This window comes from Callithrix jacchus, chromosome 7 (assembly GCF_049354715.1).
Source record: "Callithrix jacchus isolate 240 chromosome 7, calJac240_pri, whole genome shotgun sequence".
NCBI classification, from domain to species: Eukaryota; Metazoa; Chordata; class Mammalia; order Primates; family Cebidae; genus Callithrix; species Callithrix jacchus.
Genome location: NC_133508.1, coordinates 10,522,098 through 10,594,186, shown reverse-complemented (window position 1 = coordinate 10,594,186; position 72,089 = coordinate 10,522,098). Strand labels below are relative to the sequence as shown.

At 43.0% G+C, this 72,089-nt stretch overlaps 1 long non-coding RNA gene across 1 annotated transcript; it reads right to left on the bottom strand.

The window, feature by feature from the left end:
• Nucleotides 1-15,237: 15,237 nt before the first annotated feature.
• Nucleotides 15,238-24,992, bottom strand: LOC128932539 (uncharacterized). Its single transcript, XR_008482461.2, has 3 exons — nucleotides 24,682-24,992; nucleotides 17,807-18,000; nucleotides 15,238-17,122 (listed from the first exon to the last, which is right to left on the bottom strand). It is a non-coding gene; the product is annotated as an uncharacterized LOC128932539 (long non-coding RNA).
• Between the last annotated feature and the right edge of the window lie 47,097 nt (nucleotides 24,993-72,089).

The following is a 72,089-nucleotide window of genomic DNA, read 5'->3' as shown; positions in this document are numbered from 1 at the left end:
TTGAAAGCTTCCTGTTCAGCACCATTTCCTGGCAACCTTTACTACCGAGTTTAGGCAGACAGTTATTCTTACTTCCTTTTTTTTAAAAAAAGAAATCTTCCTTTTTTTATGATCTAGCACTAAAAACATAGCTTTTCTTACTAAGATTTGCTTGTTTCTTTTCAATATCAGCCCTTTGGTTTACGTGATGGGCAGGACAGCAAACTCCAGGAACACGTGCATCAAACTTCTCATTCGAACAGCAAGCATCCAGGACAATAAGTCTAACGTTGTAAGTGTCCTTGTAACAATTACGTTGAAGCTCAAGCCACCATTGAACAAGATATTTTGAGAGCCACTTAGACCAGTTATTCCTAGAAAAATAATTTAAAAATATCTCCAGGAAATGCCATTCTCCAGGGGAAGAAAAGCGTGCTAACAGAATTTAAAGTATTTTGCAAACATCCAGGCAGCCATGAAAATTTCCAGAAGACCAAAGATACATCTAAGTCATCTCAGAGTTCACGTGTCTTCCATCATGCGGAGTGCTCGAAGGACATTTTTATTTTCATTTCCACTGTATCCTAGAATTTTTTACAAGGATAACCGATCGCTCTACAATTTTAAAATTTTTTAAATTTGTTTAAATAGCAGAAGAAATAGCACAGAATACAAAAAGGGTGGTCGACATTTTCTCATGAGCATTTTCTCTGGTGCCCCTCCTTTCCTCCCATGTGGGATTCTTTTCTCTCCTCCACCACCAGCCTCGGGCTTCTTTCTCCACGGAACCACTGGGAACTTAATTCAGCAAATGTTGGTTGAGGATCCACTGTGTAGAGATAAGCCACAGTTCTGGCTCCAAGCTACCCAAGTCCGGGGAGCAGAGGCTCACCTCTGCAGGATACTCAAGATCTACCTGTGCATTCTTTGGAGACTGCTGCCAGCAGCGGCAATTACACACTTGCTTATGAAGCACTTGGGTGAATGTCCATTTTTCTCCTACCCTTTGTCTGCATTTTGCACCCCTGTGTCCTCATTACCTACTGCAGTGACTGACCCAAAATGAAAACGTGGAAATTATGTGTTGAAAGGGGAATGCTAAAGACAGAATGCTCATGTCCCCCCACCACCCCCAAAATTCATATGGGGTGAAATCCTAACTCCCAAGGCAATAATATCAGGAGGTGGAGACTGGAGGTGATTGGGACATGAGGTGGAGCCCTCATGAATGAGATTAGTAAAAGGGACCCCAGAGAGCTGCTTGGCTCCTTTAACCATGGGAGGATGGTGTAAGAAGTTTCCTTCAATGAACCAGAAAGCAGCCCTCACCAGACACCAGATCTGCCACTTCCTTGACCTTTGGCTTGCAGCCTCCAGAAATGTGAAAAATCAGTATCTGTTGTTCTTAAGCCACCCAGTCTATGGCACTTTGTCCTAGCAGCCTGAATGAATGAACTAAGACAGCTCAGTAAATGAGTGAAAGAATGAATCAAACAGAAGACCAGGTCACAGGAACTAAAAGGAAGTCTTCCCAGGAGCACAGTGACATCAGGGGAGAAAAAATGACGGCAGAAGGGCAAAGTAAGACCTCGAGGCTGCCCTAGGACACCCAGGTTCCAGGCTGTGAGGCTACCTGTGGAGCTGGGCAAACTGCCAGGAGGGGTCAATGCCGCAGGTGCCTGCTGGGGGCTGTGCAGACCCCCTCCTGCTCAGGGAGCCTCCTCAGGAACAGCTTTCTGGACTGCCAATGGGTAAGAGCTTCATAAATGTCCTCATAACAACTGCACCTATGGGCCAGAAATTCCACTTCTAGAATCTTTCTTAAAGAAAAAGCCAAAGATTTAAAAAACAGAATTTATGGTTGCAGAGAAATAGAAACACTTTTACACTGTTGGTGGGAATGTAAATTAATTCAACATTGAGGAAGATGGTGTGGCGATTCCTAAAAGATCTAGAAGCAGAAATACCATTTGACCCAACAATCTCATTACTGGATAAATACCCAAAGGAATATAAATCATTCTATTACAGAGATTCATGTACATTCACTGCAGCACTATTCACAATAGCAAAGACATGGAATCAACCCAAATGCCCATCAATGATAGACTGAATTTTAAAAATATAGTACATATACACCATGAAATACTATGCAGCCATAAAAAGGAATGAGATCATGTCCTTTGTGGGGACACGGATGGAGTTGGAAGCCATTATCCTCAGCAAACTAACGTAGGAACAGAAAACCAAACACCACATGTTCTCACTTATAAGTGGGAGCTGAACAATGAGAACACATGGACACAAGGAGGGGAAAAACACACACTGGGGTCTTCTAGGGGTGGGGTTGGGGGAGGGAAAGCATTAGAAAAATAGTTAATGCACACTGGGCTTAATACCTAGGTGATGGGTTGATAGGTGCAGCAAACCACCATGGCACACATTTACCTGTGTAACAAACCTGCACGTCCTGCACATGTACCCCGGAACTTAAAATAGAAAAAGAATTTTTAAAAAAGAACAACAAAAGTGATGACAAAATGTGTCATTCCTCACTCTCTAGTGTTGCTCCGAAAGTTTGTGGTGAGGTATTCAAATCATTTGCCACTCGAAACAACTCTATTTGGGCAGCACTCAAAACCAAAGATGGCTCCAATGAATCTCACTGCATCACTGGGATCCTTCTGTCATCCACGAAGATCTGGGACTACTTTCCATTCATTTCTTCCACTCCAGTCCCTGGCTGAAGCTCACGCTGCCTTCTTCTGTTTGGTCCTTGCTCTAGTCCTACCTCACCTCTTTCCTATTGTAAAGCACTAACTATAACATGGGTAATTACGTGTACGTTTTTGAAAGGAGAATTTCATGGTGTGTGTATTTCAGTCTTTTTTGAGAGTTAGTCTTCTTCCTTCAAAAGACACTATTAAAAAATAAATTGGCAACTTGCAGACTAGGAGAAAATGTTTCCAATACATACATAGCAACAAAGACTTGAGTCCAGAATATATAATAAACTCTTAAATGTCAAAGAAAGGAGTTAATCCAAGTTTTTGATAAGCAAAAGTCTACAGCAGATAGATACTTCACAAGAGATGATACAGATGATATTTCACCTGTAAATAAGCGCAAGCACAGATGTTTGACATCACTAATCATTAGGAAAATGCAAATTAAAACTACAGTGAGATACCAGAAACACAGCTCTGGAATGGCTAAAATTAAAATGTTAGGAGCTTCGAACTTGGCAAGGAACTGAAGCAGCTAGAAGTGCCACACCTGCTGGCAATGGTGGAAAATGGTGCTCTGAAAACCAGTTTGGCAGTTTCTTAAGTAGTTAAACATCCATGAACCAAATTAATCAGAAGTTCCACCGTAAGGTGTTTACCCAAGAGAAGCTAAAACACATGCCCACAAAGAGACTTAGAGAAGAAAGTTCATAAAAGCCTTATTCCTAGTAAGGGAAAACTGGAAACACACAAATACCCATTGAGAAAACATTAAATTGTTTTACATATGTGTGCATGTGTGTGTGTGTATGTATATATGAGTATATACACACAGACATATATATATGTTTGCTGATACGTATAACATATAGAACATGCTCGCGTGTGTGTGTGTGTATATGTGTGTATATATATATATATATTTGCTGTTGTTTTGTTTTGTTTTGTTTTTTTGAGACAGATTCTTATTCTGTTGCCTGGGCTGAAGTGCTATGGTGCCATCTCAGTTCACTGCAACCTCCACCTCCTGGGTTCAAGTGATCCTCCCCCCTCAGCCTCCCAAGTAGCTGGGAGTTCAGGTACATGCCACCATGTTCAGCTAAATTTTGTATTTTTTAGTAGAGATGGGTTTCACCATGTCGGTCAGGCTGGTCTCAAACTCCTGACCTCAAATGATTTGCCTGCCTCCGCCTCCCAAAGTGCTGCGATTACAGGCGTGAGCCACTGTGCCCAGACTAATTTTTATTCAACAATTTAACTGATAGCCCAATGTGTACCAAAACCTTACCAATAACATAGTGAATTAACACATATTTTCTATGTTATGTTTTGTGTACGGTATTTTTAAAATGAAGAAAACTAGACATAAGAAATGGTATTGGAATCATAAGGAAGAGAAAATAGATTTACTATTCATGAAGTGGAAGTGGGTCATTGTAAAGGTCTTTATCCTCCTTGTTTACATATTGAGTGAGCTGAGGTGGAGGAAGAGGAGAGCTTGCTCTTGCTGGCTCAGGGGTAGCAGAGGTGAAATGAAGTAGACCCTGGCAATTCAAACCCATGTTGTTCAAAGGTCAACTTCACTTCTCTAACTACAATGCAATTAATTTAGGAATACATCACAAAATACCTAAAAACAAAGCAAAACAATTCATAAATTTAAAACACATACAATATTTTATTACTGAAAGGAGAAATCATAATGTAAATGAGAAATACTTTGGAGTAAGTTGCTATGAAAAATATTAAAAATTATGGTATGCTGCTAAAACCCTACTTAGGAAGAAATTAACCTCAAATATTCATATGGAAAAGAAGAAAGGCAGAAATTGATGAATTAAACATTCAACTTCAGAATGTACCCAAAGAACAAGAAGACAGACCCAAAGAAAATAGGTAATAGAAAATAATCAAGGAAAGTGCAGAAATCAATAAAATCATAATACAAAGATACAATAGAAACTTACAAATGGATAGAAAATTGTCTGAAAGTGTAGATTTCAAACTGTTAACAGCAGTTACTTCTCTCAGGAGAGGAGAGTGAAATTGAAGTCAGGATATAGTGATGAGATATAAAAAGAACTTTTTCTCCTTTGTTTTGAGATGGAGAAATGGTATACATGCAAATATCAAATGCCATTTACATAATAAATTATATTTAATGTAAAATAAGTATAAAAGAATATTTATACTTATTTAAAAAGACAGTTCTTCATTAACATTACATTGTAGCTGAAAACAAAAATCAGATAAAGGGAATACAATAATTATAGATTGTAATATATTCTCCCACAGATAAAGAGAATTAAAATAACAATAGATAAATTGTGACATTCTTTGGATGGCATGAGACTTATACTCTAATGGAAGACAGGGAACACCTTCCTTGGGAGACAATATTAGTATGTTTCTAAGATAGAGGAAGTAAGCCCTCAAAAAAAACAAGGAGGCAAAAAAAAAAACACTGCAGGCACCTGAATGAAAGCATGTGCAAGGGTCCTGGCATAGGAAACATCTCAGCCCATATAAGCAACACAGAGAAAACTGACGTGACAGCAGCATGGCGAGCATGTGGCACAGCCTCATGAGATGACGTGCAAGACACAGGCAGGGTCCACGTTTCATTGGACCTCCTGGGCTGTGAGGTGCTGTGCACATTTTATTCTTATTTAGCACAGAGAAGAGAATGGAGAGGACTTCCTCTGAGCTTCTTAACTCTCCTATGTGACAAGTCCTATCCACTTCATATGCTGTTATTTGTCTAGATCTGTGGTCATTGGATAGCCGTAAATCTTGACTCCTTTCCAAATTATTTATTATTATTATTATGAGATGGAGTTTTGCTCTGTCACCCAGGCTAGACTGCAGTGGCACAATCTCAGCTCACTGCAACCTCTGCCTCTTGGGTTTAAGCTATTCTCCTGCCTCAGCCTCCTGAGCAGCTGGGATTACAGGCATGCGCCACCGTGCCCAGCTAATTTTTTTTTTTTTTTTTTGTATGTTTAGTAGAGACAGCATTTCACTACATTGGCCAGGCTGGTCTCAAACTCCTTACCTCAGGTGATTCACCAGCCTCTGCCTCCCGGAGTGCTAGGATTACAGGTGTGAGCCACCGCACCTGGCCCTTCTAAATTGTTAACTCCCTTTCTCCTAAGCATAGGGTGTGTCTCATTCTTCTTTGATATCCATTCCACGATGCAGAAAGCAGACCTGGCATTGGCTCCATTGGATCCAGTGAGCAGGCTGCTGCCCCTTCTCTTAGCCGTCAGCGCCTGGATGGCTGTGAGACACAGCTCTCGACATGTCCATAAAACCCCGCTCAGCGCCCGCTCACCCACTGCTTTACGGCTTTTGACATGGCTTGCCTGTTACATTTAACAACCCCTTACTTGCTGCCACATTTTATCCTTGTCGGCCCACATCAAGGAGCCCACAGGCTATGCAAGATTACTCCCAATTTAGAGAGCTCTCCAACCATCAGGAAAAGAGAGCAAGAAAGTTCCAGGAGTTCTCCATTCCTAAACGTCAGGGTGAACCCTTTGGGTTAAGCTAACCACGTGCTTTAAATTGAATATGTAAAACGCAGCTCAGGTTGGTCAGCCCTGTAAGAGCAATCAGTTCAGACAGAGGGAGTTCATCTAGAGTGTTCCATCCCTCACCCACGATGGCTCTCGAAATCAATGCCTTCCCTCAGACGTAGGGGAACCCTATGTCGCCCGACAAGCTGAATGCAAACACACACCCCTTGCTTTTCTATCACAAGCAGCAGCATATCTAGGTGAGAAACTTATATGTGATTGCTTCCTTCTTTTGTTTTCTCTGTCTAGCTTGCCATACAGCTTACCACCAATGACGCAATTATTTTTGAGTAAGAAAAGCTAACTCCATAGTGACCTAATCCAGATAAGCCAAATTAACTCAGGTCAGAAAAATTGCCCAAATCCTATCATCTTTCTAAGATTTTAAATCCCAGGGCACCTTGTTTACCTCTGCTTGCAGATTAGTCACAGCTGAGTAGCAGCAAGCCAATCCGAAAATCAGACTCAGCAGCACCAGTCATCTTGAACGTGGCCATCGGCTTGACTGTAAATAAAGAGACTCTCCAAAAATGAAAAACCTGCCCCCAAAATGGCAGGTTCTGCCTCTGGGGGAGAAGCTGACATTTCTTATTTTTGCCCTCTTCAATTAGAATTGCCCACTAAGCAAGGCAGAAAATCAGCTGCAGAGGATGTCAACAGCACCAAGCGGAAGGGCTGAGATGGGTCACACCAGGGAACCGCACCAACCAGAGAAGAGAACTATAGAAACCAAGAGTGTCGCAGCTTTGGGATGAAACGTCTCAGTTTCACAGGAGCAAGATTTCTCAGTGCAGCCTGAGCACTGACCTCGCTGTGTGGCCGGTCCCCTCTCATCCTGGAAAAGCTAAATTTCACTGATTCATCATTCGAGGGAGGGAACAGTTTACACTTTTAGATGTGGCAGTCTGACTTAAAAAGGTGAAGTCTGCAAAAATGCAAAAACTGGTTAAAATTAAAAAAAAAAATTGAGCCCATGCTGGTGCTTCACACTCGAAGCAAGGCATCTGCAAGGAGAGTCTTATATTTTTAGGGCAAAAAAGGTCCCAGTTTGCCAGGACAGGGAAGGTTCCTCGGAGGCAGAGGCTTCCTGCTTTGACACCAGGGTCCACCTAGTTACTGTAAGGAAACAAGCTGTGGAAGGGGCTTCCTTTAGGCTGGAAAAGGCCTTAGGCTCACAGGTTGGGCTTTGCAGGTCATTTCTGCCGAGCAAGGGAAGCTCTGATTTGATCTTTTTTGGGAGATGGCGTTTCACTCCTTTTGCCCAGGCTGGAGTGAAATGACGAGAGCTCAGCTCACTGCAACCTCCGCCCCCCAGGTTCAAGTGATTCTCCTGCCTCAGTCTCCCGAGTAGCTGGGATTACAGGTGCACGTCACCATACCCAACTAATTTTGTATTTTTTTTTTAGCAGGGATGGAGTTTCTCCATGTTGTTCAATGATCTCTAATCCAAGCAGGTGAACGGGGGCCATGGGGAAAATACCTCTTAGTTTCCAGAACGGTTGTCCTAGGAGAAGATGGCACGAGAAAGAGCAAGTCCCAAAGAGGACTTTGTCTCAAGTGTGAAGGAACGTGCCTTGGTCCTGACAGGCTGGTTCTTCTGGGAAAGCTGGGGAGGCAAGAAGCGGGGCACGTTGCTGAAGTCATGAGTTTAATGCGAGCAGCGAGATGGGAACCCTGCCTTGCCATTCCAGACCCTTGATAGAGCCAACTTCCTGCTAGTTTTACCCTCACTTTCTTCCCCACCCTCCTGTTTCACTCACTGGTCAGTCATGGTGGACTCTGTGGGGACCTTTTAACAGACATAATGAAATTCATGTAAATGAAGAATCTGACGCGCAATCCTGCAAGTGGATGAATCCACTGGGAACTGTTTGCTTCATGGTGTCTGGTCTTCTGGTTCCTTAGCACTTCGGAGAAGTGTAATCATCCCTGTCGAGGTAAGACACAGCTCCATGTGCAGAGACTCCCTGGCATCTACTGAACACCTTCCCATTGTGATCTGTGTAATCCTAAGAGAACTGAGGCTCCAGGAAACAGCCATGTCACAACCTTTCTTTCCTCAAACTCTCCCCAGTGCTCCCCTAAAAAAATTTTAAAAACAGCAACTCTTCCATGAAACCCTGGTACGCATCAGATTGGATTTTATGCAGCTCACATTTTCTAGCCATTTTGTGTTTTGTTTGTTTGTTTCGTTTTGTTTTGAGACAGAGTCTTGCTCTGTCGCCCAGGCTGGAATGCAGTGGCACGATCTCGGCCCACAGCAACCGCTGCCCCCCAGGTTCAAGCGATTCTCCTGGTCAGCCTCCCAAGTAGCTGGGATTACAGGTGTTTGCCACCATGCCCAGCTAATTTTTGCATTTTTAGTAGAGACAGCGTTTCACCAAGTTGGCCAGGCTGGTCTTGAACTTCTGACCTCAGGTGATCTGCCTGCCTCAGCCTCCTAAAGTGCTGGGATTAGAGAGTAAGCCACAGCACCCGGCCTGTTTTCTAGCCATTTTGTGTATGGACGTTTCTAGCTTACATTTTCAGAAGTCACTATCAATGGCAAGCCTGTCTTCCATATTTTCTGTGGGTGTTCATAAAAGCCCTAATGAAGGTGAAGTGTGGTGAACGAGGTGTTCTTGGGGCTGGATTTCCAGGGGCTGCTGCCTTTGTGTCAACCCATTTTGATAAAAGTGTAACATTGTTCATTTTTTTAAAATATTGTGGCAACATGAGAGGTTATTCAAATATGAGGGATTTGGGGGGTTTGTTGGTCTGCTTTACTCTTCTCTAGAGAAGACGTTAATACACGTGTCTTAAATGAGTAAGGGCACGGAGGGCGAGCTCAGAAAGCCCTTTATTGCATCTTCAGATGATTCTCACAGGCCCAGTGAGTCACTGAGTCTGGGTGCACTCATCAGAGACACATTGAAACTTTGTTCCTTTCCATCATCAAACAAATTGGAATCCAAGCTTCAATTTTAGGAAAATGCCACTAATGATGGAATGAATATTTTCATGGTATTATAAATTACCACATTCCAACGCCTTCTGTTCCCTCATGTGCCCTAAGCATTTCCGAAAATGTTATTGGTTACAGAAATGTTACAAATCAATCAGCCTTATTTGCTCGTAAAGACCTAATGAGATAATTACTATGGGTAGCCTAAACCTCAGGATGACAGGACTTTAAGACACCTTGCTGTCTGGGCTGTTGTGCTGAATCTGGCCTGGAAGTGGGAGGAGAGAAGGGGATCTCAGTGTGGACGGGGCCTGGGTGCCTTTCTTTGACATGAAGCTTGTAAATACGGCCATGCAGAGCCAAAGCCTCACTCCCTCTTTCAACAGCCTTTCATTCTCTCCTGCATCCTTCATCCTTCCCGCTCGGGACTATAAAAGAACAGCCTGCAAGCCCCCTTCCCGCTGCCAGCCCTGGGTCCTCCCGGCCCCCCGGCTCCTCTTCCCTGACCTGCCGCCCCCAAGATCACAGAAGCTCATTATTCCCCCGGGAGCTAGCTCACCTCTGGTGGCAACCATTTCCCACACAGACACAGCATTTCTATGAAAGGCTTTCCTCTGCTTTCATCCAATCTAGGCTGCAGGCCTATTTTGTAACATTAATTCTCTCCCTCACCAACGGCCACATCAATTCAGTACTTTATAAACTATTTCAGGGAGCCGATTTATCAGGCCTGACAGTGCTGCACGCTGAAATAAACAGCACGGCCTCGCCCGGCGCACTCCATGGTTCCTATTTATCATTATTTAATTCAAGGGCCTAAAATTCTCTGACATTATTAATAGTAAGATGAATCACTGGAAAACCACAGAATCTGTGACCAACGAGGCTGAAATAACCCATTTCGGTGGAAACGTCTATGCGGAATTGCCTTCTCCCACGCTGTCCTCTGTCACTGGCAGCCCCCCGTGTGTGGGTGGTGGGGTCGGGGAGCATGAAGGCTTCCAGGAGTGGGGCTCTTCGGTGGCAATTCTTGCCCAAGCGGCTCTCACCAAGACTCAGAGGGAGGGAGGGGATGGGGCATGGAGACGGTCCGGGTTCTCTGCCACGGGACTCTCCTGCGTCTGTCACTCAGCACTGATTGAAGCTGCTTTGCACTTGATTAACCCCTTGTCTGGACTTGAACTTGGGTAGGAGCTGGACCTGGAAGTCTACTGGTTAATTACAAGAGCTCTATCCGTCGCCGACCTGGGGACACCTCACCCGACGACTTTTTTGCATGTATTATTATTTTTGAATTGAAAGAAAAAGACGTTTTCACTTCTAACTAGGTTTTCTTTTTTAAAAGAAACCACTAGGGGGAAAAAAGGAACCTAAGAAGGAATTTGCTCATCTTTTACCCAGAGATCCGGAGGAAGCAGTGGATATTACAAGTGGATTATCTCCGGGACAAGGTTAATGTGTTTAGCAAAGCTACCGAGTGAATATAACAATAGAATGATTCCTCCAATAATGATATGTTTCTTTTTTAAGCCAAGCAGGATAATCTTTATAAAAGAAAAAACCTTTGAAGTGACTTTTAAATGTTATAATTTTATAGTTGACCCAAGAACTATCAAGTAGGATTAAAATTAAATCTTCCCAATCTTAAATATTTGATGAGAAATAAAGTGCTTGACTTTTCCAAGCAAACGCTCCCAGAAATACCAGAAGGGTTATTTCCTATAATTAACTTCAACTTACTGTACCAATGTAAGCCCATGTTCTCAAGTTCTATTTTCTGGAGAGACGAAAGAGTCTCAGGTCAGTCACTTTACATAATGGAGTTCATTCGTTTTTCTTTTTCCTTCAGCAAACCCATCGTGTGCCAGGCACTGTGCCATAAGCAAAGAGAACAGGATGAAACACTCACTATCATGGCTAACATTTATAGGTGACAGCAAACACCAGACGAAGCACTGTGCATTCTGCAGTACGATGTTTACTGTTAGCCTAGAGGTACATAATTTGATAATATAGTCACGGAGAATAAGTGTTATCTCTTCTAGACTGAATAACATTTTGACTGCTGCCTCCAAGATCTTATTTCTTCAAGTTTTTTAGTTTATTCTTTTAACTGACAACTAATAATTGTATATATCAGTAGGACACAATGCGATATTTTGATGTGTAGATACATATAAATTGTAGAAAGATTAAAGTGAGATTAACATATCTGTGACTTCACCAACTTATCATTTGGTGTGTGTGGCAAAAATGTAAAAAATGTGTTCTAGCAATTTTGAAATATACAATACATGATTATAAATTGCAGTCACCAAGCAGTGAAATCAATCATGAAAACATATTCCTCTGCTCTTACTTTGTACCCTTTGTTCCATGGTGCCCTTTCCCTGCCCCTCCTGCTCCCCAGCCTCTGATAACCCCTTTCTACTTCTTGTTTGTATGAGACTGGAGTTTTAGATTCCACCTGTGACTGAGATTGTGCGGTGTTTGCCTTTCTGTGTCAGACTCATTCCACTCAGCATCAGGGGCCAGGTGCTTGTCTCTGCTTCCTCAACGTTCCTCTTAATGTCTACAAGGCCAAATAAAATATGCCATATTCAGCAAATTCCACATTGCCAGCAGAAGCTTTATTTGGGAAGTGTGTACGGGTGCTGTTGGGGAGAGGGACCAACATGAGTGAGCTCACACATTTGTGTGGATACTCTCTGTTCAACCTGTCTCCAAAATGTGTCTTTATCAGCCACTTTATTTAATGACAAGGGCCATTTATACCCCATTTAAGGAGTAGCCAAAACTTGCTGGATAAAGAGCAGCCATGCACACTCCAGTTTCTGGCACATGTGTAAGAAGCTTGGAAGTTGTCACTCCATTCTAAAACAATGAACAAAAGCTGCAGCAAACTGAAAATCAACAACTTCCTGGAGCCAGAGAGAACTGAAGTCACAGTGCAAATCTCCGTTCCCCAAATTGGAGAGACAGGTGGATACAGAGACTCACAAATTGCCAGAGCAGAAATTCACTTATGAGTAGAAACTTCCACAAGAGGCAGTATCTCGGTACATCGTGTCCTGCTTTCAACACAAAACTACAAGATGTACTAACAGACAAAACACGCAGGTGAGCATCAGAACCAGAGTCACTCATGGCAGAGGGGTTGAAGTTCTCAGACTAGAGAGTTGAAAAGAACCCTGGCTAATATGCTAAGGGCTAGAATGGAAAAGGTGGGTGCTGTGCAAGAAGATCAGGTAAGAAAGACAGAACCAATAAGAAAGAGTGAAAAGGAGATATTAGGAACCAAAACCTTTTAACCAAAATGCACGTTTTTGCTGGGATCATCTGTAACTGCTCACAGCTTAGAAGAGGACGGGCTGCACTGAAAACCCACAGGCACCCCTTCCCTGAGGCTGCTCAGTGGTCCTGGGATTTCCCAACAACCTTCCCTCTGGCCTCAGCTACGTGTACTGAAGGCAGAGTGGCTCATGAACACGCTGAAGACTAGGACATCCTGTTAAGTGGGAAGTCCTGGGAATTGGACCATTTACAAGCCCTTAATAATTTTTGAAGATCCAAAAGTATCCTGCAGCCAGGCGAGGTGGCTCACACCTGTAATGCCAGGACTTTAGGAGACTGCCAAGGCAGGAGAATCACTGGAGCCCAGGAGTTTGAGACCAGCCTGGGAAAGAAAGCAAGAACCCATCTCTACAAGAAAAATGGAAAGAAATTAGCTGGACCTGGTGGCACATGCTTGTAGTCCCAGCTACTCAGGAGACCAGATGGTAGGATCATTTGCACCCAGGAGTTGGAGGCTGCAGTGAGCTAGGATCATGCCTCTGCACTCACGTCTGGGCGACAGAACTAGACCATTTCAAACAACGGACCCAAAGAAGGAGTACTTTGCTATTGTTTATTTCTTTCTAAGGATCTTGTCGCTCAATTCAATGAACATAACAGTATTGGAGCAAAGCAATTGGTCTAGTAAAGTAAAAAAAATTTTTTTAATCTTACTCAATTATAAGCAATCTAACTAAACACTTTTCTAAGTAGCAAGGATGAATCAATTAAGAGCTAAGCACCTTCCCCTATACAAATGTTCATGGTTTGTCTAATAAAAGAAAATGATTAATTTATTGGGGGTATGGCTTTGCAGAATTTGGATACTAATTTGTACAGAATGTACCCACAGAGATTCCATTTGTTTTTGGATTACCGATATGAACTATTAACTGTCATCTCAAAAGCTTCACATCCACTGTAATGGGAGTCCCTAGTCGCGTGAAGCATTCTTAGCTTTTGCTCATGGGTTCTCAAATACTGGGGAATCGCCATCTATCATAAAATATGTTCTTGGTAGCTGAGCCTCTAGGCTCCTCATCCCATGCAAACTCAGAGTTTATCAAAAAGCAAACGCAGACACCTAAGTAGCAAACTTTCAAATCGTGTTCACAGACTTTGCTTAGCCTTGTCTTGGTTTTCCTGCAGCCTCTGAGTGCACGTGCTTAGCTGCACAGCTGGGAATAAGACAGGCCAGAGAACACACCAACCCTTGGTCTGACCATAATCATTGATTATGATTAATTCATATGATTGCTTTATATGATTAATATGATTGATTTATATGACTGACTTAAGGGATTAATTTATGTGGTCAATTATATAATTAATTAATATATTACATAACCATATTAATTATATTATTAACTATATTGTATTATAATATAATGTACAATACACAATTAATATAATACATAACATTATTATATATTATACAATATTAATTTATATAATTAATATATTAATATATATTATGTAGTATAATGTATACTTTATATAACATGTGAACTTTTAAATATGTAAATATTTTCAAATTAATAAAATGAAGAGGAATTTCTGTAATCAGTGTTTATTTGAAAATTGAGATCTAAGACTAAATTTAAAAGGCATCAGATCTGCTTTTTCATCTTTGTTGTTTGCTCTCTCTATATATATATGTTTTAATCATTTGCTCTATATCTAATATTATTTTATATTAGTAATATATAATACATTAATTTAATATATATTATGATAGATAATATATTTAGTCTAATAAGCTATATATTAATATATATCTTATGTATATTTGTATGTGTATATCTAAATTAATATGTAGATAAAATATGTATGATGGAATATATATTACATTATGTTACACAACTAAAGATACTCAAAACCAAGACCCAAAAGCAGATCTGATGCCTTTTAAATATACAGTGTTAGATCTTAACTTCTAAATACACACCAACTACAGAAATGTCTCTTGGTTTTATTTTTAATTTGAAAATGTACACATATGTATTGATAGAGTAAACCTAACATGGAGTTTACTTTAAATAAAATGTTGTCATTCATCTGCACATAATTTCCTCTTTTTCCTCCTGTTTTATAGGCAGCCTTTCATTGTTCAGAGCCAGGTGAGCAGGGGCCAGTCAGCTGCAGGTTCTCTTCTGGTCTGTGGCCAGGTTCTGTTCATTTCACTTCTCATTAGCACTGTCCCCAGGGGAGAGCCAGGGGAGAGAGAGAGAGAGAGAGAGAGAGAGAGAGAGAGAGAGAGAGAGAGAGAGAGAGAGAGAGAGAGGAGGGAGGGAGGGAGGGAGGGAGGGAGGGAGGGAGGGAGGGAGAGAGAGAGAGAGAGAGAGAGAGAGAAGGAGGTACAGCTCAAATCAACTAATTTACTCCTCATTAGCAGCTCTGATGAATGATCTGATGGAGTGGGAAGCTGTAACTATTAATTTAGGTGAGATCTGAATGGTGTCTGTTGATTTTATTTCTCTGCGCTTTGCCTATGCCCTCTTAACAGAGCAAGAAGTGGCTTTAGGAAATCTCGTGTAATTTGTACCTTACTATCCTGGGATCTGTGATAAGGCAACAGTGCCCAATTGAAACTTACTTTCTCATGACTTAGAAAACAAAAAAAGGTTTGTCAAACCAAATAAGAATATAAGCAATTGTAAGAATATGTTCTCCATAATTAAAAACTTTAAGAAACAAAACCTTTATTCATAGATATACTGTCAACATGCTAAGCAAATTCATCACATTATTTTGTTAAGTAGAGACTGTGAAGGTCTTCCACCAGCTATCACGGCCCCTATGTACAATTACAAACTTTAGAAAGTTTGAAACCAATTTCTTTTTCTTAATTCATTTGGCATCTTGTTTAACCTTAAATTAATTACAGTCCTGTGCTGTGTAACATTTCTGTCCACTATGGACTACATAAATGACAGTGTCCCTTCAGATTATAGTGACATGGTTTTACTTTCCTATGTTTAAGTATATTTAGATACACAAATACCACTGCGTTACCACTGGCTACAGTGTTCGGTCCAGTGCATCCCATATAGGCTGATAGCCTGGGAGTAATAGGCCATACCCTGTAGCCTAGGTTGATGGTGGACTGCACCATCAAGATTGGTTAAATTCACTCTGTGATGCTCACATAATAATGAAACTGCCTGGCGATGCATTTCTCAGTGTGTATCCTTCTTGTCAATCGACTCGTTACTATAACGGCAAAACCTGACCTAAACCAAGATAAAGCTATTTAAAGACATTATCTCTCCTATCACGTGAATATTCATATTTTTCTCAGAGCAGATCTCCATATACAGCTAATTCTGTTTATTCTTGGTAATTCTGTTCAATAAAGTCTCTGTGAATACTGAATTGGTGAACAGTGAACTTTCGCTCCTAGGGGAAATACAAGGTTAGGTTCCTGAAAACCTCGGGTCTCAACATTTTCATCAAGAAATCAATGCATAGCCCCATTTTATGTGTGTTTCTGTTTGAAGACACCTCATTTAGTTCATGAACATTGAACTCACTGCCAGCAGTACTGGAATATGAGCCAGAGTGAAGCTTCTGTAACTCATGTATTTCTCCATAAGGCACATCATGGCCTCTGTGGTCAGAGACGCAGACAGGAGACAGCACATCTTCACTATCTCTGGGCCATCCTAAACAGGATCAGCATCAACAAAGCACAGAAATGCAGAATTTTAAAAATATGGCTCTTGCGGTTGGGTGTGGTGGCTCACACCTGTAATCCCAGCACTTTGGAAGGCCGAGGCGGGTGGATCATTTGAGGTCAGTAGTTTGAGACCAGCCTGACCAATATGGTGAAACCCCATCTCTACTAAAAACATAAAAATTAGCCAGGCGTGGTGGCAGGCACCTGTAATCCCAGCTACGTGGGAGGCTGATGCAGGAGAAACCCTTAAACCTGGAGGAGGAGGTTGCAGTGAGCTGAAATCTATTGTACTCCAGCCTGGGTGATAGAGCAAGGCTCCGTCTCAAAAAGTATATAAAATAATAATAATAAAAACCAAATAAATAAAAATCTAAAAAGTGCTCTTAATAGGTATTATAAAGGAAACCTGTTCACAGCACGAGATGAAACAAGAAGGCATAGGTCGCCTGGCTTAGCCTTGGCTGGGAATGCGAGCACAGCAGGTGGTGCACAATGTATTTTAGTTTTCTGATGCTCTGCGTATGTCTGTGAACAACTGTGAACATAATGTGAGTGTTAATTTTGTGGTTACAAATACATTTTATCAGGTAGGAAATTTAGAAATATCAAATCTGCAAATAATGAGGACCAACTGTATTTCATTCCTGAGCACTGCCCAGACACTTTCTATACAACTTGTTATAAAACACAGGCTCAGCGCTGCCTTTGTGAAGCCTGAAAGTTTAGAATTCTAAAACGTCCTTTGCTCCAAGGAATTCAGGTATGGGATTCAGCACTCTTCATGTCTTCAGAAATACAATAAAGGCTTCAAAACTGAGTTTCTGTGAGTCAGTATTAATCAACGTACTTATTCTACAGCTGTTATTTTGTATTCCAGATAAGCCTGTGGGAGAAATATCATTAATGGGTAATTTATTTTCAAATTATGTCATTTTTTCCCCATCAATTTGCTTGACAGCTGTATTCTGCTATTGTCAATAAGGTACCCCCATGAGATACAAATACACAACATCCCTCAGGTAAGAGGATATAGGGTGCCCACTAATTGTAAAGTGACCCCATGTCCCAGTGACATGAATATCCATATTCTGCTGTGACCCTGTAGCTGTGAAGGAGAACTCTGTGATGCTCATACTGATGAGGCTGCAGTGTCTGTGTGCATTACCTAGAACTCTAAACACGAAGCTCAGTTTCTCTAACTTACTCCTTAGCGTGCGCACCTGACTTTGTCGTGGAACGGGTAGCAGTTCAGGAGGAACTAAATGACTATGGGCATCGAGACTGTAGGGAGTTTTGGGAAGACTTAGCATGGCACATAAGGGCAGGCACGGGAACACTCCGCAGATGTGAGAGAAAGCAGGTGCATTGTCTTGGAAGATTTTGAAACCAATAACAAAATCGAAAAAAAGTTGGTCTGTTCTGTATTATCGCCATGTCATGCTGTCACTGCTAGAAATGAGTTATTTCTCCGTGGGGGGGAGAGCAGATCTTTCCTTGGTTTATGTTTGAAATGGCTACTACATAAAGCTTCCGACTGGGACATTTCCACTCCTTACCCTCTGCTTACCCACTGCAGACGCCAGAACCGTGGGTCCAGCCCCGATGTGTTGACCAGCTACAATCGCGGATCCAGGACTGAGGTCCACGCAGCCCAGAATGGCTCCAGCTCCCTCTAAGCATAGCTCCCACCTCCAGCCCTTGGGTCCTACGGACTCCTGGATTGAAAGGGTCAATTCCAAATGAACAGCAAGAGCACAATGACTGCAAAGAGGAGGACAAGAAAATGAGTGACCTCAGATCCCTCATTTTACCTGACTGCTTGTTTTGGATTTAAAACAATGAAAGAGCATAAATTTTGAGGTATTATTTCTGTTGGACAAATGCAAATTTTAGTTCAGATATGGAATATTATGCTAAATAAGAAAAATATATATAAAATTGAAATTAATCATTTTTTAATTATTATTTTACAAAACTAAAACCCAGAAATATACAACCTTAAATCAGTGCTATGATTTGTCTAAATTTTGCCTTTAGCAAAAATATTTTGGCTACCAAACAATCATTTATATTTAATAGTATTATATCAGACAGTTAACAAAATACTAAAGTCCAAGTTTAAATATATAATGTAATATATATTATATCATATTGTATTAGTTATTAGTATAACACAATGTTAGATATTGTATTATATCATACTGTATTAGTTATGTAATATAATATAATAGGTATTATGCATAAAATATCAAATGTTTGAAATGTAATATTTTTCTTAATTTTTTACTAGCATGATTTATATAGAGATATATGAATCTGAATTTTTAAAAAATTACTCTCAAAGTATTTTCTGGTCATTAATATTGTTTAATATTATGATAATTTGAAAATAATTTTGTCACATAGAGGGTAAGATATTAAAAGACGATCTGTTCCTCAGGTTTGTGTGCTAGGTACTGGTCTGCTAGAGAAGGTGGTAAAAAGATTTCTAGAAATGCTTTTTAATTAGAGCTTAGATTTTATTTTAGTTGATTAAGATATAATTCAGAAGGCAAGGGTTCCTAGGATGTACTTGCACGGCAGGGAGGACGGGGGGCAAGCTGCCTGCCTGAGAGTCCAGCTCTGAGGGTCCTAGAATGTACTCACAGGGCAGGGAGAACCATGGACAAGCTGCCTGCCTGAGAATCCAGCTGCATGGGTCCTGGAATGTACCAGTGGGGCAGGGAGGTTGGGGTGCAAGCTGCCTGCCTGAAACACTCAGTCCATCTCTGAGGCCCTGGTGGAGACCTGATGGGCAGCAAACCTGAGGTGCCAGTGCCTCGGTTGGCCAGGAAGGGTCTGTTTCACATCATGTGTGCTTACATTTGCGCCCATTTGTCTTCCTGTTAGAGTTCCCACAGATAACAACCTTCACGCAGTTCTGAACTACAGAACATAGAGGGAGGGCACTGCAGCTGTGCATCCTGCCTCTAGCTCACTGAGATGGAATTTCAGTTCTAAGTACAAGGTCGAGCCATACACGTTGCCATTTTTCTCAAAAACAGAGTAAGAGCAGCTTCATGCCATTCCACCTAAAAACTGCTTTAAACTTGGAAGAAGCCAAGTCTGCTTCCAAGGTCACCCAAACAGGGGTCCACCAGACATGGGATTGAACCATCGGCTCTAAAGCGGTGGTCCCCAACCTTTTTGGTACCAGGGACCAGTCCTGTGGAAGACAATTCTTTCTTGGAGCTTGTTTGGGGTGGGGGGTGGTTTCGGGATGGAGCTGTTTGCCTCAGGTCGTCAGTCATTAGATTTTCATAGGGAGCCTGTGACCTGGATGCTCACATGAGCCGTTCACAACAGCGTTTGTTCTCCTGTCAGAATCTAATGCTGCTGCTGGTCTGACAGGAGGTGGAGGGCAGGTGGTGAAGCCAGCAATGGGGAGCGGCTGTAAATGCAGGTGGAGCCTGGCTCACTGGCTTGCTGGCCTGCTGCTCACCCGCTATGTGACCTGCTTCTTACAGGCCACCGACTGGTGCCGGCGTGCAGTCGGGAGGTTGGGGAGCCCTGCTCTAAATATGGGCAGCTTCCAACACAGTCTTCTCCCAGCTGCGCTAAAACATTGCAATCAAATAAAATCCCAGGCCTCGTGTAACCTGGTGTCTCCCACCCAGATGCTGCCCCTGTAGAGACCTGGGGAAAGGGGGTTTCTGTGAGCCTGGGAGGCTCCTCTAGTACTTTTTCTGCCTCTGCCTAGAACACTGCTAAAGAAAATCAAATCGCCTAATCCCAAGCACCTGCAATCTTTCCATCTCACCCAGGATGAAAGAAGAGAGCACTGAGACACAGAGGAGACGCCGGAGGTGTTCAGGAAAGATCCTGTGAGGACACCGGGGAGGATGCTGCCTACAAGCCTCAGGGAGAGGCCTCGGGACAAGCTAAAGCTAACTTCCCCAAAGGAGTTTCTGTCCCACCTCCCTACACCCACTGACTCTTCCCAAGCTACCAACACAGTAAAATGACAACTCCATCTGTCCCAGTGCTCGGACCGCAACCTTGGAATCGCCATCAATTCTCTCTCTGCAAATCTTTAGAGAAAGGGTCCTGCTCTGTTGCTCAGGCTGGATTGCAGTGGCGCAATCACGACTCATGGCAGCCTCCACCTCCTGGGCTCAAGCGATCTTCCTACCTCAGCCTCCCTAGTCGCTGGGACCACAGGTGTGTGCTAATTTTTGTACTTTTTGTAGAGACGGGGTTTCTCCATCCTGCCCAGGCTGGATTTCCTCTCTGATCCACACACCGCCCAGTGAGCAGCGGCCTCCTCCATCCTCTGTCTAAAAACATCAGTGTCTGCTGACCGGTCACCATGCCCCTCACAAGACTCCTGTTGAGCCCCCTGCTTCTTTCTTGTCCTCCTGACAACCGTGCTCCACAGGGAAAAAGGACGCTTTAAAGGAAAATTACACAAAGCTACTCTCCTACTTCCAACTTTCCCACAGCATAGCACTGCGCCCAGTAAAAAGCCCTGCTATCTACCCTGGGCCCCACAGCACCACCTGCTCCTAACGTCAACGTCAGCACCCGTGATTCTTCTTTTTGCATCAGACACGGTTCTTACACATCTCCTATTTATTCTTCCTCTGCAGCTTTTTCAGTAATGATTCCATCTGGCTGGAAAGCTCTCATCTCTGCGTAACTGACTGATTGTCATTCAAGTCTCCCCTTAAACGTCATTTTCCAGCAGGGGCCATTTCTGAATCACCAATCTCAAGAGCCCACAGTCACTTTCTAGCACACAGACTTCTGCGATCCACTGCTTATTCACTTGCATAATTACTTTTTGTCTGTCCTGCACACTGCAAATTAAATGTGTGGAGAGTAAGGATTGAGACCAGCTTGTTGGCCGCTGCACCTGCTGGGCTCAGAGTGATGCTGGGGGCCTGGGAACCCCTCGGTGATGGACGTTTGTCACTTGAGGGAACAGGGCCTTCTTACGTGGGATGAGATAGAAGGACAAATGGCAACTCCACGCTGACAATCCTCAAGGCACTCCCTCTACAATTTCATTATTTTTATATTCCTTAGCACTGTAGGTTATTCACACACAAGGAATACTCACTGTGATGTGCCTTCAATCTTCAAGAGCCTAAACTATCACAGGACAAGTGGCAGACCTTCCTTTTGCAGACATCCTGTCATTCACTTACTGCTCCACTTCAAAACATGGCTAAACATCCAAGTTTAACACAACTCAGCTCTGCACAGACATTTGCAGGGGCTGGTCTGTGTCCTTGCTGGGAATCAGAATGTCGATCGGATGCGGTAAGTATAGAACAGGAGGCAGAGACTGAGTTACACAAAAGGTTCTTACACGCTGTAGAAAAACGCACTACATCCAAATGCAATAATTTTTTCCAGTCCTAAGCATTGGACCTTGCTCGGAGAACAATTTCAGCCTCTACAGCATAGTTTCAGCATCATCTACAAGACAGATTTCACTTCAAACACAGAGGAGAGCTGCCAAGTACGGGGCCTGGCGCCCAGCCTGCCCATATGAATCCAAGTGATGTTGGGTGTGACAAAGCTTGCTGAGGTCAGCCTATACTCAAGACAAATTAGTGGAACACTCACAGCCCATCACGTCAGCAAGAATAAGAGCACAGCAAGTGGAAAACTGGCCTGAAACCCTCATCTCATTTCAATCTTTGAGTAAAAGACCTGGGATAGATAGACGAGTTGATTTAGAATAATTAACAATTTCACTGGATTGCTGGTAGCCCAGCCTCCAGAGAAGACATTCATTTAATAGGTTTTCCTCCTTAAAGGCATTTGAAAATGTAAAAACTATGGAAGAGAAGTAAATAAACATATTTTTAAAGTACTCCTTCCAATCGAGATCATCCTGGCCAACATGGTGAAACCCCATCTCTACTAAAATACAAAAAACTAGCCAGGTGTGGTAGCAGGTGCCTTGTAGTTTCAGCTACGTGGGAGTCTGAGGCAGGGGAATCGCTTGAACCAGGGAGGTGGAGATTGCAGTGAGCCAAGATCGCACCACTGCACTCCAGCCTGGCAACAGAGTGAGACTCCGTCTCAAAAAATTAATCAATTAATTAATTAATTTGAAAATATTACAGTACTCCTTCCAAGTTTTACTTAACCCAAAGCATAGATTTTGGGGGAAATTTTGCATGGTCATACTTAAAGCATGTTTTGTGTATCACTTTGTCTCTTTCTACATAATATGATGGCACAGGCATCTCCGTGTTATTTTAACATGGAATAACCTAGCACTAACAGGCAGTTACTGTGGAGACGGGGTATAAATTAATGTCATGGCTTCATTACATGTCATCAAGTTTCTTTTTGGGTTGAGTTAAAAAGTTACTTTCTTTTTCTTTGATTCTTCCTTGGGTATTAATGGTTATTAATATTTCGTGGGTGAGTTACCGAGAATGACATGGATAGAGATGAGTCTGTGTGGGTCCATCTATCTATATCTAGCTCTGAATACACATGACAGCACTCAACACAAAGCTGTGAAAAGTCGAAGGTTTAAGAAAGAGATATAAACTTCAGATGTGGGGTATACATAAGAAAATCCCACCAAATCCCAGCCTTCATCAGATAACTCCTGACAGGGTCTAGACAGCTGGAATTTCCCAACAGTACTGCTATCCCAGCAGACTCGTACCCATTCCTTGCCAAACTACTTCCACCTTTGTCCTATCAGACTGTCCATTAGCACGGTGGTACTACTGGTCACCCGGTCACCTAGATCCCAGACCTAGCCAGCACTCCTCACGGGAGCCAGACACGGCCCGGCTGGCTTCTCCTCTTTTCAATGCCACAGCATCATGGCACTTTGCTACAGATAAGGCTGCTCCTTCAGCAAAGCTGTGATCAAAACTAGAAGTGCCTACCTGGCAGATGGGTAATCAAGGTTATGGGATTTGTCCCAACCTAGAGGCAAAGCTATAGAAAGAATGTGGTCAGCCAGTCATCACGGTGGTGTGTGTGTGTTCAACCCTCACCAAAGGCAGGCAGCCCAAATCCATGCCAGCCTCTCTCTTTCTCCATCGCTGCAATTCTCCAGCGAAGCCAGGCCAGGCCTCCACAGATCTCTGGATGCTGTGATCATTCCTGCTCGCTTGTACACGCACGCAAGTGCGAACACACACACATTTCACACATCTCTGCACACACCACAAACATGCATACGCACTTCACATATCTCTGTACATTGTGCTCATTCCTGCACATACCACACACACAGACACACACACAGCACACACACCAGACACACAGACACACACACACACCACACACAAACACACACACATCACACACACAAACACACACACAGACACACACCACACACACACCACACACATCACAGACACACACACACACACCACACACACACACACCCCCACTATACACACACAGAGGAATCCCTGCGCTTCTTCCTCTCCCGGCACTGCCCATCTGTTCAGTTCTACCTGGAGGACCTGCTCCGGAAGCCCAGCTCTGCTCTGTGGCCTGCCCTGCTTCCTCTCTGAGTTTATAAACCTCCCACCATCCATCTCCTTCATTTGAGCAGTTAATAATACATTTTGAATTCTTCCCTAAGCTGCCCCATATGTTTGGTTGCTGCAGCTGGGCTGCAATCTCCTGAAATCAGAGACCCTGCTTTGCATCACATTTGTGTCTCATAGACCTTGGCTTGAACACAGGGTGATGAGCAGAGATTCATCTCCCCACATGTACACGTGGCTGTGGTCAGGCATTTTCCCACTGCCGAAGACCTGGTCTAGGGATCAGGGAGGGAGCATGCTTTCTTTCCTCCCTTTTCCCAGAGGAAGACCCTCTGTAAGACGAGCTCTTCTGGGTCCACTGGTCTTTGTCCTCCCTGGGTCATCTGGCTGGCAGGTCTAGATCTGGAAGAGGTTGACAGAATCAGCTCTGGCTTTCTCTAACTGTGGGAGCCGCTGCCTGCAGGAGGCACCTGTGTAGCACTGCCTCTCTATGCAGTGATTCTCAGAGGCCAACCCCGCAGGGCAGTTGGGCACCGCAGCCAGTGTACTGTGATTTTGCAAGCAAGTCTTTTTAATTTGGAGGTGAAATAAGAAGACACTCACTTGGCCAACAAGCCACATTTTCCCATAGTTTTACCCACATAAAAATGATATTTTGCTCTGTATCTTCCCAACTCTGTCTGCCTCTTAAGTGTTTCTTAAATGTGGTTAGAGAAAGGAGGGCTGTGGTTAACTGGAGCCTTCAGACAGACGGTGAGACAGCAGCCCTGGCAGCCCGGCTCACCTCTCCTGGCCACGTCCCTGTTCTGTCACCCGCAGTCCTGAAGGCCACTGGCTGGGACACCACCCACGCCCAGCCTCACTTCCTGCAGGGAACAGGAACTGAAGTTGTCTGCGGCTGCCCCCCGAAATATGAACACACCTTGGGAAAGCCTTGGCAGCTCTTGGAGTGCTCAGGCAGGAAGTTTCTCCTGAAGCTAGGAAGTCGGGGTTCTTCGGCCATCACAGCTTCCCTTGTTCTTGAAAGACTCCCACAGGCCAGCGAGCGGTGCTCTCCTCCAAGCTCTCTGGTCCCTGCTCCCAGCAACCAGGCATCTCATGCCAGGGAATTCTCCAGGCAACACAATCCATTTCACCAGTGAGCTCCAGCGTCCTGGGTTGGGGGTGACTTGAAAACTGCATCTCGCAGCAGCCTGACCCTGCCTGCTCAACACCCTGCCCCACTGGGCACTTAAGCCTCAGGGGACAGGGGACAAAATGTAAAGGAAAACCAATGCGCAAGAACGGAAACCCTGACATCACCAAGTCCAGGAAAAGCTCATTCATATCTACATTTCCCCTAAATTAGCACCGAGCTTTTCCTTATTCTAGAGAAGACATCCTAGAAACATCTCCAAGAATAGGGGTGACTATTTTAAAGAAAAGCAAGCAGGAAACTTAAAATGATTACATTTAACATTGGAAGCTGGTTGCAATTCTCATTGCTTAAGAATTTCCCCTACATATTCTGTCTAAATAAAGCACACACTGTGCAGTCAACCATTCCAAGTAGGAGGAGCACTTAGGGTTTCTCATTTTAACATTTTCTAAACATGTTAAATTTCTGGCTGGTAAATATCCTACATTTTTTTGTATGTCCCAAAACAGTTTGCATAATCCATCTTTTTAAAATGTTGTAAATATGCATTTACATGATAAAGTGCGATGAGACTCTAGTGTCAACTCATGCATTTCTCAAGTCTTCTTTAACAAAAAAAAAAGGCACAAGAAAAACAAAGGGAATTTATATAATTTTCACTTCCCATTCATGCATTTTAACTTAATCAACATATTTATTCTGAAATATAATCAGCAGATACCATGCAAAAACTCCCCACAATCATCCATGAAACAAAAATAAATAAATATGGTTGATTTGAACTCTTCAATTATGTCCTCAATTTGGTAACAGAAAGCTTTTATGAGGAAAGCCCTTGTCCCTTTGTTAAAGAAGAACATATCCAAAAGCTTTATATGATTGGCGTTTAATGCCATTATTATTTATATTTAAGTAGTTATTATTGGTATCACAACGAGAGTAGGAGAGATTAATGAGTAGCAAATAAGCAAAGACAGACTAAGCGAGCAACTCATCGCTGCTATTGCTCACAATTGGAGCTACTGCATTTCCAGATGGAGAAGAGGAAGGCTGAAGAGGTAAAAATGAGAGTGGAAAACACCCTGGTTTCCACTTGGAAATTACTGCTTTCTCTGATGTGAAGTCTAATTGAATATTCAACAAGCATGAGCCCTCACTTAGCCCAAGAGGGAAGGCAGGCTCATGGACTCAAGCAAGGCCGGGTGGCTGCCTTCTCCCTGTCACTAGAATTCTTGGGGCAGAGAAACAGAGAAGGACAATTAGTCGTGGTTCCTTTGAAGTCCACTTCATTGCTCATTGTCCTGCATCCTGAGGTCCATTGACTTCAAGTTCATTGACTCCTGGAGGAGCCCATCCCAGCTGCTGCAGCATCACACCTGACCTCCCACCATGTTTTCCATCCCCAATTCCTCCCCGCTGATCCCCTTTTGCTCAAGTTACCCAGAGGTGGACTCTGGAATTTTCAACCAGCAAACCTCAGCTGAGCTCTCCCAGCTCCTCCGCAGCCCCTGTCGTATTGGACGTGACTGCTTTGACTGGCACCAGTTCAGTGGTGTCTGCCTCCACTGTCCTTCCCATGCCCTGTGATTAGGGTGATCACACACCCCAGTGTACCTGGATACACCTGCTGTCCCCGGGTACGGTTTCTGCCTCAAAAGCATCTCGGGTTTGACAGTGACCTTCTCTATATTCCCTGCATGTGCAGAAGCCAGCTGAGTCCTTTCAACAACTGTTGGGTCCCCGTGGCTGAGTTATCTTGGCCACAGGAAGGCAATGCAGTGAGGTGTGAACGGGATTAAAGCCCTGCATTCATTTAGTCACTACATGATGACCTGGCTGCTCTGGATGGTGCCCATGCTGCTTCCATGTGCCAGGTGACCTTCTAGATCCTGGAAATGCAAAGACAGATGAGTCACATGTTTTCTTTACCCCCCAGGAGCTCGGGATCCAGTGGTGGTGTAAACAGATGGCAGCATGACGTAAGTGCTATGGAGGAGCCAGGATGGACTACGTGGGAATGCTGTGCACAAGAGACAGATGGAAAAGAGGGGTGGGATCAGGATGATGGGGAGAGTTCTTAGAGGAGGTGGCTTCATAAATGAGTCAGATTGTGCAAATGGCCCTGGGTCAGCAGGGAAGAGTCAGCAGCGGACTTTACAATGCTGGGGATATTGCTCTTGTCCTTCAGCCTCTGGACGATAACATGAAGGAAGCAACTGCCCGGGTCTGCTCTATGTCTTCATAGAACAAGCAACAGATGAAGTCCATGTTTTACCATGGCGAAGGGAATCCTGTCTGGTGATGGATAAGTGGAAGAAAAATAAGAGTCAGTGTCAAAAAGAGGTTGGAAAGGCAGAGGTGCTTCCAAGACACTGCTGGGCATCACAGAACCCTAGCAACGAGCTCTGTGCCCCCAGCTTCCTGCCTAGTCTGCTTCAACATGTGATGGAGGGCAGAATCCTCTTTTCCAGAGAGAAAACAAGAATAAAAGAATTGAACAAAACACAGTCGAACATGAAATCAACTATACAAATTGCAAGACATAAGTCGTAGTTTCATTTGTTCTGAAACTGTAAAACCCACAGGTCTTATCAATAGAGAATTATTATAAACTGTTGTTAGATGATGGATCCCCCTGTGGAAAGGCGATTTGCTCTCACAAGGGACTATGCCTTCCTGAACAGCATCTCACTGTCTGCACATGCTCCCCTTCTGTTAGGAAGATTGCTGAGATATCACCTCCCGCTTCAGAGAAGATGGGTGTCTGTGCCCTAAATGACATTTTCTTCATTGACTAAAATTGAGCTATTTACTCCATTCTTGTTCGTTGCTTTTTAATCCAATATCCCATCATCGGGTAGATATTTTTTTGCAAGGAATAATAGCTACTATGTATTGATCACATACCTTGTGGCAGACAATACACGTGCATTGTCATCAATCTTAAGACGGTGCCATTATCAACATTTTACAGGGAGGGTCAGAGAGATGAGATGTGTTGGGCAGTGTTACAGGAGCGGAAAGTAAAGAATTTGGTTTTAAACCAGATCTGCCTGTCTCCAAAGTCATTGTTTTCCAACAAAATACAGGTGAATGTAGACACAGTGAAACAGAAAGCAGCTGAACTCAGAGCTCGCAGTTTTACCCATGTCTGTGGGTCAAGCAGAACAGAGGAACAGCCCCTTGTGTGAAGGCTTGTTATGCCTCATCATAATTAAAAAATTTTTAAGATGTCATCTAAATTTACAACACACCTGTGTTCATGACACAAGTGAGAATATTTCAAGATGAGTGGGCTCTCCACAAAAAACTTGACATTATATTTATGTGCTAATTTTTCCAAATAAATTATCATAAATGTGAGGCTTAGGATACATAGAGGAGTTGTGGCTGTAAGACAATCAATCTCTTGATTTAGCAAATAAATTGGATTTCTTCCCAGTCATCTAGATATTTAAGGTCAAGAAGATGAATTTTGCGTGGCGTCCTGATCATTACTAAATCCCGGCTTGTTCTCCTGTGATGCTGCTTTGTACTTAATTGGATCCGTGCATTTCCCCCTGAGACACAGAACACAAAGACAAGCGTTCCCATTCCCCAAATTATATGGTTTCATTATTTCCAGCTATGCACATCCTGGACGGCCTCCTACTGATTATTTTCCCAAATTTATTATCAGAAAGTACAGTTCTAAATAAAAACCCCGAAACCAAAAAATGTTGTCTTTATGAGTTGATCAGTTTTTGAAAGGAGGCTGTTTTACAAAAGTGATGTGCATTCATTACGACAATCCAAATAATATCAAAAAGAACCGAGGAGAAAATGCCGCCCCCCGCCCCCTCCACCACCAAAGCTGCAGACCGTGGTTGTTTGCCGGCCATCTCTCCTGTTAGGTCCGCAGATAAATAACCTTGTTCAGTCTCATGTGATGCTTCACAGAATGCCCACTTCCCACGCTGTGCACCATAGGCTCCTTTCTGCACAGCTGGGAAAAGCCGGAGAACTCTCTGCGGAGAATCCAGTCTGGGTTGAGGTGTTTTCTGCACTTGTGTCAGTGCGGATGAGAGTCGCCTTCTGTTCTTATTTCCTAAGACCCAAGCCTCTCCTTCACACACATGGCCTGTTCAGGCCCTTGGCGCCCAGGAATGGCCATGGACAATTTCTGTTGCTTGAACGAACATAAAAACTGCCCAATTGTCCCATCCAACTGAGGTTTATGGTTTCTTTTCAATGAACATAAAAATGGACCCTCCCAGTCTCAAAACTTGAGAAATGTAGATTTGTCTCACCCGAGTTTCTCTCTCAGGACACCAGCCATCAGGCCTCCCAGATAGCATCAAGGAGCTCAAACTCACCAGGTCACCACATCTGGACAATGAGAGGCCAGAGTCCTCCCCTGCCATGACTGCTACCCACCCTCCTGCTCCTGTTGATTGACTCCTCTTCCTTTCCCCTCCCTGACCCTGTTTCCCCCATTAGTCCATCTGGGAGATGGATTTGAGACTGATCTCTCATCTCCTCCGCGGCAGCACCCAATAAGGCCTTCTTGCCTGGCAGCACTCATCTCAGTGACTGGCTTTCTGTGCAGTGAGCTGCGGGACCTAGACTGAACCCCTGGTGCTTCCGTAAGAAGTATTAAAGGATACGGGGCCCTGTACCGGCTGTCCAGCCTGGAGTGTGTGGTGAGGAGCCCTGGCAGCTGTGGCTGCTGGTTCTGGCTTTGGTGTAGTAGATGAGGTGGTGTATAGGACGCTTGGTGTCAGAAGGGCCCTCTGTGCCCCGTGGCACCTTGGGCCTGGAGCATCATCATGGCATTTCTGGGACATCACTCACGGAGCTCTCTTTAGGAGCCACAGGAGAAATTTCTGCCTTGCCATAGCTGTACTTCTTCAGAATGAACAGTTAACTAACTTACAGTTCTAGTTCACGGACTGTCTGAACCGTCCAACCAAAAGCATGATGACTACTACTGAGCAGGAATTATTCTTTTTGCTGCAAGTTAATGATCATCCCAGCTCAAATCAGCTCAGACAATGAGGGCTTTTTGCCCAGAGTCAAGGTGCCTCTAAACGCAGCCAGCCGGTCTCTCGCTTCCCGTCTCTTCCTTCATGCCTTGCTTCCACCCTCAAGCCGGTGTCAAAATGGCTGAGGAAGCTCTAGGAGCCACATGTAGACAACGCAAAATCCAAGGAGAATGTCTTCTGTCCCTTCCAGGATTTTCATCTTAGGATCCTTCCTTTGCCTAGCTCCTTGTCCAGTTACTTGCTTCAAGTCGGGGAAGGGTCTTGGGTCGTGGGTTGTGGTGTCAGCTCTCTTGCGTCACAACAAGCAGGGAAAAAGTTTCCCCTCCCTGAGTTACAAGTGAGAGACACAAGGACAAAGCCCGGGTTTGCAAGACGAGGAATTAGGACGGGCCTGAGCGAGGCCAGCCACACCCAGGCCAGGAGGTCTCCAGGCAAGTGCAAGGCTCAGGAAGATGCTCCTTTAGCCTCATCCCTCACCCTCGCTCCCGGCACCCACTCCTGCTCCTGTCGCCCGCCTCTTGAGTAATCACTGTATTTATGCATTTCCTGCAGGTTCCTCTGCATCCTTCCGGGATCATTAAAACAATCACTCATGTACCTGTGTATTATAGATGAATGCGTGCACACACCCATCGTTTTGGCTTTCAGTTACACAGCAGCTTCACATATACAATTTCATTTGACTTACACAATAGCCCCATGAGGTAGGTAGGGTATGTACAATATACTTTTTAAAAGGCGAAAGATTTATACAATCTGAAGAGAAACTCTGCCTCCCAGGCTCAAAGGATTCTTGTGCCTCAGCTGGGGTTACAGGCGTGTACCACCATGCTTGGCTATTTTTTTTTTTTTTTTTGTATTTTTAGTAGAGACAGGTTCATCATGTTGGCCAGGCTGTTCTTGAACTCACGAGCTCGAGTGATCTGCCCTCCTTAGCCTCCCAAAGTGCTATGATTACAGTCATGAGCCACTGCACCCAGCCTATTACCCCACTTTACAGATGAAGAAATGAAAGCACAGAGAAGGTAAGGAATTGGCAACAGTAGCATCACTGGCATTTGAACCCAGAGTGTGAGTATGTACAATATGCTTTTTAAAGTCAGGTGTGCAAAGTAAGCCTGGACAGTGTAAGGTGTGATGAGTACACCAGCTGGCACACTGCCAACTTCCAATGTGCCACCAAGGTCTTCCCCCGTGATTCTGGTGTGCTTGTGTTCCTCCCGCCCTTCCTCATGTGTGAAAGAACCTGCCTGTGTGTGACAGACAGGAATGTCACAGATTTGGAAGTCTGAAACACTTGAAATGCCCCTTAACATGAGGAAACAAATGATTTAAACAAAATAACATAAATCAAATGTCTGACTTGGTATCCCGGTAAAAATTACTGAAGCTCTAGGGATGCCTTGGAGCTGTAAGTCATAAAAAAATTCAAAAGTCTGCATGCAATGTACCTATAGTAGTGCTTAAAAGTATGAAGAGTGGTAGCACCGGAAATAGTCCTGGTGAAAGAAAGGACTTCCTGACAGTGGAAGTTCCTGTGTCCCCTTCTCAGCCTCTGTGACACCAACTGGAAAACAACATTCAACCTGAAGCCAATCCCTCGACTGAAAATCAAGTCAGCAAAATTCCATAGGGTCAAACATTTCATGACTTCAGAAGTTGATTCAGGCCAGGAGTGCTGGTTCTCTCCTGTAATCCTAACAATTTGGGAAGCCAAGGCAGTGAACCTTTACGTGATGTAAAGGGTTCAAACCAGCCTGGCCAAGATGGTGAAACCTCATCTCTACTAAAAATACAAAAATTAGCCAGGCATGGTGGCAGGTGCCTGTAATCCCAGCTATTCAGGAGGCTAAGGCAGGAGAATTGCCTAAACCTGGGAGGTGGAGGTTTCAGTGAGCCGAGATATTGCCACTGCTCTCCAGCCTGGGCAACAGAACAAAAATTCCTTCCCCCCACCAAAAAGAAGTTAATTTAGTTACCTGAAATCGCCTACACACACACTTAGCAGCAAATCAGTGACCTCTGAGTCAGGTTCCTCTGAACTCAGACCCAGGGTGGGAATTCTAACCTCTTAGTAGCTGCAACTTTACTCAAATCTTTTATCAGAAAAACAATGAAATGATATAGGTCACGATTTCAATATATTTTACTATTGATTCCATCACAAAGAAAGAGAACAGATGGCTTTTTTTTTTTTTTTAAGAAAAAGAATACTGGGAATAGAAGCCTTTCAAATAATGAATTCTGGTCCACTCACGCCTTCCCACCACTTCCAGCGATAGCTCTTCTCTGCTACTGGAGATGGCATTAATGCAATCAACATAATTTCATCACTCTCATTTTCCATACTCTTAGTCCCTGCTGAAAGGCATTGAAAGTATTTTGAAAGGTTGAGAACTTCTTTGAAAACCTTTTCCAGTCACAAATCAGAAAGAAAGGTTTTCATTGATAATGCCTCTTTCCTTGCCTTGTAAATATGCTCCGCAATGCAGAGAGCATTTTTTCCTGTAACTCTGAGTTATGATTTAGTTTTCTTTTTTTGGTAGAGATCAAAGACATAGGTCTATCCATTGTGAAGTCCGTTGACCTGATTAAGATGATCAATTTCCATGTCGGAAAAGATAGGTCAGGGAACACAGTGCAGTGGTGAAACTCATGGGCGCTGAAGCCAGGCAGGCTGGGCTCAATCCTTCTCACCCACTAGTAGCTCTGCGACCTTGGTCAGTCACTTAATCACGCTGTGATCCAGTTCATCTTCAAGTTGTGGTAATAAGGGCACCAGTGACATAGGGCAGTCCTGGAGGATGGATGCACAAATGCCCAGAGAGCTCGGGTCCAGTCCTGGCATAGAGTAAGCATAAACTGGACGCTGTCTGTGAACCAAGAGGCAAGTCCTCACCAGACACCAAATCTGCCAAGGCCTTGATCTTGAACTTCTAGCCTCCAGAAAAGTGACAAATAAATTTCTGCAGTTGATAAGCCTCCAGCTTATGGTATTTTGTTATAGCAGCCGGAGCAGACTAAGGTGACTGTTCTCTTCCTGCAACTCTCCCAATGGGCTGGGAATGAGACCCCTGCACCATGATGCTCTTGTGCAGTGTGGATGCTTCTCCACTCTCATCTGCTCACTGCGTCCTCACATGGCAGAAGGGGTGAGGGAGCTTTCTGGGGTCTCTCTAATAAGGGCACTAATCCCATTCATAGAAGCTGCATCATTGTGACCTAATCACCTTCAAAATCTCCACCTCCTAACACCATCACACTGGGGGCTGGGTTTCAACATATAAATTTTGGGGGGACACAAATATTCAGTCCATAGCAGTCCCCCTGGATCTGTGGACAGGGAACAAGCCACAATGGAGAAATCCATCTGTTTTCAGATGGGAAACATTTGCTTGATAATTGCTCAACTTTCCCCAAGGAAAGTATGGGACTATTTGACGGATTGATTCTAACTCCTGTTCTTATGTGTCCCTCACAGTCTAGTAAGTAGGGCCTCACACTTAAGAAATAATCAGTAAAACAACACATAAATAAACCACGTGATGATAGAGAAATCACTTCTGCTCTGGAAATGCAGCTGTCTGCTACTGGTTCTTTCTATCACATCCCCAGTCTTCACTGAGAGTCAGACGCTGGCACTAGAACAGGTCCACCTTACCCGGATGATCCCAATTCAACGTGGTCAAGAAGAGCAAAGCTCTCGCCAAGTCACCAGGTCATAGCACAATGAATCACGTGGAGACAAATGTCCACGGCAAGATTTTTGAAGATGAGCTCTATGGAAGCTTTTATTTTAATGAAATCACAAGCCTGACATAAATTCTAACTATTCCCCACTCTGCTTCCCTGGTTCCAGTAGCCTGGACAGAAAAAGAGAGGGAGAGAGAAGAAACCGTTTCACTCCCACAGGAAAGACTCAAATTATCAAATAAAAGTTCGAATAAAATAACTTCAGGAAGGAATCACAGAATATTTGCTTAGTTTGCTATAATATTTAGTTAAAACATGGAAAATGTCTGTTATTAAAACAGAAGTATTTGAGGATGAGGGAAATACAGCCTCAAGAGAATTTCAAAATTAGTCATCGATGAAACACCTACACTGAGGCAATAAGAAATAAATGATGCTTAATTAACTACCTCCTGGACCAACTATCCTGTTGAATAAAACATTCCAGATTACTTCTGATGGCATTTTAAGAATTATAATTCTGAAGTCAATGGGCTATTTAGATATATAGTATAATGCATTTCCATACAATACACAATAAAGATGCACACTTCTTTAAAAACATGTCCCAGAAAGATTTCAAAATATGACACACTATTTAGTTCTACCATGCAATCTCCCTCTTTCTTTGTAACCCTGAGAAGTGAACGGACACGCATACAGACATATGTGATTGGAGAGTGAATGGCCCCTGATCAGACTGTGTTGTCAAGGGGAAAACATAATTCATCTCAGGAGATTTTCATCCAAGAGTTTAGAAAAGATCTACAGATAGCCTCAGAATTGCGAGATACTGTAATAACTTGCGGTAGTTGGAAATTAATATGCACAGGTAATCAGTGTGTCCTGATTGAAGATTTATGTTGAGAAATGTGAACAATGGGAAAAGGAATGAAGTCTCACAGTGCAAATGGCTTCATTATTCGCCCCCATGAAATACATATTCTAAGACTTTCTCAAACATTTTTGAACAAACCTAAAATATATTTCTCTTGCTTTTACACTTAAGCACTGTAACAGATATTCTCTATGCGAAGATTAATCTTTTCAAGGTATAAAGGGATTGTACTAAGCAGAGTCAGCCCAGCAGGCTGACAAACTCAGCAGAGATCCCAAATATTAATACATGAAGCTCACCAGAAAGGGGACACAGAAAACTGAGTTGGCAAATATCCAGATAACTCAGCATAAATTCTGTATATCTGTATGATCAGATCTAGATGGAACCAGCACTGGTATTTCAAACCTCCATGGCCTCATCTTCATTGCAGATATTTTCAGCTTAAGTACCAAAATAATCTTGCTTATCAAGTTAAACAAGATAATATAAGAGGCTGAGCACAGTGGCTCTAGCCTGTAATCCCAGCACTTGGGAGGCCCAGGTGGGCAGATCGCCTGAGGTCAGGAGTTTGAGACCAGCCTGGCCAACGTGGTGAAACCTCATGATGGTGAAACTTAGTGGGGCATGGTGGTGCACAGCTGTAATCCCAGGTACTCAGGAGGCTGAGGCAGGAGAATCACTTGAACTTGAGAGGCAGAGGTTTCAGTAAGCTGAGATCTCTCCATTGCACCCCAGCCTGGTGACAGAGTGAAACGCTGTCTCAAAAAAAAAAAAAAAAAAGATAATATAAGAGATAACAATTGTCAAAGGGGTTAAAGTTTATAATGGGGTATTTATTTTTTAGGGAATTAGCCTATTTCACTTAGTTCTAAACAAACTCACCAGATAGGAACCGCTAACAGGAAGCTGAGTAAATGTAAGTGTCGAAAGTAATCTCTTGTAAGCACTGACAGGGACATAAGGCCATGTTTGATCAGAGGGAAATATCAAAAAACCAATGTAATCCTTACCTTTATTGAAGGAGAGAGCACATGACAATAAAAACTTCCACACAGTTTCCTCTACTTTTTTTTAATTTGAATTTCTATTTTAAGTTCTGGGTACATGCGCAGGAGGGGCAGGTTTGTACACAGGTAAACATGTGCCGTGGTGGTTTGCTACACCTATCAATGCATCGCCTAGGTGTTAAGCCCAGCTTGCATTAGCTACTTATCCTGACGCTCTCCCTCTCCCCCTGCTTCCCCACAGGCCCAGTGTGTGTGGCTCCCCTCCCTGTATCTATGTGTTCTCATTGTTCAGCTCCTACTTATAAGTGCCCATAAATGATAGACCACTGGATAAAGAAAATGTGGTACATGTGTGCCATGGAATACTATGCAGCCATAAAAAGGAATCAGATCATGTCCTTTGCAGGGACATAGGTGGAGCTGGAGGCCATTTTCCTCAGCAAACTAACACAGGAACAGAAGTTCCTCTACATTTTACAGCAGAATGGAAATGTCTTTCCCCTTTTCCCTTTTAAGCCCCTCCTCGGAATTACTCGGAGTAATTCAGAGGTGAGTTGGAGGTCATTCCTAATAAGGAAAAACTCTTTCCAGCAATATATAATATAAAACATATATATTTGTGCATATATGCATGTATACATATGTACATTTGTGCATATACATATCTATGTATGTATCTATGTAAGCTTGTGTATATATACATATATTGTATATTATATATATTTGTGCATATATGCACAATACATATGCACTATATATGCATATATATCTATATCTCTCTCTCCTCGTTTCTAGCACTGATTCTTGAGTTGTTGCATGATTTATTTGTAGCTGCATAATTTGCTCTACTCTTTATTGACAAGCCAAACCTTCCTCATCCACAACATTAGAACCCAGTGTTCACAAATGCTAACCATGTGCATGGCAGGTGAAAAGCACTCACCATGACCAGAGGGCACGGCAGGCACAGGGAAGAACTGTGATGTGAGATCAAAGATGCACAGCACAGCCTCTATCGTCACAGTTGCCTGGGTGGTGCACTCATACAATACAGGAAGGGAATGGCATGAGAGTGCCATGGGGAAGGGTCCACATTCTTCAAGAACATCACGGTGCAGGGGCTTCTAATTCCCAGCCCATTTGAATAGTTTTGGGCAGAAGACAGGCTCCATCTGAGTCTGCTCTGGCTGCTTGTTACAAAGTACCACAAGGTGGGAGGCTTATCAATATTACAGACCAATATTACTCATGAGCTGAGACACAAAACTCCTCCACAGAATACTACCAAATCAAATCCGGAAACGTTCCTAAAGAATTACATACCATGACCAAGTAGGGTGTATTCCAGGAATGCAAGTCTCATTCCACATTTCAAATCCATCAGTGTCATTCACCATGTCAAAGGGTCAAAAAGAAGAAAGGCCATGTGGTCATATCAGCTAATACACACACACACAAATGGCAAAATCCAACATCCATCCATGACAACAAATAACTCCCAGGAAGTTAGGAATAGAGGGGAACTACTGAAATTCCATAAAGAGTGATTTAAAAATATCTACAGCTAACACCATGGTTACTGGAAGACTGGACGCCTCCCCCTAATAGCAGGCACAAGGCAAGGACAGCCACATAAGTGTTTCTATTTGCAGGTGGCATAACAGTTTATGCAGACCATGCCAAGGAATCTTCAAAAAAGAAAAAATTTAGAAAAAACCCTCTCAGAATCAACCCAGTAGTTTAACTAGGTCACAGAATACAAGACCAGCACATGAGAATCAATTTGATGTCTACATACTAACAATAAGCGTATAACAATTAAAACTGAAAACATAATGCTGTTTAAAACTGCTCCACAGACAATGAAATCCTTTGGTATAAATGGAACATGTCCAAGATCTGCATGCTGAAAATTACAAAATAGAAGAGAAAGAAACGGAGGAAGACATAAGAAGAGACGTGTTGCGTTCCCCTGTGGGAAGGCTCAACATAGTAATGGGGCCAATTTCCCCAAACCTGTAAATAAGTTTAATGCAAATTTTATCACAATCTCAGCAAGATTTTTGTAGACATGGACAAACACCTTCTCAAATGTATAGACACAAGCGCTAGAATAGCTAAAACAACCTTGAAGAAAATAATGAGGGGGGTGCCCTCCACCCCACATGAAGGATTCCTGTGGAGTGGAATCCTCCATGTGGGGTGGAGGGCACCCCCCTCATTATTGTAGAGTGACAATAATCCAGGTAGTATGGTATTAGTGAAGGGACAGACATGTAAATCAATGGAATCGGAGAGAGAACTCACAGCTAGATCTACATAGTTATACCACATTTATTAGTATATTTTGTACAAAGACACCAAGGCCTAGGCTTTCCAGCAAATGGTGCTGGAACAGCTGAACATTCATGGGCAAAATAAAAGTGCCAACCTAAGTCTCACATCTGATACATGAATTAACTCCATGGATCACAGAGGTAAATGCAAAGTATAAAATGTGTAGAGGAAATTAGAAAAAAAATCTTTGGAATCTAGGATGAGGCAGAGTTCTTAGTTCAACATTAAAATTATAATCCATAAAAGGGTGCATTTTACAACTTAGATGTCATCACAATTCAAAGTTTTGTTCTGCAAAAGACCCTGTTAAGAGGATGAAAAGACAAACTACAGACTGGGAGAAAATATTTTCAAACTATGTAAAAAAGGTCGAGGACGAGTATCTAGAAAGTACCAAGAACTCTCAAAACTCAAAAGTAAGAAACAATCAAATTAGGAAATTAGCAAAAGTATATGAACAGATATTCCACGGAAGACATGTGGATGACGTGTCATCACAAGAAAAGGTGTTTAACTTCATAAGCCATCAGAAAAATGCATGCTAAAATCAAAATGCGATGTCACTACGCAGCACACCTGTCAGAATGGCTTCAAAGGTAGTGACAGCACGAAATGCTGGCAAGAGTGGAAAGAAACGGGTCACACATACATTGTGGTAGGAACATAAAATGGTACAGCAGCTCTGGAAAAGAGTTTAGCGGTATTTTATAAAAATAAGTGCATAATTAACATATAACTTGGTAATTGCATTGTCGGCATTTATCCCAAAAAAATTAAATACATATTCACAAGAAAACCTACACAAAAATGTTGACGTGATCTTTATTCTTAACAGCAAAAACTAGAAACAACTCAAACATCCTTCAGCAAGTAAATGAAATATGCTACATTTGTATTATAAAATACTTTGCAGCAATAAAAAGATGTGAAATCTCAATGCAAGCAACAATTGAGATAAATCTTCAGATAATTACGCTGAGTGAAAAGAAAAAGGCTAATTCCAAAAGGTTACATACTGTCTGATTCCACTTATACAACATTCTTCAATTACATGATTATGGAAACAGAAAGCATGTTAGCAACAAACAGGGTTAAAGACAGGAGGAGGTTCGGGGAGGTGAGGAGAAAATAGCAACTCACAGGGTCCCTGTGGTGAAGAGATGTTCTGTATGTTGACCGTGGTGGCAGGTACACAACCTTACACCTGTGATAAATCACACACACACACACACACACAGACACAGAGGAATGAGTACAAGTATAGGTAAAATTGGAGAAATCTGAACAAGATCGGTGGATTGTATGAATGTAGACATACTATTATGATATTATGGCCTTGCTCACTGCCATCATTGAGAGAATCTCAGTAAAGGGCACATGGTATCTTTGTATTATTTTTTACATATGCATGTAAATCTATGTTCTCTCAAAATAAAAGCATAAAAAATTTTTGAAAAGTATATTCAGACAGATTCAGAGATCTCAGGTAGAAGCAAACCACAGTTTTGAATGAGTGCATTAGCTACCTGGCAGCTATTGAAACCCTGCTCCTGCAGGACACAGCACTGCCATGATGCAGTCTGCACCCCGAGTAATTTCCACTTGGCTATGTGACAACTTGGGCTAAGGATATGCTCATAGTTTGCACAAATGACTGTATTATGTCTCATTAAGGATCATAAATACTAATCAGCGTAATCACAAAAGTGCTGTTTCAGTGTTCAGACAGCTCTTTAATCTGGACGATGGTGACAAAGATGAGTAATTTTATTATCTTAATCATGCATTTACTACTGTGGAGAAGAGAAACACAGCCCTTCTGTTGTTCTGAATAAACCATATCTGAAATTTTGCTTCTGAGATTTCCTTCATAAGAAAGAGAGAGAAGGAAAGAAGGGAGGGAGGAAAAAGAGAGGAGAGAAGATGGGGGGAAGAAAGAAGAGAAGGAAGGAAAGGAAGAGAGGAAGGAAAGAGGAGAGGAAAGGGGAGGGGAAGGGAGAAAGAAAATCGAGATAAGGAGGTAGCACGACATGGTAGGAAATACTCAGGAAATACCAGCTCAGGCATGGAGTTGAGATGGACTGGGTTTGAATTCTATTTCTGCAACTCTCTGGATTTTGGATAAGTTAATGTCGCTAAGAGGTTTCTTCATCTATAAAATAAGAATAGTAGTGAGTCCCATTTTGCATATTTGGTCAAAATAGGATGACTCGAAGATTTATAAGACAGCAGTTGGCCGATAATTGATAGCTATTATTAACTCATGAACAATAATCCATGTACTTCAAATTTCTAATCCCTATTTATTGGTACAAGGACGCATTATTTCCAATGTGTTTCCTGCTGAGTGTATCTATGATTGGCAATCACATACCCATTGCTGACTCTGAAAAATTTAAGAAGGAGACATGAAGAGGAAAATATTTGCTTTATTGCTACTAAAAAACATTTTAAAGAACACAGCTTAGATCCAGTCTGAAATGGGCTTTTTATTACCATCTCTACTCCAAGTCCAGATGTACACAGGGGAGAAACAGGTCTCAGAAAATCATTACACAGCCAGTTATGACGGTCTCTTCTCCCCAGTTCCTTAAATCAAGAACTAAGAAAACTTATGCCCTAGACCTGCCTCTAAAGGACAAAACTCAGGACAAAAAAAAAAAAAGAAGAGACCCATATGATAGCCAGGAAGAGAGGAAATCAAAAAGTGAAGAGAATTTGGGAACTTCTGCACACGTCATTCTTCTTCATATTTATTCACAAGTCAGAGCAATTAATCAATGATGACTTAAGGAATTCTCTGCAAAATATTCCCAGGATGATCTCTAGCCTGTGACCACTACAGGAGCAAAAAAATTGTTTTACGTGGATACGCTGTATAGAAGAGCATTTTGTTTTAGAAAGGTTAGGTTTTGCCTTTGAAATGCTACATTTGAAAGTTAAAGAAGGGCTGGGCGCGGTGGCTCAAGCCTGTAATCCCAGCACTTAGGGAGGCCAAGGCGGGTGGATCACGAGGTCAAGAGATGGAGACCATCCTAGTCAACATGGTGAAACCCCGTCTCTACTAAAGATACAAAAATTAGCTGGGCATGGTGGCACGTGCCTGTAATCCCAGCTACTCGGGAGGCTGAGGCAGGAGAATTGCTTGAACCCAGGAGGCAGAGGTTGCAGTGAGCCGAGATCAGGCCATTGCACTCCAGCCTGGGTAACAGGAGCGAAACTCCGTCTCAAAAAAAAAAAAAAAAGAAAGTTAAAGAAAACTGGTAGAAGAGGCAGAAGGTCCTGATGTGTCCAGAAGGGTCTTTCTGTTCCTACATATCTTCCCCTCTAAGTATCTACCTGTAGGACACTGCTTTTACGATGGCTAACTTCTCTTTTTCTTCCTATCTTCTTTGTTTTAATCTGTGTTTTTTCTCTTCTGTCTTTTGTTGTTTCTCTCAGTATATTCTTTTTCATAGAAAAAAGAAGTTGGCTATTTGATGACACTGGGAATCAATCATAAGAGTTCTGTGTGGAAAATTAAAGAAACATGATGAATGCATCATGGCATGTCTTCAAGCTCTTTGTCTCTTACGTGGAAGTTTTCCTTGTTGCTGGGTATTTGGGAACTTCACTTTGCAGGAACATCTCCCTGGATGCTTCTAGTTTAACTGTTGTTTTAGTAGCATAGGAGTCTTGGCAGGATGGAGACTGGATAATTCATATTGTTTCACCAATTGCTGCATAACAAACCACCTTGAAAGTTTAGTAGCTTAAAAATCTCATTAGTTTGGGATTCTGTGGGTCAGTAGCTGGAACTGGGCTCAGCTGGCTGACTCTTCTGCTGGTATCCATGGAGTCACCTCTGTAGCTAGTCTTCTGGTTGACCTCATTCACATGTCTGGTAGCTGATGTTGGCAGGTGCCTGAGCCATATTTCTTCAGGAGACTATCCTGTGCTTCTGTTTATAGAGGAGGAGTCCCAAGGATCAAGAAAGGGAATTCCCCAGTGAGAAAGCTCATTTCCAGCAGCCACTTGAATCATATCTGTTAATATTTCATCTGCCAAATAAAGTTTCATGTCTAAGCCCAGAGTCTATATGACTGAGACTGTCCAAGTATATAAATCCAGGAAGATATCCAATGGGGACTCATACTGCAAAAATTTATAATGCCCCACCCTCAATGCCAATGATTTGTTTTTAACTACAAAACACACTCGTCTCCTTCCAAGATGCCAAGATCTATCCAATCACTGAATCAGGTCCCAAATCCACAATCGTGTGGTTTGCATGGGGTTTAGATGCTGATGAGATTCTTCAAGTGCAACTTCTCAGCCAGAGTTCCTCTCGCTGCATTAAGACAAAGAACAGATAACTGCAACAGGCATGCCTACTTGATTGAGAAGTGCAAAGCAGTCACCAGACCACGGTAACCATGAAACCCAGAAAGCCACACCTCGCCAGTTCCCCAGCAGGAGCATATTTCTGACAAGGATTGATGTTTGCTTGCTGAGAGTGACACCTCAATGCACTGTTCTCCATGGCTCTCAGCTCCGCCTTCTGACCTCTTGGCTCTATCCTCTTAAGACATCTTTCTTTTTCTAAAAAGGAGTTGTTTGCAGCTGAGTAGCTTTCTTAGCCTAAAGCCTCATTATAGAAAGTTAGAAACCCAGGGTCTTTAAAAAATTTTCTGAACAGTCACAATCCTTTTGGTCTACACTGACACGATTTCTTAAAAAACTTTGTATCTTCCTGATGTATCTTATTGAAGTTCATTCCATGACAAAAAAAAAAACAAAAACCTATAACCCATATCCTTTTTTTTTTTTTTGAGAAAGACCTTTTTCTATGTTGAGCATGTCTTGACACTTTAAACAATTCCTTTAATATTTTTAGAAGTCTGTTGTCTAGCTTTGCTTTACATCTTTCTGAACAGTTTTAAAGGGGCTCTGTAGCCATACATTTGATTTAATCATGACTTGAGATCCTTTCTTACTTTGAGAATGTTTTATTTTCCCAGCTGGCAGGTACTGAGTTCTTTATGTTTTCTCTAACATTTGCTGGAAAACTAGAGTTTCTTCCTAAGTCATCTTTCTCTTATAGTACTTTATGCTAGACCTACAAGCAACCAACAAACTGTCAACATCTTATTTACATATAAGTCTTTAGCTCTAATCAACAAGTCCATTAGAGGGTTTGTTCACCCTAGAATATGGGAGACAACATTTTGTTAATTCTCGTAACACTACACACACATCACTCTTTCCCCAGCCTTCTGTAGAAGTTTCTTTACTATTTTTCCACCCGTCAGTCATCACTCAGTTCCAAAGCCAATGTCACACATTTGGGTTTTGGTTACAACAGCATCCCGCTTCAAGGTACCAGTTGATTTTAAAATTTATTTATTTATTCCTGGATAACAAATCATCCTAAAAATTACTATCTGAAAGCAGCTATTTATGAGCCAATAATTCTGTGGGTTGGTAGTTTGGGCTGGGTTCAGCTAGACAGGTTATCTTCGTCTCCCACCTCGATTTACTCATAGGTGCAGTCATCTGATGGCTCAACTGTAGCTGCTGGTCTAGGCCATCCTCAGTCCCTTGTCTGACAGCTGGTTTTGTCTCCAGTGAACAAGTCCTGGCTTCTTCACATGGAGGAAAACACCCCAGCAGCACAAGAGAGTAAGCAGAGCTATGCAAACGTTTGTCAAGAATGTGCTTGCTTCAGTTGTGTTCACCTCCCATTGGCCAAAGCAAGTCACATGGAGTCAATATGGTGGCAGGAAAGAGGCCACAGGGGCGTGGATTGAGGGAGGCATGACCCAGAAGGGAAACCATTGTAATAATCCACCACAGTGTTTTAGGAATAGTGATATGATAATAACATCACTCCTGATTGAATATTGTGTTAGAACGCTGCCAAGTTCTTTCGGTTTAATCTTGCTTAAATTCCAGAACAACACAATTGGGAAGTTAACCACTTCAAAGATGAGGGAAAAAGCTTGAAGATGTCCAGTGGCAAGATACAGAAGACACTGGAGGCAAAGCCAGGCCTCCAGCCAAGGTCTGCCTGACAAAGTCTATGTTTTTAACCCCTGTGTTACACTGCTTCCTTATAGAGGGTGTTTCCACACGAGATCCTCAAAGATAATCTTGGGTTCTGATTAGTTTTTTATAAAATACTTTCTCATCATTCAGGTATGAGAAAAAGATCTTTCTGTATTATATTTCTGCAATAAATATCAGCCAAACCACTGATCATTTTTATAACTTGTTCTATCCAATCCATAAATATTCATCAGAACCAAATTTTAGTGTGGCGAAATGAATACTAAGGTTGTCATGGGAAGGCTATGTTTGAACCCCAGTTCTGCCATTAAGTAGATGTATGAGTTCCTTGTATGAACCCATGAGCCTCCATTTCCTCATTTGTAAGAAGGAAATACTAACCTCACAGAATTATCATGAGGATTAAATGTGTCACTGGAATAAACAAAGTTTATTAATAAGAAAGTGCTAAAATAATAATACAGCATGTTAAATTCATACAGAGAAATCTGGACTGTCTTTGGGCATAACAATATCTCACTCGTTAAAAACCTGTTTTTGAGGCCACTGCAGCGACTCAATAGAATGACTGATTAATTTAGCTGAAATGAGTTTTCTACCTCCTAGCTAGAAAAAATTGTAGTAAATATTTAATGTAGCATCTTTGTAACTCATTTCTTAATTCACCTTTGTTCTCCTTGGATTTTGACTTATTTGTCTCCTCCTACCTATGGAATAGCTCACCTTTTCTTTCCCCAGTCAGAATGGAATAGGAGGAAACTATCTTTTCTCAATCCCTTTCTCAAACTATCATTCTCAACTAGATTTGTCAGCGATATGACCTACTTTCCCATTTACAATAGATTTCAGCTTGTCTTTCATGCTGGTTTCCACGTCTTTTTCATCACATCTCTTCCTATTTACCCATTAAAATGCTATAAATAACATCAGATCCTGTCTTGGATACAGCCGTTCTCACCCATCACTGTCAAAGTACTTCCGATGATAGCGTATTTCTCTTAACCACTGCCAGAGACATGACGAACCCTTGAAGAATTGCTTGATTCTTTACGACAACATTTACCCTCTCAACAAAGAACCCACGGTATTTTAGGAAGCCTGATCTCTCCGTAAAAACTCAGTAAACATGCCCTTAGGGTGATTTGTTTTTTGGAGCTGTGGCCATCTGCAAGTCACTGTGCCAGAGGAATACCTCAGGATCCTTGCCTGCAAGGGACTTAAAGTCTTACAGGAAAAGAAGGACATCAAGAGAGAAAACTAACCAAGCAGAACGACGAGCTCCTTGGCAGGTGCCAACCTCTGTGCTGCCACGATGAAGACCCTGCGCTGTCTAGTGGGACTTGCTGAGAGCTCACTGCAAGTTTATTCTCCAGATCTTTAAAAAAATTTAGGTGACATTTTTGAGCATGAGTTATAAACACTTATTAGCATTAAGGAATTTTAATTAATCCTTCTACAATTTTCCTTTCTTCTTTACAATCATTTTCTGCTTACCAAGGCACTTAAATTATTTATTCAGAATTCTGCCAAAGTGTAAGCCTGTAGGATATCTTCAAAATATTTTCTTCTTCGCTTCATTTGGTCTCTCCTAGCAGAAACACAGACAAAATACTTACGGACTATTTTGGCCTGCTCATTTTATCAGTGTATTTTGGGTTTCCTGATTTACCTCATATTTCTAACATGGGGTTAGCTTTTGCTCACGTAAAAATTATTTCAGTTAGCTTATCTTAGCTGATATCTCCAAGCCAATTCATCAGCTGATACCATTCCCAAGTTTGTCTACTTAAATCCCTGTTCCTGGGGTACACTGGTGCTGAAAGAACTTCCACCTTTCTTTGGTCTTTCTTCTTCCCATGAATATATCTTTTCACATTGCCGTGACAAAGAATATTAAATTAACATACACCGTGCTATTCTACAGAACAGTAAATTAACATACACCCTGCTATTCTACGGAACTCTCATAAGGCCTCAGTTCTCAGTGATATTCTTTGTTACTTGTTATTTTTCACAGGTGAGTGATACGGTATTTTGAAGAATGCTTCAACCTCAGTTTAAGGAGTTTTTTTCTGTGGGAAGCCTTCCCACATTCTTCAGGCAGATGCTAGAAGACCCTCTGTGTGTCTGCTTGTTTAGATTGAAGTTAGCCTGTCCATCTCATCACAAAACCATCAGGTTGAGTGTCTTGGTATCAGCAGCATGGTGGTTTTTCTTTATTCCCCCATACGTGGCCCCAAGCTCCCACCCAGCTCTGTGCTCTGAGATGCTGCCCTGCATCACATCCCGGTGGCCTCCAGGTGGGCATGGAGGCTGGGGAGTCAGTCCCAGGAGACTGATGAAAGGAGTTAGGTGGAGCATTCATTCTCACCATCCCTCAATGGGGAACTCCATGGGGGGCTGCCTGCCTTGACAAGCCAGGCTGTCCATATGGCTGGGCTGACCCTGAGCTTCTGTAACTACTCCCATCCCACCCTCCAGAGCTGGCAGTCACCCACCCTCGGCTTGCTGGTTTTCCTACAGCTTGCCCACCCTTTTGTAAATAGCATTTTACTAAACTCTTTCCCTTACTCCTTGGCAGAGCCTACTGTGTCTTTGGGGACCCTAGCTGATGCCGTAGGTGACTAACCCCATGTCTGACACACGGAACTGGCTAATTTAATGAATGACATAAATAAAGAAACTTACAACGTGACAGTATTTACCCTAGAAAAATATTAAGGAAAGGGAATTTAACTTCATAGTTGCATGTTCACAAATGGAGAATGAGGAGGGAGTAGACAAGAACCTGAACTTCCCTATGCAAATAAATTTGATTTGAGATATAGATTGCCTCGTTCTTAGAGGCAGAATTCAAAAGTAAAAAAATGCACAATGACTCATGCATCTGACCTCAATTTTGCCATTTTAAAATACATCTGACCTATAAGACATATATTTTAAAAATTGACCTATTTTATGACCTGGTTGCAGCTCTTCAGTGGACACATCAAAGACGTGGATCCAGGCGTGGCGTCTGTTCTTGAGAGAAAAGGAGGATGACATGATTCAAAGCACAGAGGAAATTACAGTATATTTAGAGGAATATGTCACGTGGGGCCTGTTATGTTACTTAATTTTAATCAGCATATAGGTCACCAGCTGACAAAATGATTTAATTTGGCTTCCCTAAAGTAACCCTATCTCAAGACATAATAATTTCCTTAGAAGCCTCATCCATTGTCCACAAGTAAGACCAAGGCAGTAGACAGGGATCAGAGGACTACAGTCAGCCATCTTATGGAGGGCATGAGAGGGGAGCATCAGAACCAGAGAGCCATCTTGGTGAGGGCACGAGTGGGAGTATCAAGACCACAGACATGTGGCTTCCAGTGTCTATATTACAGTCTGGTGATGGCTTTACCTCTCTTATATAGACTCCTGAGTTTCTGAGTTTCTGTGATTTAGGAAGGCTGGCAGTATGTAAAACTGATAGATATTCACCAGGAGCTCTGATTCCCAGAAGCTTCTACAGCTGGAGATGCAAGGTACAAACATATAACATGCTTTTAAAAATGAGAGAGAAGGGGCCGGGCGCGGTGGCTCACGCCTGTAATCCCAGCACTTTGGGAGGCCGAGGCGGGTGGATCACAAGGTCAAGAGATCGAGACCATCCTGGTCAACATGGTGAAACCCTGTCTCTACTAAAAATACAAAAAATTAGCTGGGCATGGTGGCGCGTGCCTGTAATCCCAGCTACTCAGGAGGCTGAGGCAGGAGAATTGCCTGAACCCAGGAGGCGGAGGTTGCGGTGAGCCGAGATGGCACCATTGCACTCCAGCCTGGGTAACGAGAGCGAAACTCCGTCTCAAAAAAAAAAAAAAAAAAAAAAAACAGAGAGAGAAGATTTCAAAAAACTTTCTGGGCAAAGCAGGAAGATTGCTTGAGGCCAGGAGTTTGAGACCAACCTAGGAAACATAGAGAGATCTCATCTATACAAAATCATTTTTAATTAACCAAGAATGGTGGCATGCACCCTCATCCCAGTTACTAAAGAGGATGAGGTGGGAGGAACACTTGTACTCAGGAGTTTGAGGCCAGCCTGAGCAACATAGGGAAGCCCCGTCTCTACAAAAAATGTTAAAAGTTAGCCAGGCATGGTGGTGCACACCTGTAGTCCCAGCTACTTGGGAGGCTGAGGTGAAAGAATCGCTTGAGCCTGGCAGTTTGAGGCTGCCATGAGCTGTGATTGCACCACTGCACTCCAGCCTGGGCTACACACCAAGATGCTATCTCTAATTAAAAAAAAACAATTTACTGCAGAACACTAGAGCTATCACAAGAGAGTACATTATTAATTGCTGAGTGGCAGATACCAAGGGTGGGTGCTCCTAATCAGAGGTGTATTGTACCCGGGTATGAGGCCCTGTGGCATGATACTGTGCAGGGGAAAAAAATGTTCAATCACGAATTAGGTATTTTTAACTCCACATCAGGTTTGCTCACCCTAATAACAGGCTCACAGAAGCGAAGACGTTACTCGCATTCCCAGTTCCTATGTGAATTGGGGATTTGTATATGAGGCTTTTTTGTTCAACCTGGAAAGTGGAATAAAATAAGAAAGAGAAAGCAAGCAGAGTCATTTTATACTTTAATCAATTTTTTACCAGAATTTTGTCAAGATTAATTCTGGAGCTTCTCGGCGGCAATGGGAGAGGCTGTCACTATCGAGACATAGGCTGTTAGCTTTTCAGACCACGCTGATACCTTTGATCATTATGTTGTCATTAGCTTCAGAGGCTGTCTTTTTGCAGCCTCAAATATATACTTATTTATCCCACTGCCATTTACATTTCAGAAGATCCACTACGCTGAGCATCCTCTATCTTCCCCATAAATTAGCCTGTGGGTTTCTGGCCTTGTTCCCTCTGCCACATACTCCCCTTGCCACCCCCGCCCTAGATGAGCTTTCTTCGCTCTCTTCCGGTCCACAGCAACTCCATACCCACAAAAGCACGAACAGAACCGAGTCGGAGGCGAGCATAAATTGTGTCTCATTTCTCAGTCATGTTTGATCTGCGATCCTTTCTTTCTGTTTTTCTCACTGTTTTTTTTCCAGTTTTCATCATCCTCACAAGTTTATTGACTGCTAAGTATTTGGTATACAAAAACACAAAGGGAAGCATGCACAAGATATTGACAACAAAGAATATTTATAAGAACAATAAAGAACACAAATGAGACGTCCCAAGTGCTATGTGATCAGTACAAAGCAAAAATCCTAAGGGGGCTTTGAAGCAGGAGACAATGCTGCAGTTCCTCCGTGTGGATTTCACAGAGGCGCTGGGCTCCACGGTGGCGGAGGCTGCAGCCAGGCTCAGAGGCAGGGGAAGAATGCTGAAGTCGTGCAAGAAACCTGCGTATATATTACCTCAAAGCCATTTTATCTGGGGCTTGGGAGAGGGTAAAAGGACAGGCTCCATCAAATTACCTTGGAAATGATATTTTGAAATAGAGCTTCCTGAGTCGACAGTCCCAGATGAGCTTTAGGAACAGTTATAGGTATCACACTTCACATACTAATGTTTCACATGGAGGCACTCCACAAAACGTCACATGAGTCACACTCCACAAATATGTCACATGATCACACACCACTAACATGTCACATGGGTCACACTCCACACACTAACACGTCACATGGGTCACACTCCACACACTAACACGTCACATGGGTCACACTCCACACACTAACACGTCCCATGGGTCACACTCCACGCACTAACACGTCACATGGGTCACACTCCACACACTAACATGTCACAACTTTCGTCACTGAATAGCTGTGATTTGAGTGGGCCACAGAGGCATCTCCTTTGAGAGACACTTTCTCTTTTCTTCATTCATCAAATAAACAGTTCTTATCAGCTCTCAGGACAGCTCCTGTGGGTGCTTAAAATGTAGTCGTGAGTAAAACAGACAGACCCTGCCTAAGTGGGACCCACAACCTGGCTGGAGGCCATGGGAAAATAAGGCGTAAGCACAATAAAGAAACATGTGGTCGGCTGAAAGACAGGCCAGATGGAAAATGAAAAGTAGAGGAAGGGCCGGGCACACGTGGAGAGTGAAGGGTGAAGGATGACCAGGGGTCCTCGCCGGGCACATGAGACCCCTCAGACTCAAGGATGGGGGGCAGCGACCCATGTGGTATATAAGGAAGAGCTTCCTAGGCAAAGCGGGCAGGCTCGCAAAGCCCCAGGCCAGGATTGCAACTGGCCAATTGGCCAACGTGGCACAAGGTGAGAAAGTGAGGAGGGTTATGGGGGTAAGATGAAAGGGTTTGGGGTGTTGGAGGCAGGTCACGCAATGACTAAGCTGTTGCAAGGATTCAGGTTTCCACACCGAGTGAGGCAGGAAGGCTGCAAGGTTTTACCAGCGCAGTGACCATATGTTTTAAAGAATCATCTTAACCATGCCTCCCTCCGCCCAAGTTCCATCAAGTTAATTGCGCTGCTCTGTATTGAAAATGATACTGGTCGTGTACCACGCTCAAGTCAGTTAAAAAAAAAAAAATGCCATTGAAACATTTTCTGTGTCCTGCGGTTCAGATGCAGAACACTGGGCCAGGCGTTTTGCCCTGTAGGATGGCATGGGCAGAAACAAGCAAATGAAGAGATAGAGGGGCAGGAGAATCCTGGTAAGAACCAACAGTGGACTCTAAGCTTAGGAAGAGAAAGCTGCACACAGAGCTGGGAAGAACACCGAGAAATGGCGAAAAATAAAAGTGCCGTGGGTTTGATGGGCTGCAGGCACCATAGGAGGGAAGGATGCCTGGCCCGTGGCCCTCAAGCGGAAGAGGCAGGGGCTGCTGTTGGAAGGGTCCATGCATGGTGCTGGAAGAGCTGGGATCCCGGATAAGACAGTTGAGGAGCTCCAGGAATGGAGGCCATGGTGTTTTGGAGATCTCCTTCATGTCTGTTGAAACTATGAAAATTAAAACAGCGGGGGTCTTGGAGAAAGTTGTCTTAATACCAAGATCGTTGGGAAATGAGGGGGTTATAAAACGCTGAAGAGGCACTAGAACCTGATGCTACAGTCATCAAAGCTGGAAGATTCAGGAAGGAGAGAAAAAGAAAGGTCTTCCAGTGTCACCTGAGGAACAAGGAGACCATGGTCCTTCCTCCTCCCCTGGAAGAAAAAATGACCATCACTGTGGAAAACTCTGGGAAAAAGTGACTTCAGTAAAGAGCTGGGTGTCCACTAGAGCACAGTGAAGGCCCCTGCAGACGACGCCCACGGCTAACTAGCTGCTAGAGAATTTTGTCCCTGTCTTATTGTTTGACCTGTTCCTTTTCTTACAGACAGTGTGAATTGATTTTCTCCATAACAGATTTCCCCGAAGCAAAAACTACAATCCAACCATCACTGTCACTTAAACAAGCTGTGATTTATTAGTTTTAATCAGGAGGATGCCCATAACAAAAAACGCCACATGAATCAGCCAGAGAAAAATCCCAAGACATTCAGCCCTTCCTGAAAACTCCTGTGTGGTCAGCGCTGCTCCAGAATTCAGGAATCGAGCTCCCAAAAGATCGTGGGGAAAGAAAGGAGAGGTGGCTATGCTGGCAACATGGCACAGTGCACAGACTCTGGGCTCGCGTCAGGTCTGTAATTTCTGTGTAAATGAAAAGTGTTATTTGAAGTGGTCCCAAAGCCCTTCTTCTGGGTCATCTGCTTTTCTTCACATCCCCTAGTTTCAAGCACCTTGGTACAGGTGAACAAGAGAAAGAACAGCCCACATGCATTTAAATGCTTGCATGAGTTTTCACCAACCTTCTCTCCTGGGTTCAGAATTGGTTTTCACATCCTCTCTGCATAGAGGGGCAATTTTCAGAAAAATCTAAAATACCATTTCAGAATTACTATCTTGCTACCTTAGTTTCTAACATGAATTAGTGAATTCCTTCTTTCTCTGCACCACGGACAAATGCTTAAGTATTAATAGCATTTTCAAAAGCTTCATTTTCTTATAATTGACTTCCTCTCTTCCTTTTAATTTCTCTTTTCTCTTCCACTGCCCTTTTCCTGCCCTTCTCTCTCTTCTGCTCCCCTCTCCAACACTTAGGCCCAAACGCCATGAGTCAAGGCCAAGTAGGGTGGCGGGTGGCAGCTGAGGCGAGGAGCGCAAGAACCCAGAGCAGGGACAGAAGTGGGGAAGAGGGCTGATGGGGAGGCCCTGTGGCTGTGGGGCTCAGGCAGGTCAAGATGGAATCGCATGAAAGGTGGATGCCCTGTGCAGGCCACCAGGTCCCAAGCAGGGTGGAAAAGCATTTGCAGAGGGTGGGTCTCAGAATAAGGGCACCTGACAGGGAATCAGAGCCAGAGGAGGCTGAAGAGAGTTGGCATGGAGTCAGGGCGGCCAGGTAAGGGCTTTAGAGCTGAAGTAGTCAAGTGGAATGGGACCTAGCTCTGGCCCCACACAAGATATGGGTCCTATCTTAATAGACGATTAGATGATTGATACACAATTAGATGATTGATAGCTACATACATGCATACATAATAGATAGGTGATAGAATAGATAAATGATAGACTAATATATTATAAATAAATATATTCATAGATAATAGATGGATCGATAATAGATAATAGATCAAAGATAGAATAGATGGCAGGCTGATAGATTATAAATAATAGACAATAAATAGATCCATAGATAATAGATGGATAGAGGATAGCATAGATAAATGATAGACTGACAGATTATTAATAAATTGATAGCCAATAGATGGGTGATAGAATAGATGATACACTGATGGATTATAAATAATTAAACAGGTAGGTAGATGACATAGATTATAGATAGATATAGATGATAGAAAAACAGGATAGATGATAGATAAATATAATAGATGGTGAATGAATAGAGACAATAGATAATTGATAAATAAATGGATGGATGATAAATAAATGACAAATATGTATAGATGATAGGAATGATAGATAAATAGAAAGAGTTGACAGAATAGATAATAGATGGATGGATAAATTGAATGGATAGAGGATCGATGATAGAGATGATAGAATAGATGATTTGATGGATGGAGAGACAGAATAAATTGGTAGGTAGACAGACAGACACCCATATATTTTCTATATGTATATACATTTATGTTCAGATACATAGATTTATGAATAGCTGCACAGCTCACAGAGGATAGATGAGATGATTGATAGAGAGATGTAGATTATCTGTAGATGATAGATTGATAGATGATAGATCAATAGACAACAGAGAGATGAATGACAGAAAAGATCATAGATTGATGAGTAGACAGATAGATAGTCGTTGTTTGTAGAATACATATGTAAAAAAGCTCAGGGTGTTTTTGAGGGCAGGTTACCCTCAAATGGTTCAGGAAACAGGAAGGTTTATGGTGCTTACATGAAACTTCTCTATAAAATTGAGATAAAGTCATTTAAAAAAAAGAAAAGAAAGGAAAAATTATATCATGAGATAGTTTAACTACACATCTTTAAAAAATATTTGACAGTGAAAATAAAAATTATTGCCTGGACTGCTACACTAAATTTTCTTTAGCAATTTCACTTTTCCTTTTCACTTGTCATATCCCCTTTCTAAACTTCATGTTGCACATGGCTTTTCTCTTTTTGATTCTTGACTAACCTTCGTGGGTTTTTTTTTCAGTCTACGTACATTTACCATTTTGACTGTTTCTCAAAAATCATATATCAAAGTCCTATTAATTCTGGTGATTTCTGTCTTCTACTTAACTTTATTTCTAATATTAGGTCTCCTTTTCCATGTCTCCTAATTATTTTGCTTCCCATAGGAAAAAAGAGTTTATATGTTCTTTGCAGTTTAATAATAAAAATATTTCTAAATATGAATTTTATTTGGAGTACAACATTTACTGGATAGCATGTGTTTGAAACATAATATTATACTTGGTTTCTACTTTGTATAAAATTGCAACTGCTGTTTTCTCATTGAATCAAGAGTTGTGTTTCTGCAAAATTTTGCAAATGAGTTCTTTTTTTGTTAATTGCTAGTTTTAATATAGCTGAGCAGTGGTTTCTGCATATACTTTATTCTTTGAGGTATTAAATGCATGTTTTTGCATCCATGTTTTGTTTATATTGCAAATACGTTTGGAAAGAAACTGTATTCTTCCTACCATGAACACTGTTTTATATCCATTTACTGAATTTAGCCTGGTAACTACATTACTTCAGCTGTCTAGGATCAGTTTACATGGTTTATTTTCTAGATTTGTCAGAATAAGAGAGCTTCCATTAAAATCACAGTTTAATTTTTGAACAGTTCTTATTGATACTATGATATTCAGTAGGTAAATATTTATAAGTGTTTTATCTTCAAGGGAGATGAAGTCTTTTTGCTTTGATTTCAGCTTTTTCCAATTTATTTAAATCTGTGAATTATTTTATTTAATGTGCACAGTATTATTTACTAGTTTTAAAATTTTTATCTCTTCGTTGCCTTGTTTTCTTAGATTTCCTGGTAGATAAGTGTTTCTTGCTCAATATGAGAGAACTGTCTTTTAATATCATGAAAATGAATCTACTCGGTATATCTTGGCAGTTCTCATAACTACGACCCAGTGCGTTTCATTGTTTAACACGTTCTCACTATTAATTCTTGTACCTTCCTATGTTCTGATGCATTTCTCAAATCTCCCCAGACTTTTTTTGTTTTTCTCAAGTTATTTGCAATTAATCCAATTTTTTTGTTTGTTTTGTTTTGTTTTTGAGACGGAGTCTCACTCTGTCCCCCAGGCTGGAGTGCAGTGGCATGATCTCAGCTCACTGCAACTTCCGCCTCCCAGGTTCAAGCAATTCTCTTCCTCAGCCTCCCAAGTAGCTGGGATTACAGGTGCCCACCACCACACCCAGCTAATTTTTGTATTTTTAGTAGAGATGGGGTTTCACCGTGTTGGCCAAGATGGTCTCAATCTCTTAACCTCTTGATCCACCCACCTCAGCCTCCCAAAGTTCTGGGATTACAGGCACGAGCCACACTGCCCAGCCAATGCAGTTTCCTCTTATTCTACAATTATGTAAAGCATGTTTTAAGTCCTTTTCTCTACATCAAGAACATGAACTGCTCTGATGTTAACTCTCCATGTACAAAACTTTGTCCTTGGATTTCACCTTTTCCATCAACATGCTTGCAAATGCCTTTGGAATGATTTGACCTATTGATACACAGATTATCAATATATCTCAGCAACATATTTCTCCTTTTAATAATTATACTTGCATAAAATCTACTTTTAAAATTACACATATATTTACATAAATATGATGTAAATTTTATGATGATTTTGTATTTATGTATATATATTTTTTACATTTATTTACATAAATATAATCTAGGTTAAAATAAATATAAACATGAATTACATCTATAGTTACACTTATGTCAAAATTTATAAAAATGTAACAACTTTTCTTTGAGAATAACTGTGTATTTCATTGGGTAAACACCCAATGCCATTCCTTCTATATCTCAGCCATCTCCCAAATGAGAATTTTGAGAAATTTTCCTCTCAGGTTTTCATAATGTTCATTTCCTTATCTGTTACTCTGCAGTTTGTTAATAATTTCTACAACTGCAACTATCTCATTATGCAGCAAATAATCGACGATTTTAATTCAGGAATCAGGTGTTTTACCTAAAAGTGTTATTGACTAAACTTCGATTTCCTGTTTTGAAGCAGTGCAATCCCAAATTTCAATGAGAATACAAATATCAGGAAGGTGCTGTTTTTTTGCTCCCATTTTTTTCAAAATATAAATTAATCTAAAAAAAAAAAAAACACTATACCTGAAACTTCCCAATTTATTTTTATGAAGATGCATATCTTTCCACAACTTTAGTACTTTCTTTCTGTCTGCTCATTTGTAGGGAGATATCTGCACATATACAGTTGAGAAATTTGCAGCGAATTTGTTAAAGATCTTGTTAAACTCTATTAGACCACGAAGAAGGGGGACATTCACATTGTCTCAATTTTCTTTCACTTAATTGGAGGGTCCAACTGCCAGCCTGAGAAATATAGCTACTAAAAAGCCAGGGGTCTCTGCTGTCTTCCGTGGGATCTCCACATGTGTGCTGATCTCACAGGGTCAGGGTGTGTTCTCCTAACTACCTTCTCACCTGCCTTCACCAACCCTTCTTCTACTCAGAACCTAACAGTGCGGTGCTGGCTAGAGCTGCACCTGCCATGGGCAATGCACGAATGTTATGCCCTGAAGGGTACACTTTTTATTCAGGTGACTGCCATTCCACAGACATTAACTGGGCATCTACCATGTGCCAGGTTCTTAAAATGCACAGCCCTGCTCTGCAATGGTCCTGTTCTCCAGCATTTATGCAGTGACAGGAAAATTGCTGGGGCAGTCTACCTCTTCTTTATCAAAGGCTATCATCCTGATTAGCAACCTTCAGCAGCAAGTCCTCGTTTGTCTACATGAATGAATCCTAGGAGTAAACTTAGTCACTCTATGTGCAGGCATCTGGCACTTTTCAGAAACCTTCATTGTATCCCTGGCTCCCTGATCTGAACCCTGAGTCTTGACTAACTTTTGGCAAAGAGATCTTACAGGTATGTGTTTAAAGACTGAGCTATAGCTGTCAGGGGGAAAACCACAGGTTTTACCACGAAGTCTAAGCATGGCAACAAAACCTTCTCTGCTAGAATCTTTTGGGCTTTCGTCTTCCATATGGGCTGGCATCCAATGTTAGCTGTGTGTCTGCCATTCTGCCTGGACCCCACAACACAGCTGCGACATACATCGTTGGTTTTGCTGAGCTGGGTTTGGTGGGATAAATGGTGAATGAAGATCAGGTGAGGAGCGGGAGCCAGCCTCCCTGTGTTCAGAGCTGAGCACTCTCCCAGTTCCTGCTGCCGTGAGCCTGGTGGGTGGCAGGTCCTGGGATTCTGGGAGAAATCCATCGACTATGCGCCTTGGTGGACCCTTGCCAAGCCTCACTGGGGTCACTGGGCTTTCTCATGGTCTGTTCTCACCATCTCATAGCCTCAGACATGGTAAAGGATCTGGCTTTTCCACAACGCCCTGCTTTCCAGTGATTTTAGAAATTTTTTTTCATATTTTTACATTTTAGAATCAGTTTTAATAAATAAATAAATGAAGATGGGGAAAGGTCTCCAATTCTCTTCTTAAAACTTAATATCTCTTCTCAGCTGGACACTAATGCTCCTTTCTCTAAGAGCCCCAGTGAAGTTGGACCACAAATATCCTTCTTTCCTGAATCACAGATGTTAGTTCCTTCTGGACCATGAATATCCCTCTTTCCTGAAGCACAGATGTTAGTTGCGCTGGATTGCTGCAGAACGCCAGCCTGATATTCCACTGATGGTGTTTTAACCAGCCTAAAGGATCTCTTTAAAAAGCACTAATGAGTAGCCTACGGGCTTTCTACATTGAGTGTAGTTTCTCTTGCTAGTGAGTATAGTTGCTCTTTGTGTAATTATCATGTATTTGAGCAATTTTTCTTTTGTATTTAGGTCTCAGTGGGTAAATTCCTTGTCTCTTGCCAACATTTACAAATGGTCTTAATGAACTAGGAAGAGTCATTGTTCTTTATGATCTCTCTCCCCTTTTCAAGAGCCTGTGATTAGCCACAATCCTGTCCTTCTTATAGGCCTGGGAAACAACAGAGAAGTCTAGCTTTTGCCGTGGGAGAGTAGAGTTCTGAGAAAGAATCTGAAGAAATGTCATCTAAAACTGACAAATCGCAGTAACTGGTGATTCAGACCAACAGGGCTGGAGATTAACATCCAAGAGAAAAAGAAATTGAGCAAAATACTCATTCGAGTCGTCGGGATTAGAGCTGTCAGAAACGGCCCAGCCATGGAGTTACCGGAACAAGATTGACAGGTTGTAAACACCAGCAGGCCCCATCGGGGCACCAGGAAATTGACACGGAAGGGCCACACGCAAGAAGGAGCCAGAGTTTGAGATTTAAGTTCCTGAGACCACAGCCCTGCCCCACATAGTCTTCTCTGAAAAGTCAGTGTTCTTGCCTTTCCTGTGACCAGGACACTGTCCCACTGGTGCCCCTTCATTACAAAACCCTGTAAGTCAATGGCTCTGTCACTTGTTCCAACACTGGCCTCCGCTCCCAAACAGCCACTCCTACCACCGTGCATGCAAGATGGCAGGAAAGCATTTGTTTGATGACTAAATCTTTCATGTCCTATTAAATTCCCGTTTGCATTTTTTAGCAATTCCTCTTTGTAATTCAAGGTATTGATCAAAAAGTGGTTTCTGCCTCTTGAGAGAAATGGAACTACGCGTCTAGCTTCTGTTTGTTTCTGTTTTTTAATGTTTTGTACTTTTGCATTATTCATGCACCCAGAGGCTCTGCATGATGGCTACATTTTTATAAATCCCCCAAATAAATAAGTAATACCCTATTTAGAAAAGCTCCTTTAGTTTACCTAGGACTTCAGCTGTGGGTGTCTGATAAGTCACATCTAGCAACTCACACCAATGGACAACAATTGTGGGATCTCCTGTCATGCTTCAAACATTAAAAATAAAAATCAGAGCCACACCACGGGTGCAGCATTTCTGTTGAGGTATCCCTTTTAGCTCCAGCCAGAAATGCACCTCACTCATAAATTCTAGATAGCATACAGATGACTGAATGACAAATGACCTTTAGAAGGCTCTTTTAAAAATAAATACTTTTTTAAAAAGTATTTCCCCTGTGGCACATGAGGTTCATAGATGCTACAGTGGGATTTGGGAGGGCTGACTTGGTTTGGTAAACTGAGGTGGAAAAGAAAGGTAATTTTCCTGATTTTGCTTCGCCTGAGCTTCCATTACTGGGAAAAAGAAAGAAGAGTTTGAATTTCCCATTGATGTCACCTGCATTCATCTAATTTTTGGAAACTTGCTTAGCTCTCTGCTAACCGAGATACACACGAGTATCCTGCCAAATTCCACCAAATCTCTGCCTTTCATGCATAGCAGTATCTCCCCAGAGACACCAAATGGAACTCTGATACTATGACATGTGTGATCTGCCATGCAATAAAACTCATTTGAAAGGATTCATGCAATGTTAAGAGAGTCTCCTTCTTTGCGGACTGTCTCATGTCTGCTCATGGCCACGGCAGCTCTCCGTGACAACTTGCTGAGCAAATACAGCACTGGGCGGCCAATTCTGCAGTTTTCCCTTAACTTAATAACATGAGGAAGACCTTGGCTGTCTGGATTTTTCTTCTCCTCTCCCCCAGAATGCTTCACTTTATAAAGCACATTTTATGCACATTTCCCTCTTCCCTCTCTTTTGTGGTGAAAAGCATTAAACTTTCCCTTAGTTTCACTTTGGCTTAAGATCAATATTTCGACTAAATTCATATATTTGATATATAGCATTTCACTGGGAGAGTATAAGAAGCCATATATTATTTTGCTCTTAAGAAAAATGGGAATCTGATCTGGAGATTACCTGCTAAGCGGTTGTGAGGATTTATTTGAATTCCCCTAAGAACCTGTTAGTGTATAATTTGTTGCGCAGGATTTATGGCTCTCCCAGGAGATTTCATTCACCGAGTGAGAACACTTGCCTGACATGTCAAAGATGCGCCACTGTGCCTGGGATCTTTGCATATTCACAATGGGCTGCCTTGCCTCTTCTCATAAAAATGTGGCTGCTTGGCAAAGACCTGCCTCAGAGATGTGCCCACATGAGACCAAAAGGGCACACTTCTGCTGAGGAGCCCATTTCCATATCCAAATTCGTCATATTTTAAAATACAACCCAAGTTGGCCCTAATATTCTTTGTTTTCTCAAATCTCTAAAATGAATGTTATAACAGAAAGGTCCTGGGCTTTATTGATCTAAATATATTGCAGCATATTCAACGTCAGCAAACATGTATCATTCAGAACATATTACTTAAAACAGAATCAGGATTCACATTTTTCAAGCATATGTTTTAAGTTACAAAATAAATAAAACTCTTGAGAGTGGGATAGTTCTGTTCTGTTTCCCTCACACATTCAGAGTGGCCCAGGTCTTCCTGAGACATGCTCTTCAGCCTAAACTGCAGTCAAACCTTATTAATTCAGAAAAGAGCTCTTAAAACCTATAATTAGGAGGACAGGAGCTGAGCTAAAATTGACCTTTCACTCCACCATCAGATTACTAAAAAAACAAATTTTTAACAATACTCTAGGGGCAATGTCTAGATACTCAAGGTCAACTGCTTTCCAGCAAGTTGGAAGCACCTTAACAATGAGGAATAAAAGCACCACAATTTTTAAAAAAAAGTGTAAAAAGGACATTTTAAAAGCACCAACCCTGATTATAATGAATTGCATTTACACATCAAAGCACGGAGTGTTAGATCTAAGGAGACATTAAGAAATGTCGTCTGACCAATTTCACTACGGCTGTTACCCAAAAAACTATCTTTTGTCACACATGTGGCTTAAAAAAAGTTACATTTCTCCCTTGACTTCTAAGGACATGACATTTAATTGTAGATTGGAAGTGTGTTTTTTTGTTTCTGTTTTCTGTTTTTTATTAAAAAACGACAGATGCTGGCGAGGCTGTGGAGAAAAAGAAAAACGTATACACTATTGGTGCGACTGTAAATCAGTTCAAATACTGTGGAAGGCAGTGTGGCAATTTCTCAAAGACCTAGAACCAGAAATACCATTTGACCCAACAGTACGATTACTAGGTATACACCTGTAAAGATACATGCACGTGTATGCTCATTACAGCACTATTCACAATAGCAAAGACATGGAATCAACCCAAATGCTCATCAACGATAGACTGGATAAATAAATGTGGTACATATACACCATGGAATACTAAGCAGCCATAAAAAGGAATGAGATCATGTCCTTTGCAGGGACATAGATTGAAGCTGGAAGCCATCATCCTCAGCAAACTAACACAGGAACAGAAAACCAAACACCACATGTTCTCACTCATAAGTGGGAGCTGAACAATGAGAACACATGGACACAGGGAGGGGAAGAACACTCACTGGGGCCTGTCGGGGGTGGGTCAGGGGAAGAAGAGCATCAGGATAAATAGCTAAGACATACTGGGCTTTCTAGCTGACTGACGGGATGATCGGTGCAGCAAACCACCATGGCACACGTTTACCTACGTAGCAAACCTGCACATCTCCACATGTACCCCAGAATTTAAAAGTTAAAGAAAAAAGAGAATTATAAAAAGTTAATCATGTAACCTTTATTACAGCCCTATGAATTTTTTTTAGCACAGAATTGGAAATCACAGGTTGTTTTTCATGTCTGTCCATGCTGTAAGCATAAGGTATAGTTCTTTCTAAGTCGATGAGTCAAAGGCCTCACTCACAGTGGCTTCTTGGCATCGTTTCCCTTTGGAGGTTTTCAGGCAGGGCCCACACTGCCCTGTCTCCTGTCTTCCCATTTTCCCTGAGAGAGAGCAGTGAATCTGATAGGGAAGGTTGGAGGAGAATTCAGGGAAGAAACTGAGTTTGTTTCACTAAACCCAGCTCTGCTGGTCATAGAAGACAAGCTTCCAGGCCTGCCTCCAGCCATTTCCCAAGTCTCAGAGCCAGCTCGACCCTTGCAAAGGTTTGGGGAGAGATGATGTTGAGGGGAGTGCTTAAAATTGAGGTGATGCCGCTGGGCACGGTGGCTCACGCCTGCAATCCCAGCACTTTGGGAGGCTGAAGCAGGCAGGTCACCTGAGGTCAGGAGTTAGAGACCAGCCTAACCAATACAGTGAAACCCCGTCTCTATCAAAAACACAAAAATTAGCCAGGCATGGTGATGTATGCCTATAGTTTCAGCTACTTGGGAGGCTGAGACAGGAAAATTGCTTGAACCTGGGAGATGGAGGTTGCAGCGAGCCAAGATCACACCACTGCACTCCAGCCTGGACTACAGAGTGAAACTTACTCTCGAAAAAGAAAAAAAGAAAATCAAGGCAATGCTCCATATGTCCACTGTGCTACAGATCTAAGCCATGGTCCCCATCCTGACTCTTAAAGCGGTAACATTGTTGATTCTCACCTGTCAGGCCTCTGCCTTATTTCCAAATTCATTGTGTACTTGAGTGGAAGAAATCTGTGTCATGTATGACCCTCAAACACCAGCATCACGGGAGACGCCTCAGAAACTTTGCAGAAACTAGACATAGACTGCAGCAGCGAATTGCTGGGACACTCAAGGGCGGTTCTCAGGAAGAGGAGATCATCTGCCTAGATGATCCTCCCATTCTGGCTTGACAAGCAGCCTGGTCTCTCCCAGCTGGGTTTAGGGCCACAGAGCCCTCAGATGACTGGCTTAGAATGACCTCCATGTTCAGGAGGCTGAACCTGTGAGAGCCTCTGTGGGAACAAGTTGGGCATGAACTGTGTTGAGAACTGATTCCTGGGAACAAGAATCCACAGGAGCCCCAGGGATGGGGATGGGGTTCTTTCTTCCTTAATTAAGTGGATATATAGTCATACAGTCAAAGCTGTGATAATCCCGTGTTTCCTGTTCACTGGTTGAACACAATATATGGGGTCCTAAAAAACCAATCCCAGTGGGAGACAACCTGGCTGAATAAAGACCGGTTCATGCAGGTTTTGGAATGAGCTGCGTCTAATAAAGTCTGAGAAATGAGAGTTAAGAAAACCTTGGGATGTTGACTCTCCAGGTTAAGAAAATGCTATTTTCCTTTTGCTTTCAATTAAAAAATAAACTTTGACTTTCTTTCTCAAAATATTTCTGGTTAAATAAGTTTCTCTGGTTTATTAAGACTTTTGCTCCAAACAGAGAGACCCTTGATCAGCCCAAAACGAAAAAGGGAACCCACGCATCAGACCTGCGCATCTCACCACGGGAAGGTCAGGATCACAGGAGCTGTCCTCACCTCCCATCTACGCAACTGCCTTGCACTTTCCCTTTCTTGCGGGCCGCTCTGTTTGCTTCCTAAACACGAGATTGAAAGTGACCTCCACCAACCCCCGCGAGGGAGTGGCTGCCCACGCCTGCAACCTCCTAGACACAGCCCACATCCCAGGAGGGGCAAAGATGGTGCCAGATCAGGCCAAGGTGGCACCTGCAGCCACCAACATGTCTTACTTTGCTGCTTCCTTACACTAAAAAATAAAAATATCTTGATGTGCTTTAGGGCCAGGTTTCTCAGCCTCGTCACTGCGGGTGGCACTGGGGCCTGGATGACTCTGTGGGGGGCTGTCCTTTGCACTGTGGGACACTCAGCAGGTTCCTGGCTCCACCCACCCAGTGCCAGCAACAGTCCTCTGTTCAGTACCGAAGATGCCAACAGACATCACCAAATGACCCCAGAGAAGCAGCCTCTGCCCCAGCTGAGAAATACTGCTCTAGGGTCATAGCCACCTGGGTTGACACTTATCCCTGACATCCTTCTGATTTCAGGGAAATTAGTTCATTGCTTTGTGCCTCTCTTCATCTGTAAGCTAAATCTAATACTAAATCATTGTAGTACTTAACTAATGGAAAAAAACATTGATTTAATGAAACAATGTGGACAAAAGCTTTAACATGGCAACATGGGATAATCATTCTAAGGTTATAGCTGTTGATCACAAAATAAATGCAAATCACAAGCCAATTCTTTTATTTCATGAGAAACATTTCACGCATCATTCTACTGTCCATGTGTGGTAAATCATAATCATTCTCTTTAGTGAAAAGCTGAGTGAAAATGTATTTATCTATAGAAGTCTTGCCACACTTTTCTTACAAACATCAAAACGATTACATATTGATATATTTATTTCCTTTACACTTCTTCAGGTTTCATTTCTGAGGAGGCTTAAACATTCTATTAGCATTGTTAAATTCACTGCCTCCAAAATATCACCTCTTCAGAAACTTTTCAAAATGGAAGAGATGAAAGAATTTAAAATGAAGGATGTGAGAGAGGTAAGTTTATAACTGGCTTTGAATTAAAACAAAATGATGGAAGTCTGAGATGAGAAAGCTACAGATAAATTTCTGAAGGTAGAGAAATCTGCTGCTCGTGCAGTGAAGGTATGAAAGAGCTTCCCCTTGGCTGACTCCAGCCAGGGGTCTCCTTAAAAAATCATTTTACACCAATTTCTAGGAAACTCAGAAAATCCCCTTAGATGTAACCTGGAGCTCAGCATGAATGTATTAGCATTTTTCCAGCTTGAGTACAGGATAGCCACCTGCCCAGCTCACTAGCAACACAGAACTGTCAGTCACTTTGGAACCGCTACCTGGGGTGTGGATGCCACTCCCTTAGCACAGGGCTCCTCACCCAGGTGAGGCCCCAAGGGAAGGTGGTAAGACCCCACACAGGGACACTATCAAAGCACATCGCCCAATTGTTCATAGATGCTTTACCCCAAGGACGGACTCCCCACAGTCCCCAGGAGAGGCTCTCCCAACACCCCCCGCAACAGCTCAGGCTCCAGGAGCACACCTGCAGGAGGGGAAGAATGAGGCCTGTCCGGAGTGGGTTCAGCAGCCCCACGGAGGAGCTGCTGCTGCATGCAGAGCACCAAGCTGGACTTGGGAGACGGGCCAGCCTCGGTGCTGCCGCAGCTCAGGAACACTGGCCTGGAGGTGGTGTTCTCAGTCATAGACATTGCAATCACAGACGACTAAAGAGAAAGAAACGTTTGCTTTATTTTCTCAATTTACTATCTCACCTTCCATAAATAAAGTAACAACAAACCAACCTAGTTTAATTATTTGCTTCATAGAAGCTGGTATTTATTCAGAGCTTAACATGTCCTAAGCTCTTGGCAAAAATGCTCTACATGGATTACTTTCTTTTATGCTCCAAAAATAGTGATTGAGGTCTACTTTATCCCGATTTTCAGATGAGGGCACTGAGACCATGAGAAGGTTAGAAACACACTCAGTGTCAGGAGGGAGGGATGAAGTGGGGATACCAGATGCAAAACCAGAACCCACAGGAGGTGTCCAGGGAGGAGGGAAACAGCCGCTCCCACCGCCATGAGCTTAGAATCTAGCTGGAGAGAAAAAAGCGGTGGTTACACATCGTGTATATATCAAACTAGCCCCTGCCCCCCAAAAATATGTACCATGACTATATACCAGTATTTTTTTTGAGATGGAGCCTCACACTGTTGCCCAGGCTGGAGTGCAGTGGCACCATCTTGGCTCACTGCAGCCTTCACCTCCTGGGTTCAAGAGATTCACCTGCCTCGGCCTCCGGAGTAGCTGGGATTACAGGTGCATGCCAACATGCCTGGCTAAAGTTTTCTATTTTTAGTAGATATGGGGTTTCACCCTGTTAGCCAGTATGGTCTTTATCTCCTGACCCTGTGAATTGCCCGCCTCAGCCTCCCAAAGTGCTGAGAATACAGGCGTGAGCCATCGTGCCCGGCCGTATATACTAATATTAAAAAAAGAACAAGGGGAGAAAACTGTAAAACAGAAAGGTCATGTGCAAAATAACTTATACTATCAACTAACAGTGTAGCCATAGGAAGGGTGTGGCAGTGATGAAGCCACTTCTGCTGTGTAGACGCTGTGGCATTTGCGTTTTTATCCTGTTTATTTGGGTTTTTATCAAACTGTGAGCTCATGGAAGCTGAAACTTCATGGTGCTAATCTCTGAATTTCCAACACCTCCCACAATGCCGGGTAAACAGTAAATGTTGCATTGCGTGAAAAAAGACACAGGTCATTCCTGCATCTTGGTGAGAAACAAGCTCTCATTTTGCTCACTTTATGTGGCACAAAGTGGCTTAGACATAGCTTTGTACACAAAAGAGCATGAGACGCGGCAGCCAGAAGAACACGAGGCTGAACAGAGAGGACCTGGCTCCCCACGCCCTTTGTCCGATGTCTTTGGAGTGAGCTTGGGCAAGGCCCTGACCTTTCTAAACCCAGCGTCCTCACATTTGGTGTGGCATGGCCATGCCGGCTTCACAGAGGTGGTGTAAGGATTAGACGGGACAACACCCATCAGTCGCTCAGCATGGATCTCGTGTTCGTTCACCAGGGCTGCCACAGCAAAACGCCATAGACAGGGCAGCTTCTATGACAACAGAAAGTCATTTCCCACCATCCTGGAAGCTGGAAGTCTAAGGTCAAGGTGTCAACAGAACTGGTTCCTCCTGAGGCCTCTCTCTGTGGCTTGCAGACGGCGGGATCTTCTCCCAGTGTCCTCACAGGGCCAACCCTCTCTGTGTGTGTCCCTCTGAGTCTCTTCTTATGAGGATACCAGGCCAAGTGGACTAGGGCCTATCCTCATGACCTCATCTTACCATAAGCACCTCTTTAAAATTCCTGTCTCTGGCTGGGCACAACGGCTCACACCTGTAATCTTAGCACTGTGGGAGGCCAAGAGTTCAAGACCAGCCTGGCCAACATGGTAAAACCCCATCTCTACTAAAAATACAAAAATTTGCTGGGCATGATGGTGTGTACCTGTAATCCCAGCTACTCGGGAGGCTGAGGCATGAGAATTGCTTGAACTCAGGAGGCAGAAGTTGCAGTCAGCTGAGATCATGCCACTGCACTCCAGCCTGGGCAACAGAGCAAGACTCCTCCTCAAAAAAAAAGAGGAAAGAAAAAATACTCTGTCTTCAAATAAAATCTTACTCTGAGGTCCTGGGGGTTAGGACTTCAACACATTTTTTTTCCTGTATTCATTTTTTTTATTTATTCACTTCTGCATGAAAAATACAGGAGTCAGTGGCCTTCTGTGTATTCAGTAAGATCAGCTCCCAGCCCTGCAAGGAGCTCCCTTCCCGGCTGGGGAGACAAAGTCAGCCATCGAGGTGAGAGCAGCACCGTCCTACGTGGTCACGACGCCGTGAAAGCCTAGTGTACGTGAACAGCTTCTAGCACCTTAATCAGATAAAATGAGCAACAAAGTTTCCCCGACACACTTGATGCATACATAATTGTCACCGTGACACATGCTAATTAAGCATCAGTCCTAAGTCGTTTTCTAAATGACTGTGATGGAAACGACGCTTGCACAGCCACCCACCGTGTTCAGGGGAGCAGAGCAGGGCTTTGGCGGGAGATGGGGCGGAAGAGGAAACTCCTCTGAAGCCTCCCCCACGGGGAGCTGGGGCCCACAACCCCAGGAGGCAGCCTCATGGGCAGCATCTCCTCCAGTGAACGCTCACAGCCTGGAGTGCTGAGGCTCAGCTGACAACAGTGGCTGCCTTTGGTTTTCTCCACCCACTGTCTCCTCTGGCATGGAGGCATTGCTGCAGGCTGCTCTTCTCAGCCAGGTGGCTCTAAACAGGCAAGGGTCTCCCATGGCAGCAGGAAGGGTGCCCTGGCACTGGGCCTCATGTCACCCTCCTCCTGGCAGCCAGCGCCCTGCAGTCGGGGAATCAGGACACACACTCTAGGAACCAGAGTCCCCTGACAGCAGATCCACGGCCTCCCGAGGGACTGCAGAGATGGCCCTTCCTCTGCAGGAAGATTTCTCCCAGGGTATGGACTGCAGACCGGGATTGAAATTTCCAACGAGGAGCAGGGACAACAGTGCCAGGCAGCTGGACACGTGGGCAGGGCAGCCGGGAGTGCACGAAAGCTCCACACCTCCTCCCTGACCCCGGCAGCACTGGCATTGACTCAGCTCTTTGAGTTTTCCAGACTCTGGGCTAAGCAAATACTGGATTTCATTTCCTTCTCATAACAAAGAGGGAGCTGCATCTTAAAGAAATCCCCACACCTCACAGTAGTGAGACGAGGGGCCCAGGCGCACTCAGCCTGTTTAAGAAGGAAAAGAAAAATGCGGCTCTCACTAAAGTAGAGCAGTGTTGTCTTCTGAGCTGAGTTGCGTGGATATCAGGATCAGTGGCACACGGCTGCCACGTGAAGGGTCCTGTGGTCTCTCGTTGCTAAGCCAGGACACAGAGCAGACCTCCACTTAGGAGCTAACTTTTAATTTTATGGTTTGTGATTGTGTCAGATAAGATAAGCCCTTCTGAAGTGAGCTGAGTCCAAAGAGGCAGCGTTTCCTCTCTTCATCACCAGGGCCCTAGAAAAGCCTGGGGGAGGAGAAATCAGACATCCCCCTCTGTGTGTGCATGTGTGTGTGTGTGTGTGTTCCTGTGTGTGTGCACATGTGTGTATGTGTCTGTGTATTCCTGTGTGTACACATGTGTATTCCTGTGTGTGTGCACATGTGTGTGTCTGTGTATTCCTGTGTGTACACATGTGTGTGTATTCCTGTGTGTGTACACATGTGTGTGCATGTGCCGGTGTGTTTACAAAGTGTTCTTATACAGAGAATACATGAGATTTTCAGAAGAGGAAGATCATTATGAATGTACTTTGCAGGTGGTTAAAAGCCTGGGAACCGGGAAATGAGACGAGTGAGGGAACAGTCCTTTGTGTCATAGAGGGTGGTCAGGACCCTCACCCTCCTCCAAAGGTGGGAGGCAGAGGAAGAGGTTGGCAGGATGCCCCCAGGCCTGCGGCCCCTCACAACACCAGGGCTCTGTGGCCTACACGGTGCTCCCTCAGGCAGCCACCTCGGACACATTAATCATGGGTGGCCGGTGGCCTCTCGCTGGATCTGAAGAACATCTCACAAATGGAGGCTGAAACTAGATTCAGATCTTGAACTGACTCACACAATCATATTTCAAAGCTAGGGTTTGAGAGCCTGTGTGTTTTAACTAAAAAGGAAGAAACCACAAAGTATATTAATTCAAAACCTAGACGTCGCCTACCACATTTCGGTTATATTCCCATTTTGGTAGAACCCACATTAAAATGAGTTAACCAGTGAGCTGCATACTATCTAGGTGATTTTAGTTGAAAGAGTAGGAAAATCAGCCAGATCTCCAGGGCAGAATTTTGAATACTTCTTATGCATGTCAATTAGATTTCTGAGATGATATTTTCTCACTAGATCTTGGTTTCATTTCACAAGACTCTTTTTCCCCCAATGTCTTTTCTCTAAGTTGGTTTTCAATGTATATAGAATTGATGGTTGACAAGTGCTATGAACAGCAAGCTGGGTCCAGTGGCTCATGCTTTTAGTCTTAGTACTTTGGGAGACTGAGGCAGAAAAATCGCCTGAGGCCAGGAGTTCAAGATCAGTCTGGGCAACATGGGAAGACCCTCACCTCTACAAAAAGTTTTAAAATTAGCCAGGTCTGTTGGTGTGCACCTAGAGTCACAAAGCACAGTGCACTTATACTCAGGGGCCTGAGGTGGGAGGATCACTTGAGCCCAGAAGTTTGAGGGTACGGTGACCTAGGTTTACACCACTGCACTCCAGCCTGGACAACAGAGTGAGACCCTATCTAACCAACAAACAAACAAATAATAATAAAGTAAAAATAAAAACAGCAGCCAGGCGCGGTGGCTCAAGCCTGTAATCCCAGCACTTTGGGAGGCCAAGGCGGGTGGATTATGAGGTCAAGAGATCGAGGCCATCCTGGTCAACAAGGTGAAACCCCGTCTCTACTAAAAATACAAAAAATTAGCTGGGCATGGTGGCATGTGCCTGTAATCCCAGCTACTCAGGAGGCTGAGGCAGGAGAATTGCCTGAACCCAGGAGGCGAAGGTTGCGGTGAGCCGAGATCGCACCGTTGCACTCCAGCCTGGGTAACAAGAGCGAAACTCCGTCTCAAAAAAAAAAAAACAGCAACACCTCTTTGAGTAATGCTAAGTCTTCAAATATTATGCACTGGAACATTATTTTTAAAGTTACTGTTTATCATTATATTGACATCAAAAATGCTAATAATGTTAGGTAATTTTTTCTTGTATCTTCACTTTTAAACATATTTCATCTCACCAGTCCAAATTACAAGGGAATACTTGAACTATCTTTTTGGCATTTTTGCAAAGAACACATATGATATCTCATTAGCACACAGTAAATACCCCAAACTAATCAGCCAGTAAGAATCCTAGTTTACACAATAATGCTCACACTCAGCGTGCAGTTATCAAAGGATGTTTGAATCTATTGGATGAGAGAAGGGTTCAGTTTTTTGTAGAAATGAACATCTCTAAGTTAATACCTCCTCTTGAACTGCCTAATACAGACAGGAGAGAAGCTTCCAGAAGGACAGCATGTTTCTCCCCTCTTTAAACATCCAGGGTGGGAATTTTAAAACTGAGCTTGTAAAAGAAGCAGCCATATGCAATCTTCAGTTTTTTCTTTAAAAACATTTGTCTTCCTTTACTTCCCTGGACAAACACGTTGATTACTACGGCGTACATATTCTCGTTGCAATGCCCTATTCCCATATAATGCCATTTTCTTTTAGAGAGCCTCCTTCTGGGAGGCTTGGCTGAGCTGAGCATGCACCCTGCAAGGTGCCAGAATGCTGAGAAGCCACCATAAGATGATGTGGGCCACCTGCAAGCGAGTAACGGCGCCACCTCCAAGCAAGTAACAGAGGAGCAGCATCCTGGGGAGAGGCAGAGAGGAGGCAGGAGGAGCTGGTGATGAGGCCAAAAGCACAATCCCAGGGGGAAGAAAGAGACTCTGCTGACAATGCCTGGATGCCCATGGTTTCTCTCGCAGAGGGACAAGTGACACCAGCAGAGGGACAAGAGACGCCAGCAGAGGGACAAGCAAGGCCAGCAGATCGAGTGTTGCGCACCCATCAGACCTCAGCCAAAGCCGCAGAGCCTTCACTGCGTGACCCGACTGGGAACGGGAGTGACGACTGACCATGGCTCCCTTGGATGCTGTCTCAGCTGAGGCCATGGGATGGGGACATGAAAGCAGAGCTGAGCGTCGGTCTCTGACAAGAGCAGAGCAGGAGCTTTCCATGTACCACCATCATCCAAATCACCACGCCCTTCCACGGGTTTCTGTAAACCGAGGGCATGAGGAAAGGAGGCTACAAAATATTCCATCAAATTGTACTCGGCTCCAGGGTATTCCCCTTAGACTTCACAGCCAAAAAATGTGGATTTGATAAAGGAAATTATATTATTTCTGGGGTAGTGATTTTCAACCAATTTTTAAGTTTATAATGACAATGATAAAGACACTAGACCCAGTCTTTTGCTGGATATGAGAAGTCATCTGTCTTGGTGAAATATTTACCACCCAAGTAAATACTGAACATTAGCAAGCATTTTCAACCTTTTCCTTTCCTTTTTGAGAAAGGATCTTGTTGTGTCTCCCAGGCTGGGGTGCAGTGGTGTGATCACGGTTCACTGCAACCTGGAACTCCTGGGCTCAAGTGATCCTCCCACCACAGCCTCCTGAGTAGCTAGGACTACAGGCACATACCACCACACCTGGCTAATTTTAGCATTTTTTTGTAGAGATGGGGTCTCACTATGTTGCCCAGGCTGGTCTCAAACTCCTGGGCTCAAATAATCCTCCAACCTCAGCATCCCAAAGTTCTGGGATTACAGATGTGAGCCACCAGGCCTGGTCCCAAATGTTTACTACTTTCAAAACTTATTACGAATATCTTGCTCCTTCCACTGCTTTTCATTAACATTATAGTACAGTCCTGTGTCACTTAGTGAGAGAAATACATTCTGAGAAATGCATTCTGAGAAAAGCCAATCACCTCCCATGGCCCCTCCTCCAACACTGGGATGACAATTAGACAGGAGATTTTGGCGGGGACACACACCAAACCACGTCAGTGGCCGTGCTGGCTCCCCCGGTCATTGCCCTGGATGCTCAGAGCCCTTCCTCCTCTGATGGGCATCATCTAGATGACCCTTCTGGTCTTAGGCCTCTGGAGAGTGAAACTGGCCACCTGTCAACATCCCAGGAAGAAGGCTGGGAGGTCACCCACTGACCTTCTACATGGTCAGGGTGAAATTAACCCCCTGCAAAGATACCTTCAAATGTAGTAAAGAAGAGGCATTAACTACAAAGTTCAGGCCGACAAATCTTTAAGGGAGGCAAGGTCTTCATCTACAACTAGGTAAAGACATGGATGAGATTTTGCCAGAATCTCCAACAACTCAAGTGTACTAAGAAGAGAAATACTGCTTTTATCTTCTCTGAATCTCTTGTGGGGTGACGCAAAACACAAAAGTTAAGTGGCTCTTCCTTGAAAACGTTCTTCACTCTTGCAGCCAATTGCAACACAAATTATTTTCCACGTCCCCTTCTTTCTTTTCCCCAGGAGATGCATCGCTCGTTTGAAATAACTTCTCAAACACAGACTGGAACAGCCAGGAAGTGAGT